This window comes from Natator depressus, chromosome 8 (genome assembly GCF_965152275.1).
Source record: "Natator depressus isolate rNatDep1 chromosome 8, rNatDep2.hap1, whole genome shotgun sequence".
NCBI lineage: Eukaryota > Metazoa > Chordata > Testudines > Cheloniidae > Natator > Natator depressus.
In genome coordinates this window covers 36,668,863-36,737,925 of record NC_134241.1, presented here as the reverse complement: position 1 = coordinate 36,737,925, position 69,063 = coordinate 36,668,863, and the positions used below count along the sequence as shown (strand labels likewise).

Sequence of the window (69,063 nt, the reverse complement as noted above, 5' to 3'; positions counted from 1 at the left end):
TTGTCAACTGGGAAGGGGCCAGGATGGGTCCAATTTGGGGCAGGGGGGAGCTGTCTTTATCTGGGGAGGGGGTGGGATGGGTCCAGTTTGGGGCAGGCGGGCGCCATTGTCTGCAGAGGGTGGCAGGAGGGGTCCAGCTTGGGGAAGGTAGTGGGGGCGCTGTCATCTGGGGAGGGGGGCAGGCCAAGTCCAGTTTGGGGAAGGGGGCAGGGGGTGCTGTTATCTGGAGGGGCGGCGGGACAGGTTCAGTTTGGAGGAGGGGGGGGCACCGTCGTCTGGGGATGGAGATGGGATGGTTCCAGTTTGGGAGGGGTTGGGGGTGCCCCATCATCTGGGGGTGGGAGAGCGCCGTTTTCTGGGGCAGGGGCGTGGGACGGGCAAAGTAGGGAGGGGGCCTTTGGCGCCATTGTCTGGGGAGGAGGGAGGTATGGGTCCAGTTTGGGGGAGGGGGCAGGGGGTGCTGTTGTCTGGGGAATGGGGCAGGATGGGTCCAGTTTGGGGCAGGGAGTGGGGGGCACCATCATCTGGGGAGGGGGCAGGATGGGCTCAATTTGGGGGAGGGGGCCTTCAGTGCCATTGTCTGAGGAGGGGGGTGGCACAGGTCCAGTTTGGGGTAGGGAGTGGAGGCGCAGTCCTCTGGGGAGGGGGCAGGATGGGTCTAGTTTGGGGGAGGGGCAGGACGGGTCCAGTTTGCAGGAGGGGTAGGCAGGGCACAGTCATTTGGTGCGGGGGGTGGGACGTGTCCAGATTGGGGTGGGGGGCATCATCATTGTCGTCTGGGGAGGGGGGCGGTAGGGATCCAGTTTGTGGGAGTGGTGGTCGGGGTGCAATCAGCTGGGGAGGGGCATCGGATGGGTCCATTTTGTGGGAGGTCCCGGAGGGCGCCATCATCTGTGGATTTCAGAGTAACAGCCGTGTTAGTCTGTATTCGCAAAAAGAAAAGGAGTACTTGTGGCACCTTAGAGACTAACCAATTTATTTGAGCATGAGCTTTCGTGAGCTACAGCTCACTTCATTGGATGCATACTGTGGAAATTGCAGAAGACGTTATATACACAGACACCATGAAACAATACCTCCTCCCATCCCACTCTCCTGCTGGTAATAGCTTATCTAAAGTGATCATCAAGTTGGGCCATTTCCAGCACAAATCCAGGTTTTCTCACCCTCCGCCCCCACACAGACAAACTCACTCTCTTGCTGGTAATAGCCCATCAAAAGTGACCACTGTCTTCACAATGTGCATGATAATCAAGGTGGGCCATTTCCTGCAGAAATCCAGGTGAGAGAACCTGGATTTCTGCAGGAAATGGCCCACCTTGATTATCATACACATTGTGAAGACAGTGGTCACTTTTGATGGGCTATTACCAGCAAGAGAGTGAGTTTGTGGGGGGGGGGGGGGCGGAGGGTGAGAAAACCTGGATTTGTGCTGGAAATGGCCCAACTTGATGATCACTTTAGATAAGCTATTACCAGCAGGAGAGTGGGGTGGGAGGAGGTATTGTTTCATGGTGTCTGTGTATATAACGTCTTCTGCAATTTCCACAGTATGCATCCGATGAAGTGAGCTGTAGCTCATGAAAGCTCATGCTCAAATAAATTGGTTAGTCTCTAAGGTGCCACAAGTCCTCCTTATCATCTGTGGAGTGGAGCGGGATGGATCCAGTTTGGTGGAGGGGGCAGGGGCACTGTCATCTGGGGAGTGGGGCAGGACGTTGTCTCGGAGTCATTAGGGTGATGCTCTGGAACTACTCCATATAAGGCCAATCAAGACTCTGGTGTAGCATGTCGGCAGGGCAAGAAGCTTACACCGCTTTCACCTTCCTGGATCTGACCTCGGAGCATTCAGCATCCCCTTCCACACCGTGTGCTTCCCGCAGCGAGTCCACCCAGGCGGGGCTCCTGGGGCAGCCAGAGGGCCCTGCACCCCAACTCTGAAGTCAGACGTGACTCTCAGCCAGTGTAAAATAGAAGGTTTATTAGTCGACAGGAACACAGCATAGAACAGAATTTGTTAGCACAGAAATCAGTGACTTTCAGCCAAGTCCATCTTGGGGAGTCCTGGGCCAGAAGCCGTGGACTCCCCCCTTCCAGTCCCCCCAGGCAAACTGCCAGCTTCTAGCAACCTGACCTCAGACACCCCTGAGTCATCGTGGATAGTTCTCTGAAGACGTCCATGCAGTGTGCAGGGGCAGTCAAAAAAGTTAACAGGATGTTAGGAATCATTAAAAAAGGGATAGAGAATACTTGTTCCCATAATATAAGAACTAGGGGCCATCAAATGAAATTAATGGGTAGCAGGTTTAAAACAAATAAAAGGAAGTTTTTCTTCACACAGCACACAGTCAATCTGTGGAACTCCTTGCCTGAGGAGGTTGTGAAGGCTAGGACTGTAACAGGGTTTAAAAGAGAACTAGATAAATTCATGGGGGTTAAGTCCATTAACTTTAGCCAAGATGGGTAAGGAATGGTGTCCCTAGCCTCTGTCAAAGGGTGGAGATGGATGGCAGGAGAGAGATCACTTGATCATCACCTGTTAGGTTCACTCCCTCTGGGGCACCTGGCATTGGCCACAGTCGATAGACAGGATACTGGGCTAGATGGACCTTTGGTCTGACCCAGTATGGCTATTCTTCTGTTCTTATGTTGCCCTCCTCCTTGTCTTTGTCTTGCTTCCCGGGCAAAGAGTCAGCTGGTCATCACCTGGTTGCATCCCCCTCCTGGGTCTCAGGTTACAAAGGGCATCAGTCATAGCATACATGCAGACAGCTGGAACAGCCTCACCTGCCCCAGAGGTCTCAGCCAAAGTGACACACCCCTATTCCTACCACCGAGGTATTGGTGCAGCACACAGGGAAACTGAGGTACACATTATTCATGCAAAACAGTAAAACTCACATAGTCTCAACAGTAAGACTCACATACAACATAACAAGGATAACCCCCCACTTCCTCACAGAAGGTTCCATTTTGGGGAGGGTGCGGGGGTGCCATTTTCTGGGGAGGGAGGCAGGATTTGTCCAATTTGGGGGCAGGGGGCGGGACAGATCCAGTTTGGGGGAAGATTCCGGGGGCGGTGTTGCCTGGGGAGAGGGGTGGGACAGGTTGAGTTTGGGGGAGGGGCGGGGGACGCCATCGTCTGGGGAGGAGGCTGGGATGGGTCTAGTTGGGTCAGGGGGCACCGTCGTCTGGGGAGGGGAGCAGGACATGTCCAGTTTGGGGCATGGGGGGTGCCATCGTCCGGGGATGGGAGCAGGACAGGTTGAGTTAGGGGGAGGGGAACACTGTCATCTGGAGAGGGAGGCAGGATGGGTCAAGTTTGGGGAGAGGGCTGGGGACGCCATAATCTGGGAAGAGGGGTGGGATTAGTCCATTTTGGGGCAGTGGGGTGCTGTCGTCTGAGGAGGGGGCAAAATGTGTCCAGTATGGTTAGGGGGGCAACGTTGTCTGGGGAGGTAGGAGGGGCAAGTCCGGTTTGGGGGAGTGGCGGGGGGGGTGCCATAGTCTGGGGAGGGGAGGGGGATACGTCCAGTCTGGGGTAGGGGGTGCCCTCCTCTGGGGAGGGGAAGGACGGATCCAATTTGGGGTGGTGGGGTGCTGTCATCTGGGGGGGCAGGGCGGGTCCAGTTTTGGGGGATGGTATTGTTGTCTGTGGAGGGGGGAGCGATTGGTCCAGTTTGAGGGAGGGGGCAGGGGCACCATAGTCTGGAGAGGGGGGTGGGATGGGTCTGTTGGGATATTTTAGGGTTAAGTATTGCCATAAGCTGCTAATGTGCTGACATGGCATTAGGGGACAAAGGCAAAAGTGGGCAGTTTATTTCTTTGTTTAATAAATAAATTGCCATATTTGTCCCTTCCCTGTTGCTTGTAAGGATAGATAAGGATGCAGCTGCAGGAGAAATGTAGTTGTCAAATAAATGCCCTTTGTGTGAAAGAAGGAAAAGAAATGTTATCTCCCCCTCCCTTCCTTTCCCACCTACATAAACAAGCCCTGGTTTATGGCCCCTTCCTCCCTCCCCTGAGAACTGCTTAAGGCCCTTCCTCCCTCCCTCCCTCCCCTAAGAACAGCTGAGTCAGGAAATTTGTAGCAACAGATTGTTGCAAAGAAATGTATCTTCAAGGTAAAAATGCCTGTATGAGGGGTAATGCTGTGAATAATAGAAACACCCACTGGTAGTAAACCCACCCCTATCTATTACTTAATAAAGGTTTTGGGGGTGTTGTAACGGATGTAGGTGTGTACATACTAACCTAAACAAAAAAGAGTGCACTGTAACTAATCCAGTGCTTACTTGACAATTGGGTCAAGGGGAACAAATACCGCAGTAAAGGATTCCATCTACTCAATCCGCCTCTGGGTCAACCTTCTCCTTCTTCTAATAGTGTCCAGTTTCGGGGGGCGGTGCTGTTGTCTGGGGAGGGGGAAGGGACAGGTCTAGTTTGGGGGAGTGGGTAAGGGGGCGCCGTTGTCTGGGGGGGGGGCGGGCCGGTACAGTTTGGGGGAGGGGGTGGGGCACTCCATTGTCTGGGGAGGGGGGAAGGATGGGTCCAGTTTGGGGGAAGGGCAGGGAGCAGGACGAGTCCAATTTTCAGGAGGGGCAGGTGGGGCGCAGTCATCTGGGGAGAGTGGCAGGACGGCACTGTCGTTGTCTGGTGAGGGGTGCAGGACGAGTCCAGATTGCGGTGGGGCGCGTTGTCATCCTCTGGGGAGGGGAGTGGGAAGGGTCCAGTTTGCAGGAGGTGATGGGGGAGCCATCATCTATGGAGGGGGGCAGGACAGGTCCATTTTATGGGAGGTAGCAGGGGCGCTGTCATCTGGGGAAGGGAGCGGGACAGGTCCAGTTTGAGGGAGGAGAGGGGATGGGGTCGGGATTGGTCCAGTTTGCGGCAGGGGTGGGCGGGGCACAGTCATATGGGGAGAGGGGCGGGACAGTCAGAGGTGAGGAGACAGGATGGGGAATAGGAGTGTTGCTCACTCCTACTGCATTTACTATTTCTGAGGTTACTGGAAGGGAAGGGAAATCACACGTGCGGAGAGTGGACCGCGAGGCACCGGTATCTAGCAGGCAAGAGGTAGGGGTGCCATTAATTATACAGATGGCAGTATACAGTTTACATATGGTCCTGATTGGTTTAAAGGGACAAGTGGAGCGATGATGTTACCCATCTCCTGGCTATCCTAACAGTTTTGAGGGCACAGAGGAACAGGGGAAGAATATTGCGGTGCAAGGGCAGGGTTGATTGGTTGGTTAAAGCAATTGGGACAATTACTTTTCCAATGGCCCACCTGTCCACAACAGTAACAGGCATCATTGCCTTGCCCCTGAGTGGGGGCATGGTGGGGACCTCTGTTGGGTCTCCCTCCTCTTCCTCTTAATGGACGGTTGCTGTGGGGTTTCAGTATATTCTGGATCTGGAGGGTCATTAATTTAGTTTCAATGTCATCCTTTTTCTTTTCTAATTGACGGTAGTAATGCTGGGCGACTGCCAGAGTTTTGTCTGGGTTTTTTCCTTCCCAATCTATGCTACCAATTTTTAATTGGTCTCTCAATCACAGATTGAGTCCTTGGACAAAAGCGGCCACTGTGGCTTGTTTAGCATCTTCCTCTGCATTATTTATGCCAGAATATTTCTTGAAAACCTGCTTAATGTGCTGCATATAATCAGCAGGGTTTTCTCCTTTATTTTGTTTACAAGCACTAATTTTAGTTTAATCTGCTTTTTTTGGGCAGATTTTGAGACCTGCATCCAGCAGGTTGTTCCTGTCTGTGTTTAAGTTCCTATTATGACCTTGGTCATCGCTGAGCCACTGGACCTCTTTTAGGAGGTGATTTAATGTTTCCCTGGGCAGGACTCCTCTTAGGCGTTGATTTAAATCTGCCCAGTTAGGGTTGTAACAGCTTATGACTGTTCTAAATTCTTCTTAAAATTTGACGGGTCTTCCCTTATTTTAGGAAATTTTTTAATCAAATTATACAGATTTGTGGGAGACCAAGGGGCGTTGCTTGAACCAAATTATCAACACCTGGGCCTGGGAGCTGGCACAAGGTGAATGCTGTTTCATGATGGGGAGACGGGGGCTGAGAGCTGAACGTGAGCGGCCCCTGGGATCGTAACTTCTGTTGTCTAGTATTCCTTGCTGGCGGTCCAGATGAACTTTCTGGCAGTTTGTCTATGTATTGGACTGAGTCTGCTAGGGTAGCGATTGGTCTCTCTGTGGGATATGAGGGCAACTCAGGGGAAGGGGGTGAAGTAGATGCTGACATTGGTGTTACTGCTTGGAGCGAGGGTCCCTGGATTGTGGAGTCAGCCTCCAGACTGTAGTCTGGTGGAGGCATGTGGGGTCCACTGCCCTCCCCATTTGTTCCGCCCTGCATGGATGGACCTACACCTGCCTGTCTAGGTGATGTAGGGGCAGTCAGCTGTCTACATGCTAAGTATAAATCTATAAGATCTGTGGATGGGGCCGACGGGTTTTTCTGAAGGGGCCTTGAAGGGTAAAGGGGTATTTGCTGGCCAGCCGGGGTTTGGGAAAGAGTTAATTTCTCCTTTGCCTCTTTTAATTGTGTTTTAAGTTTCTCCTGGGAGTCCTTGAGACTCCTCATTTGAGATTCACTGCGCCATTTTTATGTTTCCCCATACCAATTGAAATATGCATCAAACTGACCTTGTCTGACATTATTGGCAAGAAGTGCGCTTCTGAGGTGCATAATCTTGTCAAGGTCGAAACTTCCCTCTAAGGGAAACTGTAATTTCGGATCATCCCTGGTATACCAATTCCATTTCTCTAAAAACTTGCAAGTGAAAGGCTTATAATTTGTGTACATGTAGTAAGCCGGTGTGGCTTTTGGTGGGATGGTGATCCTTTTTGACTCACCAGCCCGCATTTGTACCTAGGGAGAGGGGAATCCTCTTGGATCCTCCAGCCCCCAGTACTTCACCTGGTGAGAGGGGAATCCTTTTTGGATTTCCTGGCCCCCCAGTACTTAACTTAATTCACTTGTTACACTCACACAGGGAAGGTTTTGTTTAGGGTCTCCATGACTGTCTTCGGCTGGTGCCGCATACTCTGTCGCTTCAGGCAAGGTGATCAGACCAGTCAGTGGCTTGTCAAGCCGCCTTCGGAGCAGGAGCTAGAGACAGGGGAGGAAAGAGGGTATGGAAACAAACCATCCGAGGATGGAAGGGATGGGATCACACACTCCTAGACCCAGAAAGGTCCCTCGCGGGTCATGCCATACAGAGGGAAACTGCTGAGGTCAGGGCATTTATCGCGATGCCCACTAGATGGAGTCACAGGGCTTGCTTTAGAGACACCTCTGACTTTGCAGGGCACTCTGGGCATCTTCTTGTGACTGACACTCACACCGGTCTACCAACCTTTACTTTCACTCTGGCACATAGACCCAGGTCTATCCACGACCTGCCCAGCCACAACCAGTGGCTCTTCCCAGGGAAACCAAACCTGGATAGGACTCTAACCCACCCCAAGGGCGTCAGGCGTGTCTGGCAGCAAAAAGTCCAGATAGAGCGTACAACTCACCCAAGCCCAGAGCCTACAAGCTGTTCTCCACCAGAAACCCAATATAGAGATTTCAAAAGGTCTCTTACCTTTCTGATGGGCCCGGGGTCTGGTGGGGAACAGCTCACGGTCCTCCAGCTCTCGGGGGTCGCCGTCTATCCTAGTCATGGCACCAAGATTGTAGTGGAAAAATTAACCACGCGTTGTGTTTGGATCAGAACCAAGCCTGAGGCCCTCTTTATTTAAGTATGCGCATACAGAGAGAGTTAGCCGGAGTTGCTCTGCCGTGAACAGAAAATACAGGAGCTTATATAGCTGAAAACCACAATTTGTTAAGCACATTTCCTTCAATAGCGTTTTTCTTATTTGGCATATAGTGCAAGCTTCAACGGTAGCTTTGCCTTATTTGGAATATAGCAAAACAAGTTTTTTTTACCTGTTATTGACAGGTGCTTCCTTTGTGGTTAAAGGTCTTTTCTAACTTCTAGTGGTTGTGGTTACATTTTTAAGCTGAGCTGTTGCTATCTGACTCTTAATGGAAATTTTTCTTACCCTCTTCTTATGCTTTATACAGACAGTTAGCCTGACCAAAGTTTTAGACCCATTAGTTTAGGCCCATTAGATTTTTCTTCCACAACAGTAATGTACAGCGTATAATAAAGAGTATATATGCAAAATATAATTTTACAGTACTGTCTTTTTAATTACAGGGGGTAATTACAGGGGGTCTTCAGGGCTTGATGTCGATCCAGGAGATGGAGGTGACGGAGAGCTTGGAGAGCGAGTCGTAGACGAAGTGGTTGGCTGTGGTTCAGCTCAAGAAGTTGATTGCGTAGGCTCATCTGCTGCTGGTTGTTTTTCCTTGAAAAACATGGTGACCAGCAACTGTTGCTGTTGTCTCTTGAGCTGCTCAAACATTTCTTGATATAGTCTCAAATCGTCCATAATTCTACGTGTGATTTTGAGGCTTCATTCCATAGAGGGATCATATTCAGAAATTAAATCATTCATGTGTTTCACTGCTTGGAACACTTCAGCAAATTTATGAAGATTCCAACTTGCTGGCTCTTCCTGTTTGTCGTCATCATCTTCGTCTTCTGTAGACAATTTTTTCAGTTCCTCTAACTCTTCATTAGTCAATGTTTCTCTATGGCTCTCAATTAATTCTTCAATTTCTTCCTCAAGGATGTCGACGAAGCCACTCACTTGCCTGGCCACCTGAACAATGCGTTTCACTTCTTTGTCAATGGTCGGGAAACCCTTAAAATCATTCACACATTCTTTCCATAGGTTTCGCCAACATGCATTGACTGTTTCAGGCTTGATTGCATCTATTGCCTCTTTAATATAAGTGGTGCAATCGGCAATGTTGAAGGACTTCCAGCAGTCCATCACATTAAGGTTGGGATCAGCATCCATAGCGCTACGTATCTGTGAGAATGTAAGCCTCGTGAACGTGGCCTTGAAACAGCGAATCACACCTTGGTCGAGAGGTTGGAGGATAGAGGTGATATTAGGGGAGAGAAAGATGACTTCAGTGTTGTTATGCGCTAATCGGAGTGCCGCACGGTGGCCAGGAGCATTGTCTACAATCAGCAACACTTTAAAGTCAAGTCCTTTCTCTTCGAGGTACTGCTTGACCTCCGGAATGAAACACTTGTGGAACCAATCCAGAAATAATGCTGCTGTCACCCAAGCCTTTTTATTTGATTGCCAGAACACAGGCAGGAGATTTTTGTTCTTGCCTTTTAGGGCACGGGGATTTGCAGCCCTGTAGAGCAAGCCCGGCTTTATTAAATGCCCAGCCGCATTGCTACAAACCAACACAGTCACATGGTCTTTAGCTGCTTTGAAGCCAGGGGCTTGTCTTTCTGATTTCGAAGTGTAAGTGCGGTTGGGCATTTTTTTTCCAGAAGAGCCCCGTCTCATCAGCATTAAAAACTTGTTCCGGAAGACAGCCCTTTTCTTCTATGATTTTCTTTAATTGTTCGGGGGAGGCTTTTGCTGCCTCTTCATTGGCAGATGCAGCTTCACCAGTAGTCTGCACGTTTTTGAGGTTGAAGCGGTTCCTAAAACTGTTAAGCCAACCTTGGCTGGCTTTGAATTCCTTCTCATCAGAAGGCTGTCCCTCTTCGGGGGGAGGTTTGAACAGCGCATAGAGGCTAAGAGCCTTTTCTCTCAATGTGTTGCCATCGATAGGCACACGTTTATGGTTCATGTCTTCCAGCCGTAAGTTTAATGCCTTTTCAGTCTTCACTAAAGTCTTATCACACACCTGGCTCGTCACCTTTTAGCAGTTATTGGAGCACTTGATGCCACAGCTTGACGAATTTCTCTCTCTCGAATCTTGATGGCACGGATGCGAGATTCGTTGTGGCCATATTTACACACCACGTTGGAGACCGACATACCGTTTCTCAATAAGTCCAGCACAGCCAGTTTTTCCTCCAGCATTGGAACAGATAGCTGTTTCTTTGGTTGAGCACCAGATGAAGTAGTTGGCTTGCGTTTAGGGGCCATGTTGTACAAAAAATACATACAGTATCTTTAAACACTAGAATCACACTCAGCGCAGCGAGATGCTCACACTATGAGACGCCCGCAGGAACTGAGACCAACTGAGGGAACAGCAGATTCACATCTCCCATCTCACGCTCACTCCGGGGCATATGCTCATTGAGTGGAATGGTGGGCAGAATCGCCCACACTATTTACAGGTATCTTGTTATTTTTCTTTTTTTTTGCTAAGTGCCTATTGTTGAATTCGTGTAAATTAAATGTGCGTATGATGAGACTCACCTGTATATTATACCTTGTGTGCTTGAGTTTTGATTCAGTGATAAGGATAATAACCTGTCTGACTGTTTCGTTTTGTGTTCTTAATTTGTATTCCTTCTGTGACATTCCCCTCTGGTGTTGTCTGGACTGGAAATCTGCTAGGTCACTCCAGTCCTTGACTCTGGGAGCCAGGCTTACCCTGCTGTGTTGTGAGCACCCCCACTCCTGGGCTGTTCATGCACAGCCTCTGGCATGTAAGCTACTCCTTGGATTGTGCAACTGTCCGAGTTTATCTCCACAATGCGCAGAACCACCCCCACTCAGCCCCACCCCCACTCCTGGATAGTGCTGTCGCTTCTGGCTCCTGCTTCATGCCCGGTGAGCTACAGGCTTTCATCCCAAGGGTGGCACGCCCAGGAGCACTGCTCTCCCAGCACCATGCTGGCTCTTGGGTAAGGGCAGCCCCTGCTGAGTCACCCCCACAAACAGAGAACCACCCCATCCCTGTGTAGAGCTGAGACTTCCCAGGGCTCAGCCCCCACAAAGCAATCTGGTAACACCAGCACCGCCTCTCGTGCAGGGGGTCGTTGGCCTCCAGCAGCCCCCACTTCCAGAGTGCATTCGCCAGCTCCTCCGAGGAATCCCACGCTGGGGAAGTTCAGCTCCAGGGCACGGCGCCCTCCATGCTCTGGGCTGTGCTGTCTGTACATGGAGATGCTGTCAAGGGCTTTTTGGCTCAGTCACTAGCCCCTTGGATGGATGCAAGATTCTCCAGAGAGCTTCTCTGGCCTGGATGATTGAGGAGGCCATACTGGATGGGCCTAATGGTCCCTTCTGGCCTCAGGACTCTACGTTTTTTATTATTGTTGTTGTTCTACAGCTCCAGAACTCTCTGTACTCAGAGGGCAAATCCCTCCAGGCGGAAAGGGGCTGCTCAGAGCCATGGCAGACACTGCACATCTCCAGCCGAGACCTGCCTCTGCAGAGCTCACAAGAGGAGGCAGAGCTGGGGGTGCTCACCCCGCTTTCCCAGGATCTCAACATTTAATTTCACTCCTCGATGGGTTCAGAGGTGCTTTATCCCATCCCTCACCTGTGTAGATGCCTTCCAGGATCTCTGATTCCTCAAGGCCCTGGGCAGCTGGGACAAAGGGCTCCTCTCCTCACTCCAGGCAGGAGATGATGTCAGGCTTGTGAATGGGAATCCCTGCTCATGGGAAAGTCAACAGGTAAGGCCCCAGGCTGTCAAATGTCTCAGCATTCATTCTTCCATTATTTTAACCCCAGCCACCCTTCCCGTGCTCACAAGGACGTGGGATCCACACAGCTGGGGAAATACCACGGAAGCCTTCTGGGGAGGCGAAGTGTCTGTGAGGGGAGTTGATGTGCCCCTGTTAAGACACCAGCGCTTCCGTTAAACACCAATGGACCCGCTATCCCGAACTCAGAGACATGGGTGGTTGGTGAAACTTCCCCTAGGGGAGGTGAGCTCCTTGTCCTGCCTCTTCCGCCCACAGCCCCGCCCACACTCCACCCCTGCTCTGCCCCAGGCCCCGCCCACTGACTCGCCACTCACCTCTTCACACCACCCCCAGAGGTCTCCCCCTCTGCTCACCTCCTCCCCCACTTGTCTCCTCACACACACACCCCCGCCAGACCCTTTCCCTTCCCTCCAGGAGACCCCAACCTCTGCTTTGCAGCTGGCTGGCTGCTCTGCTCGCCTCCTCACCCTGCTCCTGCCCCTCCCCCCCGTGACAGCCTCTCCCCTTTTCACCTTAAAGCACTAATAACATTCCCCAAGGGACGTGAACAGGCCATAGGTACAGCACAACTGCCAGCTAGAGTCTCCTCTGCGTGGCAGGGAGTTCAGTGTGTGCTGTATCGAGCGAGAGGAAAAGCCAGGCTACCTGTGCCAACCTGAAGCCTAATGTCTCCTTTTGAGAAAGTGCTTGTCATTGACAGCCTGCATTAAGGCAGTAGTTTAATCACCTTTTTGACACAGAATTCCCTGCCAGACTCGTTTACTTAAACTGGGTTTGAACAAAACGACTAGATCAAGAAATAAACTCACTGGCTATGTCAGCTCCTCCTTGAGCCAGGTCAGCAGTTACTTCTTCTGGATAAAGAGAATAACTGAAGGGTTGCCCTTTGGAAACTATTTTTAGCCCCAATAACGCATTTTCCTCCAATATAAAAGCCATCTGAACATGGCTAAAGCTTCCTGGGTGTTGGCAAATGCCTGTTAAATGGCTTCATTACCACTTGAATGGCTTTTTACCAGTGTCAGTGATCTCTGCTCCTAGATCTCTGGAAGGCTTTTTCACTGTGTAAAGTCAGGGATTCCCTCCCCCCCCCCCACGACACACACTCACACACACACACACACACACCCCGCAGGGAGGGGGCATGAGGAGAGACGCAGCCAGCAGTTGCGGGGACCTCCGAGGGGGAAAGGGGCTGGGGTGGAGGAGAGGAGGAAGATTCACCCCAGACAGCAGCAGCAAGCTGTGGGAGCCTCCGGGAAGGGTCAGAGCAGGGAGGGGAAGAGGCGGCGGGGGGCACCGTGGCCCAGGTGTCGGGCATCAGGGACAGCTGTGTTAGGGGAGGCAACGCCTCCCCTTGCCTATTATACCACAGCCCATGCTCAGAGGGCTAAATCCAATCCCTGCACTGCCATGATTGTCCCCCCTCTCTGGAGGCAATTTACGACTGGGGGGGGGGGGGCAGAAGCTAAAGGGGAGGACATGTGATTGCCCCATGTGTCTCCACTGCCAAGTGACACCGCCCACCCCCGCCCAACCTGGGGCCACTGTGTTCTCCCTGACCCACATTACCTGCAGGGAGAGGCCTGAGGGGTTCTGTCCTTCTCTCCCTGTGCCTCCCCCGTTCCTCAAACAAGTTCGGGCTACTCTCCCTGGCAACCGAGCAGGCAGTGGGAAAGAGCCACTTCTGCCTGAGAGAGCCTGGCATTGCCTCTGTAAGACTGTCGCCCATTCCCAGCTTCTGGCAAACAAAGACTAGGGACACCATCCCTGTCCATCCTGGCTAATAGCCACGGATGGACCTATCCTCCATGAACTTATCGAGTTCTTTTTTGAACCCTGTTATAGTTTTGGCCTTCACAACATCCTCTGGCAAGGAGTTCCACAGGTTGACTGTGCGTTGTGTGAAGAAATACTTCCTATTGGTTGTTTTAAACCTGCTGCCTATTAATTTCATTTGGTGATCCCTAGTTTTTGTGTTATGAGAAGGAGTAAATAACACTTCCTTATTTACTTTCTCCGCACCAGTCATGATTTTATAGCCCTCTATCATATCCCCCCTTAGTTGTCTCTTTTCCAAGCTGAGAAATCCCAGTTTTATGGAAGCTGTTCCATACCCCTAATCTGTTTTGTTCCCTTTTCTGAACCTTTTCCAATTCCAATATATCTTTTTTGAGATAAGGCGACCACATCTGCATGCAGTATTCAAGATGTGGGCGTACCATGGATTTATTTAGAGACAATATGATATTTTCTGTTTTATCTATTGCCATGAGATTTGTAATCCTTTTTGATGCAATAACATTGCAATAGCTCTTTGTGCGTGTCACTCCTGGGTTTGCCTGTTGGGTTGCAGCTGGAATGGGTGGGATCCGGAGGGCTGCCTATTGGAAACTTGAGAGGTTTCTGCTTCCCTTTCCCCTCCTGTGGAGGATCACAGTGCCTCACCCCCTTTCAAAGAGAAGGAGAAAGGGCATGTTCGGAGTTCGGGGTTTATCTTCTGCTGGGGGCAGGCTCACAAGACAAACGCTGCTTTCGCTATGGTGTCCAAAGAGTCAACGCAGCGGTGGCTGGGGACACTGATGGTCTAAAGCCACATTCTGAGTGGCCAGATGGACCTTTCTAATGGCATAATTCCTGCACCAGCTCCCCAGTGGTGCTCATCACGAGGACACAGACAGTGTCTGCACCCACCGTGTTCAGTGGGAGGAAGGGCAATACCACTCCTGGATATTGGGCCACAAAGAGCAGCTGAGCTTCTTCGTTGGGGGAGGGGTCCCAAAAGTTCAGGGACCCGGCGAGAAATGGGGCTTAGAACCTTTCCCTGGGGTTTGTCTGCCTTTGTCTTGGAACTATTTTTCCAAGTGGAAGGCTCAGTTTTCTAAGCAAGCCGTGTACTGAGTTTTAAAAGCATGAGTTTGCAATGAGAATGACTGTGACACCCGAGCCAGGACACAGCCCCGCTGGGTAGGAGGACAGTGCCTGAGAGCAAGGAGCGCCGGAGCAAGCGCTGAATTGCAGAGCAAGTAGCGCTGAGTCGCGGCCCTGTAGGGAGAAAAGGAGGACTTGGGGCACCTTAGAGACTAGCCAATTTATTTGAGCCTAAGCCTTGGTGAGCTCCAGCTCACTTCATCGGCTGCATAAAGGGGAATGTTCCGCGCGCGCAGCGGCAAAGTCGGCTCGGGGAGGGGCAAAAAGGCCGATTAGCGCCCGCGGGTCTCGAACCCCCGGAGGGGCTGGTGGTTCAAAAAGCATGAAGGAAAGAAGTAACCGCTGAGCTAGAGCCGGCCCGAAAGCAAATTTCCTCTACGGGCCCTAAGAGTTCTCCACGGGGCGTGGCCAAGCAAACGACTAAAGCCAGAAGTTAAATGTCATAGGCCCATTAAGTTGCCAACCCTGAGGCGGGTCCTCAAAGGGGACAGGCCAACCCGGCGCCGACCGCGAGGGCCTGGCTGGGGGCGGGCTTTGGACGCCAGGCCGATGCCGCTGAGCCCGGGCAGCTGAGCGGCGGACAGGTCTCCAGGCTCCTCGGAACCCGCAGGGCGCCGATGAAAGCCCAGCCTTCTTGGGAAGAAGTTTTTTTCCCGCGGTGCGGGGAGGCGCGTGGCGTATCCCGGTGTCTGCGGCTCGGGCTTCCCGCAGCCACAAACCGCTGGTGCGGTTGGTCGCCGCCCGCTCAGGGAAGGGGGCTGGGGAGAGGCGGAGAAACCCGGCTGGCCAGGAGGAGCCAAAGCGCCCCCCTAGAGTGGGATGCTGCAGCGGGGAAATAATGCGCGGAAGCCCCTCCTTGCAGGGTGGTTGGGGGCCAGGTTACTCCACCACCGTCCCTGGCTCTTGACTTCTCCAGCGTTTGTGCCTCCAGAGGAGACGGGGCTCAAATTATTAAAATAATACCCTTGTGTGTATGTACATCATTACTACACAAATTATGGAATGTTTATAAACACCCCCACTCCCCTCCCTCTGAAACGAGTTGGGCTTGTTTTAAAAGGCGGGGTGGGCGGGGTGAGAGTTGGCAGTGCTCCCCTTCCCCCCCAGTCACCACCCAAGCCCCGGCCGCAGCCCTATGCAGCACTGGGGAGGACACCCCCTTGGCCTCCCTAGCCCCTCCGCTCCCCTAGCTGCCTTGCTGTGCCCCCTCAATCCTTCGCCTTGCTCCTCTTCCTTCCCCCCCTCATTGGGCCCCTCTGCTCCCAGCACCATTTGGGGGCACTTGCTTCCCCCGTTTTCCTTCCACATGGTAATTTGACGAACCGTATGCCTATCTAAAATGTGAGGTTTGTGCCATCGTGTTTATTTTGCCGCTTTTCCCAGCCTGTTCCTACAAATCCTGCAATCCACGACCACCTCATTCGGCAGGAAGTTTCCTAGCTCACACTACCACTTCTTGAATTGAAACGGTCCCGTGTCTACACTGGAGGGTGGAAGAATTCCCCTTTTCTGACGTGGATTTCCCTTCTCTCTGGTAAGTATTTTTAAAAACCGTGTGTCATTATTTGGCCTCTTATTTTACTTTAATTACAAAAATCATCCATTTAAGTGGCTTACATCATAAATTTGTTCTTTATTCCATCACTTCAATATGTGCTAGAGCTCATGGACAGGCTTCAGGTAGAGTCTGCTTTATTTTATAACACAGTACCTTGTTTGTTTGAACTACCTCAAAGCGTAAAAGTAACTTCTCTGAACTGGTAATAATCTTATGTTCTAATGCAGCTGAAGTTCTTACAAAGTTAATGCTTGTTGCCCTGACAGCCTGAAAATGCATACACACATAATAATGGACCAAGGACTTTTAAAAATTATTACTATCGTTTTTAACTAGTTGGGGGGATTGTAGTGTTGTTTTTATTACTTGATAGTGCCTGTCAAAATGTGCAATGCGCACATATTCTCTAACTTTATTCTTTCCACGTTCATTAAGGATTACAGTGCTGTTTTAGTTTTTTGACTGCTCTGTGCATTTCATAATTTTTTCTCTCATGTTTACATTTAATGCTTTGAGTAGTAAGTTCTAAAATGCCCGACCTGTCCTGGCTGGAGTAATTATTGTAACTTATTACCATATTGTGCTTTGTCATTCATTGATTGTACCACTTTCAATAAATAATAGTATCCTTCTAGAATGTTAATTTAGCTTTTACCCACCTTAGCAGTCAGTGCCAGTTTCATGGGGGGGGCAGAAAAAAAGCAACTAATGGAATATGGATGTGTGTCATTAACTAAACATACAACTTTTGACACTGCAGATTAAGGTCACTTATTTTCAAATTGTATTTTTAATTATATATTTGTATGAAAATAAACACAGATTCAAATCTGATACTATATACTAAATGTGTTTTTCACTCCACTAAAAAAATCGCCTAAATAGAGAAATGGTAGTAACACAAAGTGTCAGTTAGACAGAGAGCGACAGCCTGATCCCTGAAGCATACCTCCATGCAGAGTTCCTTGTAGAATTCTGCTCATATAGGTGAATGTCTCTTCTCTTCTCTTTCTGGATTAACTAGTGTGGTAAGCAGACAGTTATCAGGCTTTATACAGCTTTTCATTTCACTGACCATTTTTTCCTTTGGTATTTTCAGTTTCATTTTGCAGAATGATTTGTTTTCACAAGTAACACACTCCCTAACATTTGGTTCACTTCCACTACTGTAAACCAAATCAGAGTGGAAGTACCAATAATTTTCAAACCTTCTATATAATTGGAGGGTGGGGGTGAAGATGGGGAGAAAAAAGTAAAACAAAAAAAAACCCCATTTTTATTTTTGCTTCATTAATTGCAAAAGTATCCACTGCTTCATTGAATGGCATTGCCTTTGAAAAATATTTAATGTAATACAAATAAACTAATAAAATAACATCAACACTATTGTTATATATTTTTATGCTTAAGTTATTTTTTTTTCTCCAGAGTACAATCACCAGCACCGCAGCAGAATATCATATAATTTGTTAAAAAGGCCCCTAACGACGAAAATTGTGACAATGAAGAACCATCCTTGAAAATGAACTGTGTAAATGCTTCCTCAAGTAACATTGTCCTGCAGTCAATACAGAAAAACCAGACTGGATAATGATCCTTGTGTCAGTGTATCAAAGGACATCCTTAGATGTGTAGTTGGTGGCCAATGTGCTTTGACATCACCAGCGGGGGCAGAGTGTTTTGTTAAACAGAGTTTACCTGTTCATGACAGGAAAACAACCTTTCTACGGCCATAGATATTTTGCTGAACAAAGAGGAACAACCAGTACAGCCTAAGATGGATACCCTTCTACAAATGGTTGACATTTCAACTGTGGTTGGTCTTCTTTGTACCCCTTCATTGAATACTCAGTTGTAGAGGATTCTGTTTTTTGCTTTCCAAGCTGTCACTTTGCTTCTCAAACCACAATTGGACCAGGAGAGCAATTCAACAACAGAAAGATTCATTGACCGTGGCTTTAAGAAATGGAAAGATTTTCATAGTTTGTTTAAAATAACATTCACTCAGTTCCAGGCATCATGCAGCTTTCATTTCATGGTAAAACTACTTCACAATTAGGATCAGCGGTTTGAAAAGTGTCGCAGATCAATTTGTTTCCAGTCGTCAGGCTATCATAGCTGAAAATCGCCAGCATGTTGAAACACTCTTAAAGGTCTCCATGCTCTGTGCAAAACAGGGTATTGCTTTTTGGGGGCATGATGAAACACACAACTCTAGCAATAAAGAAAATGTCATTGAAACTCTTGAGCTGGTTGCTTCTGCTCAGCCCAGCCTTTTAAATCAACTAAGAAGCAGGTATGAACACTATACCTCTCACCAGTACCAGAACGATTTGATACATTCTGCTGCAGAGAAAATGTTGTTGAAGAGGTCAGACAAGCCAAGTATTTTTCTGTCCTTGTTGATGAAACTAAAGATGCATCAAAAAAAGAACAGCCATGTCTCCTTTTATGCTACCTCCGAAAAGGAATCATTCAGGAAAGATCTGTGGATTGCTTCCACATGGAAAATTTAAATGCTGAATTTGTTTCAAAAAGGATTATTGAAGAGCTACAGCGTTTGAAGCTTGATATTAGTTACATCGTTGCCCAATGCTATGATGCAGCTCCTGTGCTGAGTGGGCATTTAATAGAAAAAGAAGCTTGCATCCAGGAAACAATTACACATGCCATTTATGTGCACCGCCATGCTCACAGGCTTAATCTTGTCATTGCAGGCACATGTTCCAGCATCACGCAATGTCAGGAAGTCTTTGCGTTTGCTCAGGACCTGTGCTGCTACTTTAGCAGTAGTTGCAAGCACCATGAACGGTTTAAGGCACAGCAGGAGCTAGGCCAGAAGGTGCTTGAGCTAGGTATATTATGTGAAACTCGCTTGTGCTGGTTTAACTCCCTCCAAAAACTGCATGCAGGATGGAAACACTGGGAGCTATTTCCATTCAGAGAGCTGATGGCCCCATCGGCTAGCACTGCCGAGGGTTTGATGGCAAGGCAAAAGAGCTATTCCTTTCTGTTGAGGCTCTTGGTTTTGGGAAGAATATTCAAGATTTTGAATAGCATTTCAGAATTACAAAATGAAAACCTGAATTAATCTAATGTCATGGAATTAGTAGAAATCAATGTTGCTGCTCTTCAGGAAATGAGAACATCTGAAAGCAAATGGAAAGACCTATATGATGAAACTGAAAGCATTGCCAAGGAATTTGAAATTGCTATTCCAGGTCAGGCAGTCGCAGCTGCTGAGCACAGCCATACAAAAACGGCAATAAGACCTAAAAAAAAACACCAAACAAAAAACCTCCAAGCTGGCATTCTTGTTTGTTTCTAGTACACTGAGTCAGTCATCTTCACATGATGTTCCCAAGAGCACTCCTGAATCTATAAAATCTGATTTTTACTATTCTGTTTTGGACAGAATTCTTGCAGAGCTCGATAGACGATTCACCTCCAACTCCAGTCTGCTTTCTGCACTAACTGCACATGACCCAAACAGTGAAAATTTTCTTGCATAGGAGAAACTGAAAATGATTGCAGATCACTATGGCTCAACAGGCACCAATTTTGACAGTCTGGACTTCAATTTCTGAATTCTGGAATGTTCTCACGGGCTTACCGGTCTTTGCTTTCTATTGTAGATATTGTGTTGAGCCTTCCAGTGTCTACAGCATCAAATGGAGAAGTACTTCTCTGTGCTCAGAGTGTAAAGAACTACTTAGGATCCACAATGGGAGACAAGCGCTAAGGTGACTTGGTAATTTTAGCCTGTGAAGGTGAAGCTTCAGAACACCTGAATATCAACGAGGCCATTGACCATTTTGCCAAGATGAGACGATGGCGTTATCCATTGCGTTAGCTCCTATCTGGAGTGTTTTGTTTTCAGTAATTTATTTACCTATAAAGAAATTAACTGTCTCATTCACCTCTTCACAAATTGGAATATAAGACATTTAAAAACCAACAACAATTGCAGGAGTAAGCAGATTTTATTTTTATTAATTTATCTCTACAAAGAGTGTACAAAGTATCAAACTTGTTTCTGATATCTCTGTTAAGGCTCCAGAACTGATACCTCAAGGTGTGGGATTGGGAATATCTTGCTGTATTATGTTCCGATTGCTCTAAATTGACATATACATTTAAAATGTCTATAATTGGTTGTGATTTTTTTTTTCCTTTATATAGGAATTAGATACAGTGCTCCTGTCCTCTAATTTCTGAGTTATCTGCAGGGGGGAAAAAACAATCCTAGAGTTTTCAGGTGCCTTAATAGCCCCTGGAATCATGATTAAAGTTGTCCCCCTTCTTCCCCTCCCCCCTGTGCCCCTCTGCCCCCAGCCAGCCTCCCCCCTGGCATTCCTGGCACAATAGAGCGACCCATCACTGGCACATGGCCGCATCAGTGATGCTTTCAGGGAAGCTGGAGGTTTGGGCACTGTGATGGGGTGCCCAGAGTGCAGCCTGGATTGTGGGACTGCTGAGCCCTCCAAAATCTACCAGCCTGGGGTATCCCTCACACTTTGATTCTGATGTCAATCTACAAACCTCTGATAGGCACTGCACTTAACCAGACATCCACAGGCAAGGACACACCAAACTGAATTACATGAATGATTTCCCAGCCACTCATGAACCATCAATAGAGAGGCTCCAGCCAATTCCCTGCAGCTCCCGCTCTACACCCCAGAACTGTTCTGTCTTGCACTGGTCAAAAGCCTGAGCAGTGTAAATTTATTCCTGTGAAGAAGTGGCAAACTAAGTAAAGTGGAGATGCACCAGCCTTTGTAACCTTAGCAAATTTCCCAAGTACTTTAGACAAACTCACCGGTAAGGATAAAACATTAAAATAAGTTTATTAATGACAGATCGATTTTTAGAAGTGATTATAGTGGTAGGCATAAAGGTCAGAGACAGTTACCTTAAGAAAGTGAGAACAGAAGGGATGAGGTCATTGTCTCGCTTTTATACTTTCTTCCAGCTTGCTGGGAAGATCTTTGCTGTGATGTGGGTTAGTCTGCTCCCATGGTGTACGTGCCTTCTCAGAGAAGTCTCTGGGATAGCGGATTGGAGTTAGTGAGCTATTAATGCTGTCTGGCTATTGATGGCCACTCCTTTGTTGTAACTGAAAGGCTGGTTGTGGGTGTTCCCAACCTCACAACATATTTCAGTAACACATCTAACAATACTTCCCATACACTGACAGCACATACACTCCAGCAGCATATTAATGTTCAACAGATGAAGACTGTTAAAATAATACCTCACATGGCATACTTTGTACAAAACATAATTACAGGGGTGAATATGGGGGTTCCAGCGTGGTACTTGGATGTACAGAGTGTCACAGGTGCCCACCAGGTGAAGTGAAGGCTGGGGCAGAGGAGCTAATGTTAAATGTCTCTCCTTGGTCATTTGCATGGCCCTACTTCCTTAGGGGTCTCCTATGGCTCTCTGGTAGCTGGGGTCTTGAGCTGGCTCCAGCCCAGCAGTTCTATTGACAGCTCTATTCTGGAATCTATGCTCCTCCAGGGGTTTGAGCCCTGTGGATGCCACCCAGGCTCTTATCCCTTGCACACACAGCAGATTCCCCCTGCCAGCCCAGGGGTGTGCCTCAGCTGCACCCAGGGGATTGCCCTCTAAGGTGGAGTTAGCACAAGGAAGGCTGGGCCTGTGGCAAAGGCAGGGGCATGAGCCCTACACACCAGTATTTTAGCCCTAGGTCTGCTCCACTGTTGCCATCCACAAGTGATCACACATCAGGAGTCAAGCCCTAGAAATCACAACATTACCTTAAAAATAATGAGTTACTAAAAATCATATTGGATTCTTTTTTCTCTTCTCTTTATTGACTCTTTGGGGGTCTAATTTTCATGCTCTTTCATCATCTTGAAGGCTAAAAGAAAGCTGAGAGTCATATAATCCCTTGACTCCAGGAGCTGGGGCTCAAAAACAACAACAAATACAACCAGACTCAATGAAATCTTAAGAAGTTGCATCAGTGGGTTCCCCTAGGACATTGGGCAAATCACTGAATGTTGAAATTTGGGAGACAAATTTTTGTGCCTTGATATCTCAGCGCTTCAGTTCTATTGCTTCCACGTTCCAATGCTTCCCAGACTGACTCTCATCTACCAGCTCCTTCACCTTGTCAGATTCCAGAAACTCTGGGGGATGAATTCCTGGGGCACTCTCTGGCCTTGTACCCCTGTAAAAAGCCTTGGATGACCATTGGGACACAGGAACTCTAGATTCCCTTCTTAGCATTAACATTTCTTGACACATCAGTACTCTAGTTATGGCAGATGGGACTCTAGCGCTATCCCAGAAGATGGACAAGCTTCACTCTCCCCCCTTTAGCTTAATGAGCTTTTGAAAGGCTGAGATATTCTTTTGTAGTAGATTTAGAAACAGAACCCAGGTTTGTAGTAAGAAAGAAGCAAGTCTTAGCCATATTGCTACACAGGCCCTCTGAAGGCATGTGCCCAATCTGTGTGCGTGGTTGGGCAGTTTGTCTCTAAAACAGGCCTGATTCCACATACCCATTTTTACAGGGCACTGGGAGCCACAAATGAATTTCCTCTCATTAAATGAGGCAAGTGGGGCTGGAATGGTTGGCTCTGCCTTTCAGACAGTGTTCTGCTACCCTACAGGCCTGAGTTCTGGCCCAGATTCCCAGGTGATGCTAGGCAAGTCACTGAAAGCTGAAGCTTTGGAGACAGATGCTAGTTTTTGCCACATGTGCGCTGTGCTTCAGTTCCCCTCCTAGTGCTCCTAGACCAGCACTTTTTCACTCACTCAGTTTCTGACATCCCAGCCTGTCTGGGGCTTCAGGTCCCATGGACGCATCTGGCCATTTGTATGGGAGGGTGGGGACCTGGCAGTGGGTGCAATTTTCCCCGCCAGAGTGAAGACTGATGCTTAATGAGGGGCACCAAGGAAGGGCCTTTGCCAAAGACCAAACTCTCAGTGACTGGAGCCCAAAACCTTTTCAACCCTAGGAAAGGGGGGGAGAGAAGAAAGTCAGTAGACCAAGCACCCACAATCCCGGTACAGCCCAGGACCCAAACTCCCCTCAGCCCCTCCTCTGCCTCCTGGTAGGAAGATTTAGGGTGGCTTGCACTGACTCAGGACTGGCCTGAGATTAAGGAAAACACTGGAGAGGGATGGGAAACAGATGAATCAACTGAGGACCTGAGGACTTGGGTGCAGCCTGATCTCCTCTGGGCACAAACCATGGGGTAATGTGGCCCTACGCCCACAGAGCCTCTCCCTCAATGGAAGATTCAACCATTTTCAAGGGTGCAAAAGTCTGCTAAGGGCACAGCTGGAGGAAATGGGGAGCAGGAGAGCACATGAATCTAACGGCACTCACACACCCAACTGGGATCTAGGGCACGGCACTAAGAGCTCCATAATTTAGTCTTTATTTGGATCTACACCTTGCTAGTGACAACTAACAGCTCAGCAGCCCAGTGTGCAGTGACTTCAGTGAAAATAGTACCCGAAGGCTGAGAAACACCCCAGGGAAAGGTTCTAGACCCCATTTTTGGTGGGGGTAGCTCGTGTTTTCTCTCTCTCTTCTAGGGGGTCCCTGAACTTTTGGGACCCCTCTCTTCCCTGCCAAGAAGCTCAGCTGCTTTTTGTGACCCAGTAAGGGCAGCATTTCCCCTCCTCCTGCTGAACACAGAGGGCACTGGCATTTTCTCTGTCCTAGTGGTGGGCACCATGAAAAAGGTTCAACTGTCTGCTCAGAATGTAGCTGTCGGCCATCAGTGGCCCAGCCAGGCTGAGATTAAATACAGCCACCTCTGCATTGACTCTTTGGACACCATAGCGAAAGCAGCATTTGCCTTGAGAGCCAGCCCCCAGCAGATGATAAGCCCCTCCAAACCTACGCTGTCTCTTTCTGTTTGAAAGGGGTGATGCACAGTGATTGTCCACAGGAGAGAGAAAAGGGAAGCAGAAACCTTTCAAACATCCCACAGGCAGCGCCCCACATCCTATCCATTCCAGCTACAACCCAACAGGCCAAGCCCAGGGTGAAACACACAAGTTAGCGCAATTTTATTGCGTCGACAAGGATTACAACTCATACGATGCAGCAATGCAGACTCTGGAAGAAGGGGCACAGTCTGGATGCACAGCCACCAGTAGTCCAGGGGCCCCAGGCTCCTCCAGACAGAGGAGAGCTTTCCCCCGAACTGCACACGTACCCCCCCTAGACCCCAAGCCCTGTTTTTTCCTGAGAGCAGAGAGCAAAGCACCTTTGTGTCAGAGCCTGCAACAGGAATCAGAGCTCAGAATTTTAATAGAAACAAAGTGTCCAGAAATCAAAGCCCCAAGGGCTCGAAGGATGAGAGTCAGGAACTTGGCTGGGACGTCAGTACTTCGGTCTCTTCACCTCCACCCTGAAACCAGAGAAACATTAGGCCAGCTGTCAGTGCGGGCCTGGGGCTCTAATCTGAGGCTTCCCCTCAACCTGTTTCTTTATGGAGAATGAACAGTACCCATGTGCTCCCATAAGGTGCACCAGTCTGGGTGAGCACCCCTCCCCCGCTGCCCAAGTTGAAGCACCTACTTCCATGGCATGCATCCTGCTTTCCAAAGCAGGCCAGCACTATTGAAGAGACACTGTGTCTTGCTTGGTTATCAAAAGCAAATACAAGCTGGAGGACCAGAGCTTGCAATTCAGGGAATAGCAGAATGTAGATAGCTGGCTCCCTGTTTGGTAGTCTCTCAGAGATGAAGACTGTGGGGATTGTAGAGCCTCAGCCCCTCCTCCATCCAGTGATCGCACATCAGGAGAGAAAGGGGACAAAGGCTGGCTAGGTCCCAGTGTGGGCGCTGCAGCACTCTCTAGCAGCAAAGTCAAATTAATGAAGAGGAGATTCCACTCACCCGTCAGCCTCCAACTTCTTCCTTTTCTCAATGATCTGCAGAGAAAGCACAAAGACCATGTTGTGAGGAGAGCAACAAAAGCTGCCCAGAGATCCTGGGGCAGGGGGCTCTCCCTACCCACAGTGAAAGGTGAAGGCTCCATAGTGGAGGGAGCTGGTTTTGCGGGTTTTTTGGCCTGGTAAGGGTGGAGCAGCAGTTAAGGCTTCCGAGCTGCAAGATCTGCTCAGGGACAATTCTGTTCAACCAAACCAATTTGTACTGGTGGGAAGAGGGAATGGGTAAGGCCACAGAAATGAGGTCAGGTCCCCACTCCTGGACATCTGACAACACCGGAGACAGGTCAACCAACCCCAGAACCCAAAGGATCCTTCCTTTGGGTGCTAACTGTTCAAGTCCTAGACAAACAGCACCCCCAGCTGGGAAACAGTTTTGTCCTGCCCCCAGACACTCACCGCACTGATCTTCTTCCACTGCCGGTCCAGCTCGGCCTTGTCATTGGTCTCCTTGAAACGGCGTGTTTTACGGCCCTCTGACATCTTGATTCCGTACTGGAAAGCCGCTCTGGGGTGAAGAGCGGAACAGAGGGGAGGTTAGGTGTGGAGGACAACTGGGCAGGTGGCTGCAGACCAGCCAGGCTGCCTGTATTATTGAGCCAGATTAGGGTTTCATCTCCACTGGGCCAGGTAGGAATCTCCTGAGGGTTACTGCCAAGGGACCCGTGACGGTGCCCCCCATAAGGCTTTAGGGAAATATGCTTTTATATACGACATAACTGGAATATGTTTTATGCTACATATGCCATGTAACATATCTATATAAAGGTTATGATCTACTGAATCTATTAATCCTATTTGTTTGCATGTATCATTTTTGTATTCAAAGTTATGAATTTTGGCTGTGTACTGGCTTGATTTTTAAGTAACCTTTGTAAAGCGTTTGGTCAGTTTCCTGAGAGAGGAATGTGCGAATTAGGTGCCCAGTCAAGAAACACTTAGCGAACAATGGATCTTGGAATGTTCCATTCCACATAAGAAGTCTACCTGAGGACGTTCAAGGAAGCATGTGAACGATGGCTGCCACCTATAATTTCTGAGTCATGCATGGACAGGTGACTCCAAAACTCCATCTTGAAGCTGGACTTTGGATAGGAGAGAAGAGGCGGTCTCCACCCACATGGAAAAGTCTATTTAAACCCCTGGGAGACCCCTCCATTTTGTCTTCAGCTTGCTCAAGAGATAGCCTCTCCACCCCCAAGGATAGCTGAAAGAAACTGGAACAAAGGGTAGTAACTACAGGCAGTGTGAGTGCTTGCTGGACCCAGACTAGAAGGAGCCTAGTCTGTAAAAGAAGGTTACTGGAACATCTCTGAGGGTGAGATTTTATCTGTATTCAGCTTCTTACTGTATTAGCATAGATTGGTGGGTTTTATTTTGTTTTGGTTGATCATTCATTTTGTTCTGTCTGTTACTACTTGGAACATTTAAATCCTACTTTCTGTATTTAATAAAATTACTTTTTACTTATTAATTAACACAGAGTATGTATTAATACGGGGGAGGGGGGGACAGCTGTGCATCTCTCTATCAGTGTTATAGAGGGCGAACAATTTATGAGTTTACCCTGTATAAGCTTTATACAGGGTAAAACGGAATTATTTGGGATTTGGACCCCACTGGGAGTTGGGCATCTGAGTGTTAAAGACAGGCACACTTCTTAAATTGCTTTCAGTTAAGTCTGCAGCTTTGGGGCACGTGGTTCAGACCCTGGGTCTGTGTTGGAGCAGATTGGCGTGTCTGGGTCAGCAAGACAGGGTGCTGGAGTCCTAAGCTGGCAGGGAAAGCAGTGGTAGAAGTAGTCTTGGCACATCAGTTGGCAGCCCCAGGGGGTTTCTGTGATCCAACTCGTCACAGGACCATCCTCCCCAAGGGACCTAGGCAGCAGCTGTGCCCCATCACCCACTCTGCACTCTCCACCCTAGTGGGGTCCCTTCCCCCCTACCCAACTTCTGGGGGAGCACCAGACTTACTTGGGCAGAGCCTCTTTGTTGTTCATGTACTCGCTGTACTCCTCCTGTGTGTCAAAGTCCCAGCGGCCCAGGGGCCCCTTCTTGTTACCCTGCAGCAGGAGAGAGGGGCTTAGGTGCTCATCAGAGGAAGCTGGCTGATGCTCCCCATGCAGACCACAGGCCCGGAGGAGATGAACAGGCTTGGGAATCTTTTTCCAAACCAAGTCAGGCTCAAGCAGGGAGCAGTCTGATCTCCCCTGCTGGCTGGGACGCAGAGTTCTGGGAGCTCCTGGATACCATCTCTGAGAAGGTCATAACTCCACATGGGAGACACTTCCATGAGCCTGCCCAGAACTAGATAGAGCTGGTACGAGATGTCAGTCACTGCACCCATGGGGTTTTCCTTCACCCAGCTCCAGCACTCAGAGGCAGCAGAAAGGCAAGTCTTTAGATGGATTCTCTAATTTATCTTTGCTTGCTGGCTAGCTCCTGCTCACCCACCTCCTTTGGAACAGGAGGTCCTGAAGGCAGACCGGATGCAAGGGCCTGGCTCCAGTCTTTGCCAGTGAGCAAAGCTAAGAGGAGTGATGGGCCAAGGAGCCAAGCAGCCACAATCCAACTAGAATCCCTCCCCAGGTCATTCATTGAGCACCAGATGGCAGGTAATTTTCACCCCCATCTCTCCCATAGCAAATAGGTCAGAAAGATCCAGCTGCAGGGCAGAGAGAACAAGCACTTTCATCTGAGAAACTCAAAGTTATATTGTGAAGCCAGGAGTCCGTGTCCAGACCCACCCTGCACAGATTCTGTCCCGTGGCTCCTTTGAGCCTCTGTTTTACACCAGCCTCATAAGCTGGCTTTAAAAGCGTGCTGGGAATACCTGATCCATTTTGCTGTAGTCCACCTCTTCATCACTGTCCACAGCCATGTCGTCCATGCTGAAAGGGGAGGGGGAGAGTCAGCTGGGGCACCGGCTGAGACATTGCAGCACACACAGTTCAACCAAAGGTACTCAAGTACTCTCTGTTCTGGCAATGCAGGACTCTATGGACATCTGACTTTAACTCTAGCTGGGCAGCTCCCTGGTCCAGATGACAGCATCTGCTCCCATCTGGGCGCTCTCCAAGCAGGACCAGGCAAGTACCTGTCTGGGCTCCTGAGCTCTGACCAAAACCCCCAGCTGCCTGGGAAGCAGCTGCACAGTGACCCCCTGCCCCCAGTGAGCAGGGAGCCCTTACGTGGCAGGGTAGCACTCAGCGTAGCTGTTCGACATCCCAAAGAAATCGCCCAACTGCTTCTTATCTTCAGGCTTCTTTAATGTGTCACGTGTTAAAGAAAATGCAGCAAGGAGACAGTGTCTGACAGAAGCAGGAAGGGGCCTTAGGAACTGGCTGCACTGATGGGGCCAGAGTGGGGAATATGCAGGACAAGGCACAGACTGGGTGGGCAATGAAGGGGGCTGAGATGCTCAGCGGAGCCCCTTCTCTGGTGGGATGCACCAGGCGATGGCTTGTGGTTCGGACCCAAGGTTCCACAAGGGACTGTTCAGGTGGCTTTTCCCACCCAGCCCTCCTCTCCCAACAGCCAAGTGTGTGTGTGAGAGAGAGCCCCTGCGGAAGGAGGGACATGCCAAGGGGAGAGGAGCCCTCCCGCAGCACAGATGCCCAGACACACCAGCAGGCTGCCAGTGAGAGAAGCCCGGAGTCCTGGCACCAGGCTGGTTGATGTGCGAGCATAAAGGATATGATTCTGCTCCTTCCCAGCCAGCTGCTCCAGCGAACTTCTCATTGATGGATTTAATCAGCTCCTTGGCTGAGCCTGGCCCTGGAGGCAAGAGAAAAGCTGTTAAGACTCCACTCTAACCAGGACACCGAGCTGGGGTACAGCTCCCCGTCTGCAGCATACACAGGGCTGGCTAGAGACCTCTCACATGAGAGCAAGCCATAACCCCCACACAGTCACCATGATCAAAGCAGCTTCTTAACAGCATCTGGGAGAGGCACTGCCCCCTTCTGGTAGCTAATGGAATAAAGTGCATGACCCAGGGATCCTCTACCAGGGACAGGGCCTGGGGACTAATGGAGACGAGGAGATTCACAAAAGGAGGAAATAAACCCGACCCAGAGTAAACAGCCTGTAGGGTAAAGGTCACTCCAGGCAGGGCCCATTGAGTCCCTGGCCTTCCTGCTGAGACCTGCTGACTAGTACCAGCGGGATGGGGCCTCTGTTCAACCAGGGGCTAAACTGAGACCCACCTGGCCAGCCTTGCCCCAGTGGGAATTAATTTCAGGCACTGGCAGCCCTGAATGAATGCACACCAGTGCCCCAGGATGAATGGCTCTTTATCCCATTTCCAATCCCCCGGAGCCAGATGGGCCCCTACTATTTTATAGCAACATTAGAGGCTTCGGGAGCTAAAGCAGAACCCTATCGACCTGCACTGGCAGTGCCAAGAACTCTGCTCGCCATGCAGCCAGTAGGGTAAGGAGGTCTCTGCTGCAGGCTGGAATTCAGTCCCATCTGCCTCATGCCACATAAACACAGCAACTCACCTTTGTCAATATCCAGGGGCTGAAAAGGGAAAGAAAGAAGAGAATGTTACTATGATGGGCCAGAAAACAACTGAAAATGACAGTGCTCCTGAACCCCGGCTCTGAGAGCCCAATCCTTCCCTCAAGTGGCACAAGGAATGAAGGATTGAGCCTTCAGTGTGTGAGAGTAAAAAGCTCCTTTCAGTCCTGCTTTCCAAGGCAATTGCGGGAGGACAGAGGTTGCCCAGCCTTCCCACCAACCAGCTGATCAGCAAGACTCTGCCCACGTCAGAGATCACTCTGGAGACATCTGAGGATGGTCACACACCAAAAGGCAAAAAGCTGCAGGTGCAGCAGCAGTAACATCCCTCTCCAACTAGCACTCCAATTCCACTATGAGCTTGTAGGGCAGTAGATGACCCAGCCACATTCCTGCCCCAAAGAGCAGGCAACCTCCTCCCAGGTGCTGGGGCAATTCAAAGCTGCAGGGTCTGATTCTGAACTCAGATCCACTGGAGCTGACCAGAGTGCAGTCAGTATGGATTTCCCACAGCACATCACAGGTCAGAATCCAGCCCACACACTTCCTATAACTCTGAAAGCGCCTTACTACTGACCTGGAGCTAACATCCCCCACCCCTCCCTCAGGAAGTCTCCATCACAGAACAGATTCTGGACAAGACACTGGGTCTGTTCCTGCTCAGCATGGGGAGATGGAGAGCAGGATACCCAGGGCTCCCTCTTCTCCTGGGAGGGTGTATTCTTATTGCAGCATGGGGAGCCAGCAGAAGATGTAGGTGTTGCTACGACTCTCCTATGCCGTATCCCCACTTTGGAACAGAGAGGCACAGTATGAAATGCTCTCTGCTCCGTGATAACCCCAGCCCATTTAAGGGGACCTTCTTTAACTCACCTCGTCATCAGCTTTGGGTTTCTCAAAGTAGCTATGTCTCTTCTTCTCCTCCTCCCGTTCCCGCTCTCTCTCTCGATCCCGTTCCCGCTCTCTCTCTCGCTCCCTCTCCCGGTCTCGCTCCCTCTCCCGGTCTCGCTCCCTCTCCCGGTACCGGTCTCGCTCCTTCTCCCGTGGCACCTTCACAGCGGATGGCACGTAGTCACCAATATCTTCAAAGATACTGCAGGTGAAATGGATGATACAGTTACCACTGGTGTCGCGGCAAAGACCAACAGATCAGCCCCTCGAAGCTGGAGACTAACCAGTAACAAAAGCAGCATGAATCCAGAGAAGACTACAGCATCTGTGAAGTCCCAGCCAGCTGCATCCCTGTGCTCATCTAGCACACATTTCTCTCCACTGAAAACAAGAGCCTTCTGCTCTGCAGCTCCTGCTATCTGCACTGGCCTCCCTCTGTGCCCCAGGGAGGTGCAGATGCTCCAGCCATTTCAAGCTTCAACCAAAAACATCTCCTCTCCCTTGTCAGGGCCTCTTCATCTCTCTCCCCCTGCTTAAAGGGAATTGGGGGGGAATCGCCATTCTAAAGCTCAGTGTAAAGAAGTAACGGGCCAAACAGAGCCCTTAAGCGCCCCGAATTCCCCAAATGAACCCAACAGCTACCCTCAGAAGCACCAGCCAACTTCCTGATTCCCAAATCTCTTAGTGTGAGCAATCAAGAGAAAGACCAGAGGACAGTCCCTCATCCCCGAGGAGGTTACTTACTTCATATCAGCCTCAGGGGGTTTCTTCTCATCCAGCTTTCCTGCAGGCAGAAGGCAGCAGTCAGTGAAGTCAGCACACTTCTGTCCTGCTTTCTCTACATCCCCCGCCCTGCCCAACCAACTGAAGTGCACACAAGAGGGGCTTGTGCAATCACCACAGAGCTTCTGAGCAGGGCTCCAAGATGCTCCCAGAGCCTACCATACTAGCCTCCAGCAGGCCCCCGGCTACATATACAGCCCTTTGCAGGCACAGCTGCCTCCAGACAGCTTTCCCTCCCACTCCTGCATGGCTGGGGATTGGATAACCAGCTCCCCTTCAGCCCGAAAGGAGATGAAACTGAGAAAGACACAGTGCAACCCCCAGGTAGAGCCTGCACTTTTAGAGTAGCCAGCAATTCCCCATATCTCCACAAGGGAGCCTGCTTTAGGGATTCCCCCCTCTTCCCCCCGCCCCAGCCTCGGGAGCCACAGGAACGCTGCCCCCCCTGATTTTGTCCCCTACGACCTGCCAGGTTCCATCACTTCATTCCTTAGAACACTGTCCCCCCCAAATCCATCCCCCCCATGGGCCACAGGAGACCCACCCCGATTCCATCCCACAAGGCGATGGAAATCCAGCCCTGCTAGGATACACACAGCTCCCTTCACTCCTTTGTAGTTTCACTGAGATCAAGCCCCAGTTTGTGGCTGACCACAGCCCAGCCAGTAACTTTTCTAGCTACGACGTTGCATCCCACCAGAGAAGGGGCTCCGCTGACCATCTCAGCCCCCTCCATTGCCCATTCTAGTCTGTGCCTTGCCCTGCATATTCCCCACACTGGCTCCATCTGTACAGCCAGTTCCTATGGCCCCTTCCTGCTTCTGTCAGACACTGTCTCCTTGAAGTTTCCTCCCCTCAGGGCTACCTTTGTCCTTCTTTTTGAGCTTCTTGTTGCGGGTCCCTTGCCTCAGGTAGGAGAGGATCTGAGTCAGCTTGCTGATGACAATGTCATTTGTGGTCAGTGTGGTCTGTGCCTGGAAGAGAAAGCGCAGAGAGAAGGAATGATTCTCCAGAAAGAGAAGCCCTGAGAATTGCAGCCCCTCCGTGAGGCAGGACTCTGAGCAGCCATGCTCCTGCTGAGCTAGAGCCAGTGCTGTCAGACAGTGCAGTAAGGGAACTAGGAGTGGCCTAGGCAGTTACCTCCATGGTGGGGCAGTCAGCTTTGCTCCGGATCAGGGTGGTTGGGATATCTGTGTCTGCGTACTCATCATCCAGATCCACTACGTAGGCCATCCGCCCCGGCAGATACAACTCATTCCGCTCATATGCTTTAGTCTTGAACAGTATGCGGTAGATGTTCCGACCTGGGGAAGAGAGAGAAGCGTAAAACCAACTGGCTCAGGAGAAGAGGAAACCCAAATATCCAAACTCCTATTGCAAGAGCTAAACTATCCCTGCTGCTCAGAGGCTCCAGAATCTCACTCACAGCCTCTCTCCTGAGAGCCCCAACCGATCTGCCAGCCCCTCACCAATCCACTGAGTCCTCCACAACTCCCCAACCAATTTGCTAAGCTTCCTCTCCACCCAACCCAGGGCATGATCCTCAGCCATGCACCAAGCCCCTTCCTATTCTCTGCACAACCAGCGTAACACACCCAGGTGGCCACATTCATACCCAAGCGAGTCTTGAATTCTATTTTATTTTCAGGATCTTCATCTTTTCTGAAAAGAAAATGAAGTATTAAAAGAATGGCCATTTCCATTCCTGCTCCAGCCCCTGCGGAGCTGGCTGCACTGAGCTCAGAGGAGGGCTCAGCCTTTTCACACTCACTTGGTTTCCTTCTGGGGTTTCTCCATCAGTTCCTCCTCTTCCTTCTCTTTGCTGGCAATTTCAGCACGCACCTGATCAGAACGACAAGGCAGACGAAAAGGGAAAACGCTGTCAAAATGCTACCCTGCTACAGCTGCTCATTGTAATCAGAAGAGAGGCATCCAGCCCTTTCCCCTGGGCTCCAACACCTTCAGTGGACCAGCCAGTGCTCCCCCAGCCTCACACAGGGCAACTCCAACCAAGAAACAGGCTGAACGGGTGCACAGTAGCACCTGACCATTCTATATCCCTGTGTGCTCCACTCGCTAGACTGGAGCAAGGGATCGCAAGAGACCTGGGTTCTAGTCCCAGTTCAGCCACTGCATCATTATGTAGACTTGAGTAACTTGAGAGGAGGAGGGCTCTTCCTCGCTCCCTCTCCCCGCACCTGCCTGCCCCTCACCTCCCCATTCGCCTCCCCTCCCCCTCAAAGCGTGGACCATGGGGCATTCGCCCCAATTTGCCATACCCAAGGGACAGCTCTGGGTGGAAGTCAATGGCTTAGCTCGCTGACAAGTACACTGCAACTCAGAAGGAAAACCCTACTGATGTATCATCATCTGCACTCACCTTCTGCAGCAGTGCAAAATCCAGACCCTTCACCAAGTGAGTGTGCTCCATGTCACCACCCAAGAACTTGGATTCCTGGATCAGCTGTCGCCTCTTCTCAGCTGCTGACTTATCCCTGTATAATGAGAAGGGAGCATGTTACACAAGCTCTGCTCTGGGCTGGAGCTCCCTCACAATGCCTGGACTCAGGCTAACTTACGCTTCTGCAGTGGGTCCCACTGCCCTGTAGTTGGCAGTCGTGCTAATCAGCTCTGTTTCCTCGTAGTCTTTGTTGACACCGTCTCTTCTCTCCTTGGCTCGATCCCTGTATTTCTCAGCCAGCTCCCTCTCTCGTTCAATCTCCTGCTGCCGCAGCTTTGCATAATAGCTGGGGGCAGAGAAAGGGAGAAGCGTTTGAGCTAATCCATTGTGTTTAAAAAATACTGACCAGGCGACATCACCAACCTGTTCCCATTCCCAGAACACTGTACTGTGTGGGCCACTGCCTCCACTCCACCTCCGCTTCAATTCTCAGCCATGCTTTTAGCTGCTTTGCCACAGCTAGCACAACTCCCTTCTCCATGGTCCCATAAAGTCCCAACTCTCCAGACTCCAGCATGTAGAAAATAGTGCTCCCTTTCTTCAGCCACGTAGCCCCATCCTCAGACACTTCCAGTGGCTCCCCATTCATTTGGGGATGCTTGATTTAAAAACCCTTAATGGACTTGCTGCAGACTCTCCTAGACCTTGTTCTCACTCTACTGCCCTTCTCATTCCTTCTACTCATCTGGCACTGGCCTCATCTGTCCCCTTCCAGAATCTCTTCACTGTAGGTGCAATAGTTTTCTCCTCAGCAGCAACACTTGTCCAGGACAGTCTTCCTGTAATTCTCAGCTCCAACCAGTCCTCACATCTCAGTGGAAGACAAAACAACTTTTCTTCCTCACTTACAACTCTTCATATTTTTACCTCTACAGCATTTGGGGACACAGTTTGTATGGAAAATGGTAAACAAAATAACATTGTAATAGCAAGATATTGCTGAGGAACAGAGTAGCTTTAAAAGTGAAGAACCCACTCTGCACACAAACGGTGTAAATGCACCATAATGAGTTCAATACTTGAAGGAAAATCCTGAATGGGGCAAATACCCCTATATTGTCCTAACTCACCCCCACAGAGAGCAGCCATGTCAGGTGCTCTCCCCTAACACCCTCCTAGGGACAAGCTAAGCAATTTGTGGCACCATCCTACTGCTCCCCTGGTGCAATCACTTTGGTGTTTGTGAAAAGTGACAACCTCCCTATCAGAGTGCTTCTAACATCATTTGGTTCCTTTGTCATCAGTCCAGAGCCCACTGATATTCCAGGCCACTTAGGGTCCCTTTCTGCATTCTAAAGAAAGGGCAGCAGCTGGTTGACAGGTGAAGGTGGCTTTTGCTACAGCACATTCCCCATTTACCTTTTCTTCTTCCTCCTGCGAGCAGCTGGATCTTCATCTTCATTGTACTCCCGGGGCATCCTGGAGAGAACAGAAAAACCACAGTCATCACAAACGGCAGACACCCACAGAACAGGAACAGGAGGTACTAGAGGCGGCAGTTACACAGGGACTTGGGCTTGAAAGGTCTAACACTTAGATGTCCAAAGCTAGATATATTTGGAGCAGGGTAGTTAGATTTCTGCCCGATACAACACCTAACTCAGTTGTACCAACAGGGAGGGAGAAAGCGAAAGGGTTCAACATGAGAACCAAAGACAAACCTTGGGGTTCCCATGCATGTTTTAATAAGTCTATTGCATCCACGCTATCATTCGTGCTGTTTCTGATATTACGGGTTTCCCCATCCCCAATGCATATACAACATATAGAGCAAGTTAGTCAGTACTGGAGTGCAGGGAAGAAAGAGTAAGATGTACATTAGCTGCTTGAGACTGATGAGTTCATGTTCAGTCAAAGAGCAGTGAAAGATTAATGAAATCTACTTACTCATGATGGCGAGATTTGGAGGGGGGCGCGGATGTCGGCGCAGCCCGCGGGGTCATAAGAAGCTTTCGGAAGTCTTCATTGGTCAGCTTGGACCTAGGAGAAGGAAGAATCATGTTTCGTTGTAACAACGATAACGAGACCATCACACACTCCTGCTGAGAGCAGTTTTGTCTTTATTTTTCCCTGCATGTGCTTGGCCACATTGTGACATTGCAGCCTGCACTGGATTGCCCATATTCACCTGAGTTTCACAATGTTCAAACTGGAAATAAGATGCACATTTTTAAACAGTGAGGATAATTTACCAAGGGGGCAAATTGGAGGAGGGGACTTGCCAGGGGTTGAGCTGGAGTTTTAAATCAAGATTAGATGTCTTTCTAAAAGATATGCCCTAGTTCAGCTACATGTGATTGGGCTTGGAGAAATCTATTATCTGCATTATGCAGCGCATCACACTAGATGAGCATAATGGTCCTTTCTGGCCTTGAAATCTATTAACTGGTGCTAAGAGTTTGACTGCAGCATAGAAACAGTACCCAAATCCTTCTTCCCCACAGTACACCATATTGTGCCCACTACCTTTCTATTTGAAGGAAACAGAGAGCAAAAGCTTTTATACTCACTGATTGAAGGAGTGGGAATCATCCACCTCATGGCCATCTGGGGCCAGAGGGTTGGAGAACGGTTCACCTTGGAGAAGGAAAAAGAGAGCTGGTTAGAGCCTATCAATCAGTACGCTGTGCTGCCAAGCCCAAACCTATACCAGCCCCTGCATCTCAGATGGTTACATTAGAGAATTCAGAACTACAAAAGGAGCATCCCTCATTGATAAATAGCATCATTTCTCAGAAGGTAATGGAGAAAAATTATGTTAAACAACAAAGCCCCAAAGAACCAGTGAAGGAGTAAAATTCTTGGGTTATGGGGAAAATACCCAGGATATTGACTTTTACCCAGCACCTAAAAGAACACCAGAGCAAAGCCAGCCCTATTTTGGAGTGAAGATTCTGTGATCCTCCAGCTAGCCCCAACAGGAAATAAATGCAGGAGAAGCATTTGCCATTGTCTATTGTCTCCTTAACTGTAAGAGTATGTCTATAATAAAGCCGCTACAGCAGCACTATACGGCACTGCAGCTGTGCTACTGTAGGGCAGACACTTCCTACATGGACGGAAGGGGTATCTCCGTTGACATAGTTATTCCATCTCTCCAAGAGGTGGTAACTAGGTCAAAGGATGACCCCTTCCATCGCTCTAGCTATGTCTACACCAGGGATTAGATCGACCTAATGGTTGTGCTCAGGATGCAAAATTTTTCACAGCCCTAAGCACCATAGATAGGTCGATCCCATTTCTAAACCTAATGTTTAATCCTAGGGAGTACCTCATCGCTGGGCCCTGCGAGCACTACGGGAAGGGGGGAAGAGCTGTTTCAGTGCCTACCCAATGCAACCCCCTGTAGCATCCGGACGTCGACCCCCCAACACACACACGCGCGCGCGCGCTCCCCGCAGCTGGGCGCTCATAGGCGGCTCCAGCACGGCCAGCAGCTAGTTTTGAACAGCCCCTGGGTGACTGCCCTGCTGGGGCGAGAGCGCTGGGGCAGGGAGGGGACCCAGCACACCCCGCAGACGGGCGGGGGCCGCCCCAAGTTGGGAACCTGACAATTGCCCCTCCCCCGGCTCTCGGGCCCAACACTCACTGTCTCGCTCCGGCATCTTCCCCGCACGACCGACGCCACCAGACAACCAACCAACACCCTCTACTTCCCACAATGCCCCGCGCGCGATCTGCCCACAATGCCTCGCGCAGGGAGCGGAGCGGAGCGGAGCGGAACTGAAGCCCCACCCCCAGCCTGCCCGCACAAGCGCCTGCGGATTGGCTGATGTGGTTCGAAGCGTGTTTCGATTGGCTGAGTCCCATATCACGTTTCGGGGGTTCCCCTTCCTGTCGGTTATGGGATTGGGAAGGGGGCGGTACACTGGGAAGATGGCGGCGGCCGCGGTTGTGCGGAGCATCGGCAGTAGCCTGGGCCGGAGTCTCAAGGAGCTTCGGATCCACCTGTGTCAGCGCTCGCCAGGCAGCCAGGGCACCAGGTGCGGGGCACCTCGGGAGGGCTGGGCGGGGGGACCGGGGCGGGGCGGGGCGAGATCCCTGGACAAGCAGCAGCCCTTGCCTCCCGATGGGGCACTGGGGATCTGCTAGTTACTGTCACCATCGTCCTCGCGTCGGTATAGTGTGAAAAACGGCTCCCGGTCTTAATCTGCTACTGAGAGTGTACTGAGCATGCTCAGTAACTTCTGCTGAAGCCATTGCCCCACATCCTGCCCTTACTTGGCATCAGATTTTCCAGTGTGCTTTTTACAGGAGCAAAGGGGGCAAATCGGAAGAGGGGAGTTGCCAGGGGTTGAGCGGGGGGTGGAAATCGACTGGTCAGGGTGGTTCAAGCAGTTGGAGGCAGGGTTAGGATAGGGGCTGAAAGGTAAAATGGGGGAGGTGCTGGGGTTAAGCCCAAGGATGAGGTGCTGCCAGAGGGCAAAACCCTGGCAGGGGCAGAGGGGGTAACAGTTACTGGACTGAGACAACAGTGTTCCCAAAAATAGGGGGCGGGGGCAGAGGGCCTTTTTCATTTCTCCTCCCACAGGACAGTACATCTCATTATGGGCTTCCCAGTGCTGAGTTCTTAAAGGCATAGGCATCCCAATGCCTAGTCACCGCAGCTCCTCTCTGTCTGATGTAATCTACTGAGGCGCTGCAGGAGACTTGATTCAGTGAAATATTTTACATACACCCCCTCAGAAACAAGAATCCCTTATCAGTGTATCTGACTGCATAAAGTCTCATAGCAGTTCACAAATTTGTTCTATCTGCTGCTGGGATTCCCTGAATTACTCTTAGCACTTCATTTACCTTTGTTAATTTGCAGATGGAGGTCATTGTGCTATTTTAATTTATATTTTAATAATACTCATTGAAAATATGTCTAGTAAGTACTTGCTAGTAGTTTTTAGCAATGACATCTGTGTTTCAATCTTCCTGGACACTCAGTAACAGACTAAAAGTCGCCATTCTTCAACAAAAAAATTCAAAAACAGACTGCAATGAGAAACTGCAGAGCTGGGATTAATTTGCAAACTTGACCATCAAATCAGGCCTGAATAAAGACTGGGAGTGGCTGGGTCATTACAAAAAGTAATTTTCCCTCTTTTGATATTCACCCCTTCTTGTCAACTGTTGGGAATGGGCCACGTCCACACTGATTGAATCGGCCTTGTTAGCACTCCTCGTGACCCCCCACTTGGTAAGGCAACTCCCATCTTTTCATGTGCTGTATAATTATAACTGCCTATTGTATTTTTCAGTCTATGCATCTGATGAAGTGGGTTTTAGCCCACGAAAGTTTATGCCCAAATAAATTTGTTAGTCTCTAAGGTACCACAAGGAACTCCTCATTGTTTTTGCCGATACAGACTAACACAGCTACCACTCTGAAACCTCTTTCTCTAGTATTGCACTTGCTATGTTTTGCTGGCACAGTAAATGAAGCTGCAAAATAAATGACGTTTAAATGACCTCACTCAATTAAGAGGTAATTAATACATATGTACACCAGGCAGGGTCTTTTGGAAGCCAAAGACTTTATGCTTCCATCCCACACCATTGTCAAGTTTTAGCAAATTAGGACAAGTCAGCAAGTAAGAACAACCTTACTTATCAGTACCTGCTACTGGTTAGAATTTGCTATCCCTCTTTCAGTAGCAGATTGTCAGAGAGCAGTTTAATATCAGTAACTGCTACTGGTAGCAAATTAAGACAGATTGCAGTTTTTCACATTACACTGGCAGGGAGCAGGACCCCAGCGTGCCCGGTGCTGCACAGCTCCCTCAAAGAGATGGTCCCTGCCCCACGGATCTTACAGTCATAAACCAAGAGACACCGGGCAGATCCAGACAGGCAGGGAGACAATGAGCAACCACACGTCCGGTGAGATGTCTGGAGCCACCCTGCCTACCAGGACTGGGGGGTGGGTCCTGATCATCCCTGCTCAGCAGCAACTGGGTTCTGCCTAGGGTGACCATATTTCCCAAAGGGAAAATGGGACACTGCATGTGGCTAGCCTGAGGGCTTCCCCCTCCCCGAAATTGGTGTACAGACAAGATGTTCATTATTGTACCCTTCCATAGAGTGTGGTCCTCTCTACTGCCTGCTTCCAGAGGCTATGGATGCTTTGGAAGGGCCAGGTGCATATAACACTTCTGAGATCCCAGTAGATAAAACTACTTATTCTCTTTAGTTTGACATAATTGTACTTGGAAGTGCCACGGAGCTTTAATTAGCTCTGTTTTTGACAGAGACTTCATTGAACAGCACTACGTGACTCTGAAGAAGGCAAACCCGGACTTCCCCATCCTGATCCGGGAGTGCTCTGATGTGCAGCCTAGGCTCTGGGCTCGATATGGTGAGTTGGGAAGGAGCCCTAGTCAATGTCATTAGCTCCAAATTTGACAAAAACACTGGGGTCTGTATCAAAATAGAAATTCATCAGTAAACTGCTTGCAATCCAGAAAAGAGCAATGCAAATTACACATCAAGGAGGAGTTGCCATATGTGGAGAGATGAGGTTAGGACCTGCTTGGTTTGGGAAAGAGGAAAGCAAAGAGGCACTGTACAAAATAAAGGGGAAAAACTGCCTAATGGAAGTCTGATGCATTAAGTTGTTAGGAAGTTCAGAAATCAGGGTACTTGCAGTGGTGCCCTGCCCTATCAGTTCAACTGCTTAAACAGTGATTCTGAATGGTGTGTGTATGTGTCTATGCATATGCACAGTGGGGATAAGTGAACTTTGTGGTGTGAATCTTTAAAGGGATAGTCAATTTGAAAATTACAAGTACACCTAAAAACTATGTACCTACTGTTGTTACCCCATCTAAAATTCCTGTAACAAAGCTGGATATTTTTTGCTAGGTTTCTGTGGGTTTTTTTTTCAGTTTTACTTGTGTTTGTGTAAACGGTTTCATTGTTTCCCTAGTCTATAGTAATTATCCCTAGCTAGACAGACCCTTATAAATACCAAGCGAACAGGAAAAACTTTCCACTTCTTAAAGGAATGTTTTAAAAAGCATTCAGGACATACTGTCTGAACAGGGCTCTATCAGAAAGTAAGTTTAAAAAAAAATTAGTAAATAAAAAATAAAATTGGGTGACCCTGTTAACACTAGAATGCCCTGTCTCATGCAGAAGTGTCTCTGTGAAGCTTTCAATGTAATGGTAGCCTTTGAAATGAACAGATTTTTCCTTTTAAAAAAAGTGTTTAAATGAGTAAAATGTGCTGCACACTCACAATAGACAGACTTCTCCCCATGTAGCTAAACTGGAAGAGTGGTCTGTTGCTTTAAATGTACAGAGTTGTTACACAGACACACGTGCTTGACTGCAGGCTGAATGCTTGCAACAGAAAATTCTTGCCTTGGGCTCATGCTATGGGCAGAAACCTGAACTCTGAAACCCAGCGAAGGGGCGGGGGGGGGAGAAGAGTCTCCAAGCCCAGTCTCCAGCCTGAGTGAGAACTTCCTTGCTGCTATTTTTAGCCCTGTGGTACAGACTTGAATCAGATGAGCTAGGCTTTGAGACTAGCTGCCACAGGGTTTTGGGTTTTGCTCTGTAGATGTCCCCTTTGTAGCTACACTATAGTTACAAAAAACTAGTGAGGCTCACAACTACAGCTCTTGAACCAAAGTGGAAATCTCATAGGGTGCAAACCATCTATAGCACTTTCAAGCTTAAACTGACCCATTGAGGATTAGCCATGAACTCTGGTTGGAGTTTTAAAAAAAAATTTTGTGGTGGAATCAGAAGCATAAAGAAGGCCAGTTAATTACACAGACTTAATCTCTTACTAAACCATGAGAATGGCGGGATTCTGAAGACTACCACAGGAAATGCTGCTTTTCTGATTTGCGATATTTAGTTAGCATGCAGAACTCCGTTATAATGGAAGCTCCGTGAGAACCGAGAAGGAGAGCTGTAGTGCCAAGTGGCAGTCAGTGCAGTAACCAATCTTTTCAAACAGCTTTTCCCCAAGCCTTAGTCAGGACTCTGAGATGAAAAGGCTGCAGCTAAAAATGAAAACACAAGTCTGCTCTGCCTTCAATACAAGTGTCCCTCACAGCTTGGGGTAGTAGGCTGTCTCTTCCTTGCTCCTGCTGGGGGCTAGCCAGTGAAACAGTCTGTCTGCATAGCCATTCATGGAGGTGGGGCTGACTTACAAGGAAAGTGGGCTACACATGCAAAATTCAGATGAGCAAAAACTAGAAGGGAGGGGAAAAAATCTGCAAATGTTTTGAAGTGTGTGAACACCACGGAGGAAGAGGAAGGTTATAATTAAGAAACAGAAAGGGGAACACTTAAGCTGAGTCCAGGAAAGGCTCTTTACACAGAGGTTATGGGATAGGTGGAAAGCCCTGTGCTATAGAACACTCGAGTTGGGTATCTGACCAATCTAAAAATAACTGGTCAAATATTTTAGAGCACTAATTTGTTAGAACAGTAACAAAAAAAGAGTAAGACTATGGTCTGCAATAGGCTTTGCCTTAGCCACTTATGCCTTACTACAAAAACCAATGTACTTAACTGAGTTATTTTAACTCAGATAAATGCAAAACACAATGAAATGAAGTTTAAAAAAATGAAGGAATGGCTCCATCATGCAGTCACAAAAGTCAGTCATCACCTACATCAGGTACTCCTGTTGGAATATTTGACCATGGTCAAATATTAGGGGGTCAATTGACCAGCTTGTCAAAACCTACACTTAGGAGACTGGCCAAGGCACTAGCGAATAAATCCAGCACGGCCTCTCCTGGGGGAAGGGGACAAGGTGCCTCTTCATCTTATATTCTCTCTCTCTCTCTCTCTCTCTCCCCCTAGAGTTCGGCAGAGAGAGTTGCGTGCCACTGAATAATCTCAATGTGGATCAAGTGGCCAAGGCCCTGGAAAATGTTGTTCACAGCAAAACATGAAGACAAAGAGAACTGAACCTGCATGTGCTGGAGCCCTTGCCTGAATGGGTTTAATGGAGAAGCTGTATATCTGTAATTGTAACTTATTAATCACATATAAAAAGCATCTCTGACAAAGTGCTCTGAGAGTCTGTTCTGAAAGAGATGTTAAGCTGGGAGGTAGCTCCTTATCCTCCCACTCAGGGTGGGGGGCACTGAAGAGGGAGCAAATCCACTGAGGTACACCCACCTCTTGTCCAGGACATAGCCACTTCCCTTCTACTCAGTCTACCTGAGCAGTCATGTGAGCAGCTTGCTGTGCTGGAGGGAAAGTACCTTTACGGAGAAGGGCGAGCTAACCTCTTGCAGTCCGTGGGCTTGAGTTATGGCTGCCATTCTCTAGGGAACCACCCCATAGACTTTCCAGACAGCTGGGGGGCAGTAAAATCAGCTGGCACTGCCCTATTAGCGTTTGGCTTCACGCTGTGACAGCAGAGGGCAGAGTGTAAAATAGTTTATTAAATTCCAAAATAACTTCTCAATGTACAAAGTCCATGGGATAGAATTAGTGCAAATGGGAAGGGAAGCAGGAGTGGATGCAGCGTGGTCTAGGAGGAGGGCAGTACAGCAGCTGAGGCACTGGCGCGGGAGATCGGAGAGGCTGCAGCTGGCTGGAGGTATGTCTCCCTGAGTGCCCTCACTCGCTCCTGGAGTTGGGGGTTGTCCTGGTGCTGTTCTAAGGCCTGCAGTCCTGCTTGGCTGAGAAAGTCGTCAGCAGCCTGTTCCACGACAGACAGCAGATTAGAGCTAGGCCCAGCCTAATGGAGGCAGCTGAGCAGCCCACGGGGCATGAGTGGATCTAGTTCTCCATGGTCTCTATCATAGAACCCATCATGCCTGATTCTTGGGAAAGGGGCTGAAGGATTAATTTCTAATGTACCTCCCACCCCAGGAGCTAGGTTCCCATGGATTGTGCTCTCCTTGCTCTTTGGATACAGAGAGGACTTAAGGGAGTAGGGTTCCCCCTGGCACCTTTCCACAGCATAGCCTCTTAATTCCCCCACTCAGGTTAGGTGGTAGCTGTTAGTTTACCACTGTGGTTCCCCGGCCACTGCACAATGCAGAGAAACTGGAGGCCTGAGCTGAGCCCTACCTCTGGCAGGTGCAGGAAGAGGAGATGTAGCAGCTCCAGACTCTGGCCCACCACCTGGCCATCAGAAAGAGCAAGGGTGCTGAGCAGCGAGGGCAGCACAGCCTTCTGGTGCAGCTGGTGGCAGTAGGCAGGGCCCTTCTCGGCGATGTTACACAGCACAGTCAGAGCCTAGAGAGGGAGCTGGCATGAATATCCCAAGCTGCATGGCTCAGTAGCTGACACCCGGGGAACTGACATTACTGAAGTTGGTCACAAGTTTTATATTGACTAGACCCAACCATCTATCACAGTCCTGTATGTCTCCCTGCCGCAAGATGGTGCAGTCTGGGTAACTCCACCTCCTGGGAGGACATGGGGAGAAGCAGGAAATGCTGTCACCCCTCGAAGGAGACAGCCCTGCAGTACAGCAAACCTTCGAAGGCAGAGATTGGCATGCTAGAACCCCACTCACCTGTCATTGTCTGCATGGCCCCAGGGCAGGGCGAGATGAGCTTTCTGGAGCGGGTGACAACCCTGCTGAGGCCATGCAGAGTCTGCTACTTGTGCTTAGCATGGGGCTTGGTACACTGGCAAGCATCCGGGTGCCCAGAGTCACTCCGCGCTGGAGCTGCCTGCCAGGCTGGGCTGCACAAAGGCCTGAGGATAGCTCCCTGCAGGCTTGGTGGGGAGCCATGGCTAAAGCAGTCTCCTGCCTGCAGAAGACACTAGAGCGGTGCAATAGCTAGCTACTAGTTCAGGTTTTCCCTGTTTAAGCACAAGCTGGTCCAGGCCTTTCCCTCACTGAGCCTGCTGGAAAGGTAGAGTATGCAGCAGCTCCTGTTGGCGTTCAAGAAGCTTTGAAAGTGCTTTCTTAGAAACCCCTTCATGCGTACTTCTCTTGAACGGGCTGCCTCCAAGCCCAAGTGCTGGCAGCGCTAGATCCCAGCTGCTCCTTTTATCTGCACTGCATTAGGGTGTGTTCCTCTTTCGCTGGTTGGATTTTGAAGCATCTTTCAGTTGGTCTATGGCTTATCATCCACTGGCATATTAGGAGACTAGAACCTGGGCAGGCAGCTCCCCTCATATTCTGCCAACTCCTCCCAGGATGACATACAAGTTGGGATGGGGAAGAGCATTTCAATGGGCTCCAAACCCTCCCAGGGCAGGATGCAGTCAGAGCTTCCATAAGCAGGCATGAATACAGAATCTAATAAGGAATGCAAGAGGGGACTGTCTTTAAAAAGAACCAAATAGGACAGAGGTAAATTAACCAGGTGTTACGAATTACACCTGGTAGGACACGCACACAAGTGCTACGAATTACGGTGAGGCATTGGGTACTTATCTTACCTTCATCATGGGCTGATAAAACCTCTGATATACACATGGACCTCCTATGTACAGGGCCCAACCACAGGAGCACAATCTCTTCCAGTGGCTCCTACCTGTCACCAGAGGCCCAGAAAACTGACTGCTCTAAAGAACACAATATCCCATGTAGTCAGAGATTCCCTACCAGCAGGGTCACCATCCGGGAACAGGGCAAGAGCTGCAAGAGGGCTGGGATCAGGTCCAGTGTGAGCACGGCAGAGCAGAAGATGGGCTCATCAGCTGGGAAGATCAGGAGACAGGTATTAAGGAAACCCAAACAGATTACTGAGAAAGGGCCTTCCAGATGAGGCTCGCAGAAGCATGCACTGACTGAGGTAGAGAAGCAGAGGATTTGCTGCTATAAAAGGGGAGAGACTCGACAGAAGAATGGCCATCAGACCAATGGTCCAGCTAGCCCAGTATCCTGTCTTCCAGCAGTGGCCAATGCCAGGTGTTCCAGAACAAATGAACAGAACAGGCATTTATTGAGTGGTCCATCCCGTCATCCGGTCCCAGCTTCTGCCACTCAGAGGTTTAGGGACACCCAGAGCACGGGGTTGCATGCCTGATAATCCTGGCTAATAGCCATTGATGAACCTGTCCTTCATGAATCTAATTCCTTTTTGAACCCCATTATACTTTTGGCCTTCACAACATCCCCTGGCAATGAGTTCTACAGACTGACTATGTGTTGTGTGAAGAAGTGCTTCCTTATGTTTGTTTTAAACCTGCTGCCTATTCAATTCATTGGGTGATCCCCAATTCTTGCGTGTTATGAAGGCATAAATAACACTGCCTTATTAACTTTCTCCACACCAGTCATGACTTTATAGACTTCTATCGTACTCCCCTTACTCATCTCTTTTCTAAGCTGAACAGTCGCTCCTCATGTGGAAGCTGTTCTATACCCCTAATCATTTCTGTTGCCCTTCTCTGTATAGTTTCCAATTCTGGGGCAACCAGAACTGAACACAATATTCAAAGGGTGTGTGTACCATGGATTTATATAATGGCATGATATTTTCTGTCTTATTATCCATCCCTTTCCTAATGGTTCCCTGTTGTTAGAATTTTTGACTGCCACTGCACATTGAGCTGATGTTTTCTGAGAACTATCCATGACGACTCCAAGATCTTTTTCTTGAGTGGTGACAGCTAATTTAGACCCCTCATTTTGTATGTGTAGTTGGGATTATTTTTTCCAGTGTGCATTACTTTGCATGTATCAATACTGAATTTCATCTGCCATTTTTTTCCCCAGTCACCTCATTTTGTGAGATCCCTTTGTAACTCCTTGTGGTCAGCTTTGGACTTAGCTATCTTGAGTAATTTTGTATAGTTTTGAAACTTTGCCACCTCACTGTTTACCCCCATTTCTAGATCATTTATGAATATGTTGAACAGCACTGGTCCCAGTACAAATCCTTGGTGGAGCCCGCAGTTTATCTCTCTCCACTGTGAAAACTGACCATTTATTCCTACCCTTTGTCTCCTATCTTTTAACCAGTTACTGACTTATCCAGATCTTCCCTCTTATCCCATAACTGCTTACTTTGCCTAAGAGCCTATAGTGTGGGACCTTGTCAAAGGCGTTCTGAAAGTCCAAGTAGACTATGTCACCGGGATAACCCTTATTCACATGCTTGTTGACTTCCTCAAAGAATTCTAATAGAGTGGCGATGCATGATTTTCCTTTACAACACCCATGTTATATCATGTTCATCTATGTGTCTGATATGTCTGTGTGCTCATTGCACTAGGATGGGGGATGTTGTGAAAGTACCAGTGTCAGCACAGCTGGGCATGGAAGATCAGAGACAGTAAGAAATTTTAGCAGCTACAGTGGATTCCCCACTCCACTGGGAAGGGAGTGTCATGCTGCGTCTCATCAAGCACACCACCCAGAACATGTCAGAGATGGATGAACTTGTGAGCGGCCAAGGAGAGGAACTCGAGAACTGGGGAACACTGGGATGATGAAGTGGGTAGTAAGATAACGCCTGTGTTTTCTGTTCTGCCTATGGGTGTGTTATCTTATGTCTCCCAAATTGAGACTCTGGTGTGCCCTTCCTTCATGAGTCTAGTCCTAGCCCAATGAGCCGTAGCAGCACCATAGGTTCTGTTTCAAGGTCTCTTTGGAGCTCTGTCCCTTCTCAGAGGTGATCTACAAAAAATGTGAGTCTCCCTGACTTTGATTTGAGGCAAGTCCCAGAAACCCCAGCCATCAGCTATGTTAGTCACTCTATTCCTGTAGCAAATTCTAGGAGAATTCCCATTAGGTGCTATGCCCAGCCAGGGTACATAGGAAAATCACCTGTGAGGTTGTTGAGAAGCCAGAGACACTCCTGCACTAGGAACGGGTGCTGCTGGAGGAAGTACTGCATGAAGAGAAACAAAGCCACCAAGAGGCGCTCATCCTGGATCTGCACTTTGCAGCCCTCTGTCTCATCCTCCGCAAGCAGGTTGCTCAGACACCGCAGCACAGGACAGATAAGCTGCAACGGTAAGAACAGCAGCATGGGGCATTCCCCCTCATTCACAGTAGTGCTTCAGACAGCAGGGGTCTGGCGCGTGGCACTGCTGACCAGCTAAGACCCTCTACAGCCTCTACTTACCAACTCCAGGCCCTCAGTAGCTGCTTTTGACATCACAGAAGCCAGTTCCAGCAACAATAGCACCAGGGTTGACACTATCCCCTGGGAGATTAACAGCACGTTGTTCACATGGCTATGAAGGGAAAGGAACATTACAGGAACAATGAATTCAAGGAGCGAACCCAAAACCAGCCAGCACCACTCAGCCTGCTCACGTCCATGCACCAGCTGGTTTGGCTGGAGCCTCAGCTAAAAGATTGGGGGTAGCGTTGTTTCACACTCTCTCAAGTTGAAATTGACAGAAGGGGTTTTGCTCCGATTCTATACAGCAGGTCCCCCTGAGGGCAGCAGCTAACTCTGGAACATTTCAGCCTAAAAGGGGAACATTTCAGAAAAGGAAAAGCATGTGGAAACAGAGGGTTATAGCTGTCTTGGGGTATCCACGCCTCACACCACACTTCCCTTTGCAAGACGGAATTCTCCAAGTGTGGCAAGCTGTCATGTGACAGTGCAACCCAAGATCGCGGATTGCAGCAAGGAAGACCAGGAGGAGGACAGGGCAAGAGCCTCATCTCAAACCAATCCCAGGCAACAGATTACAAAAACAACAGCTCCAAGATTACATGCACCTGGGCCATGAGGGCAGACAGGGGGAGGACAGGAAGCTCAAAGAAGAGGACAGCTTCATAGAGCAACCACACACCACACAACAAAAACACTAACCCAGGAACCTATCCTTGCAACAAGGCCTGATGCCAACTCTGTCCACATATTTATTCAAGTGACACCATCATAGGACCTCATCACATTAGCCACGCCATCAGGGGCTCATTCACCTGCACATCTACCAATGTGATATATGCCATCATGTGCCAGCAATGCCCCTCTGCCATGTACATTGGTGAAACCGGACAGTCTCTACGTAAAAGAATAAATGGACACAAATCTGACATCAGGAATCATAACATTCAAAAATCAGTAGGAGAACACTTCAACCTCTCTGGCCACTCAGTAAAAGATTTAAGGGTGGCAATTTTGCAACAGAAAAGCTTCAAAAACAGACTCCAATGAGAAACTGCTGAGCTTGAATTAATATGCCAACTAGATACCATTAACTTGGGTTTCAACAGAGACACATATTGAATCTATTTCCCTATGTTAAGTATCCTCACACCTTCTTGTCAACTGTCTAAATGGGCCATCTTGATTATCACTACAAAAGTTTTTTTCTCCTGCTGATAATAGCTCATCTCAATTAATTAGCCTCAGTGGTTTGAGCATTGGCCTTGCTTAACCCAGGGTTGTGAGTTCAATCCTTGAGGGGGCCATTTAAGGATCTGGGGCAAAAATTGGGGATTGGTCCTGCTTTGAGCAGGGGGTTGGACTAGATGACCTCCTGAGGTCCCTTCCAACCCTGAGCTTCTATGATTTCTATGCATCCGATGAAGTGGGCTGTAGCCCACAAAAGCTTATGCTCTAATAAATTTGTTAGTCTCCACAAGTACTCCTGTTCTTTTTGCGGATACAGACTAACACGGCTGCTACTCTAAACCTGTCACAGAGCTGCAGAATCACCGGGATAGGAACAATCTCTAGTTCAGTGTCAATAACACGAGACTGGGTGTGCCACAGAGTACAAGGCCAGCAGGGACCACCAGACCATCTAGTCTGACCCCTGAATACCACAGGCCACTCCCAGCACCCACACACTGAACCCAGCAGCCAAAATTAGCCGCCAGGAGACTCGACTATTATGTACCACAGGCAGAGAACAGGAAGGACCAAAGTGCACCAGTGCCCAAGGCCCCCAGGGCAATGAATGATTAAGTGAGATATACCCAGAGAATGCTGGCAGGTGACCCACAACCCACACTGGGTGAAACCCCCCCAGGATCACTGCCAACCTGTCCTCAGCAATCCCACAAACTGAGGCTAGTAACAGGTTTGAGAACTGATAGGTCCCAACCACAGTGGATAGAGCCATGCACACACAAGGGACAACCCTCCATGACACTCAGCTCTCCCTCTGAGGTCTCCCCAAGGGACTGAGAGAGGGTTACACAGAGTGAGATAGTCTCTGAGCTAAAGCAACTGACTAAGGAGCCTCTCTTTCTGTTCCCAAACACTGGGGGTCGGGCTCTTCTTCCATCTGTCTGGAAAGCCCCAGGCAGCTTTGGGGAGCTATACAATAAGTACTAAATGCATTTACCTACACACAATGTAATGAAGACACCAAGAAAACTCCACGGCGACTCCCATTCCCAGCTCCAGGTTGGAGCTAACCAATTGAAGCATGTGCTGTGGGAGAACCGAGTCCAGAACCAAGCTGGGGCCAGAAAGGAGAGTTAAGAGAAACATGGATTTTAAAGAGGGATTAAGCAGGAGTACAAGCAACACTGTCACACGCGGGGCAAAAACCTGGGCTGTCTGATGAGGGTAACTGTACCGCTCTCCCCAGAGCTGCTCGGGTTTAACACCCTCAGTGCGCTTCCAAAGCCCCGAACAGGAGACACTCCACCAAGGGAGGACAGACCCCAAATACATGTCCACCAAAGCAATGCTCAGAGAACTGGGCAGGTTCCATCCCGTGAGGCGAGATGCGAGATCTGTTGGTAAATATGTACCAGGATGTTCCTGTTTGTCAACGAGGCCAGAACTGTAATAACGTGAAAGGAGTCGGGGATGTCAGTCCAGTTCCAGTGGGGGGTCAAGCATCTAGCATGGACAATCTCACAGCTGGCACTAATCAACCACCTCATTAGCAGGCTCTGCAGAGAGGCTTCGGAGCCTCAACTCGCCTCAACCCTAGACACAGTCCTTCCCAGGCAAGGCAGAGGAACCTCAACAGGTTGTTGTGGGGGCGGCTTGCACTGATGCTGCCCATGCTAGAATACACGGGGGTAGATGGCCTCAGTCTCCAGGGCTGTCAAGCCAGCTCCTTTCAGTAGCACTAGGATCAATAGGAAGAAGTGTCCAGAGTATTTCTCTGTTGGCCCCCTCGGTTTCACGCAGCCTCTTATGGTTACTGAAAGCTGATTACCTGAGGGGTCAGGGAAAAGTGTCCTGATCTGTACAAAACCTCAGTGTCCTTGCCAGGGTTCTGCTCCGGCATATTAACATCACAGAGATAACACGTGCCAGGAGGATGCTAACTGCCCCTAGGATGCAAATGCCGTGCTCAGCCATGTGCCCTGTCCAGATGGAAGGGGAGGGAGTGATGCTTACGGTATGATCTTGGTGGGAGCTTCCCTGGCCTGCAGGAGCTGCGACAGGACGTAGCCCAGGCCTTCCAGCACTGCCACATGAGGGGACTGAAATCAAAGAGCACAAGGCTGAGCCAACAGAACAAACCCAACTATCAGATGGGTAGCCGTGTTAGTCTGTATCCACAAAAACAACGAGGAGTCCTAACTGGTTTTTTTAGAACCCAGCAGGAGTCAGCAGTGAAAGGAGAAAGGCCAGTATCTACAAAATGACTCAATGTAAAGCAGAGAGGCTGAACTTAGTCTCACCGCAGCTCCATGCTAGTTTGAAATATGTACATGTGATGGCCAAGCCATTCCTCTGAGTCTCCAGGACCCCCAGAAAGCTCACAAGGCAGACATGCCTGTGATCACTTGTGATTAAGAGACAGAGAGATCTAGCCAGGGAGGAGCATAAAAACCCTGTCAGCCACCATCAAAATGTTACCCCAGGAAATTAAAATTGTACATGGCAGTGCACATGGCGTATGCCCAGCTGCACCCGCAACTGGGCTCAGCTCTCTGCAGAGTGCCCTCTGCACACGGCCTGCCCCGTGACAGGAAGCGATGCTGTGCCATTCATACAAGCTCTTAGTGACTACACTAAGCCACTAGTTCAAGAACGCAGGGAAATACCCCCTCCTGCTTGGCAAGGCTCATAGGAAGAGCCAGAGATAGGCTAGCTGGATCACTCACCTGGATACAGGATGCCAGGGCTGGAATAATGCCTTGAGGTAAAAGTTGCTTCCTCACGGCATCACTCTCCACTGCCAAGTTCCCCAGCGTGTACAAACACAGCTCCTAAAACACAGACGTGGGGGACCACAGTTATGCTCCCTATGTGCCACAAGTGTCCCGCCAATCCAACCAGATGAGAGTGCCCCCTACTGGTATTATGGCGATATTTGCACTAGAGAGCAACAAACAGCACCTTGAGATGCATGAATGCTGCACTAATGGCAAGAGAGATGTGGTTTCCAGGACCAGCAGAGCCAGAGAATCTACTGCTAACTGAGTCACTTTACCTAGCACAGCGTTCTCTGCTTGTGCAGGAGACTCCTGGCTAGCTAGACACAGGCACACAAATTTAGTGCATCTGAGGGTCATACTATCAACAACAAGAATCCAAAGGACATACTTGCTGGAGTGCGGTGTAGCTAACCTCCTCTGCAATATAGGAACACAGAGACTGCCAGATGGGTCAGACTCAAGGTCCATTTAATCCAGCCTCCTATCACAGACAGTACCCAGTGCCAGATGCTTCAGACTACTTGATGATTCAGAGGAAGGGGCAGATAGGGAGATAGATGTGGGATGGTCTGTCCCCTATGAAGGTCTCACTTCAACCCACAATAGTTAGAGACTGACTTAAACCCTGAAGAGTTAGTGGGTTTTTTTTAATCCCTTCCAAGACTTTGTTTGCATTAACTTTGGCTATTCATGTTAGCCATATGACTGTCCAAACCCTCTTTGAATCGCATTGGCCACAATGACATCCTGTGACAGTGAGTTGCACAGTCTGATTACACACTGAGTGTAGAAGTATTTCCTTTCTCAGTTTGGAATTTGCCACCTTTAATTCAGTTTCATTAAGTGTCCCCTTGTTCTTGTGTTATGAGACATGGAGAACAGAAGTCCCCGATCTCCCTTCTTTAGGCCATTCATCCTTTTATAGATTTTTATCTTGTTCCCTCTTATTTGTCTCCTCTCTAAAGTAACAATACCAGTTATTCCAATCTCTCTTCACAGGAGAGTTTTTCCAGCACATAATCATTCTCATCGCCCATCTCTGAGCCCCCCCTATTTCTGCACCACACTTTTTGAAATGGGGAGCCAGTTCTACATACAGTCTCCAGCTAAGGCTGTACCATCCATTTCTATAAAGACATTCGATTATTTTCTGGATTATTCTCTATCTCACTCCTTCTACACTGTAACATCCTGCTTGGGTTTTGCACTGCAGCTACACATTCACTAGCTGTCTTCATTGCACTGTCTGTCCCTTTCCTGAGCTGATAGTTAATTTAAACCCCTGTGAGATGTGTGAATAGTATACATTTTCCCTTCCACCGTGCATTACTTTGCCTTTATCTGCACTGCTCTTCAGCTGCCTTGTGTTGCAAATTACCTAGCTTGGTTAAGTCCCACACAGTCTTATCGGGACTTGACTAACCTCAATAGCTTTCTGCAAATTTTGCAACGTCACTGTTCACCCCTCTTTTCAGTGCATTAATAAATATATTAAACCATATCAGACCTAACATGGAACCATGAGGCACTCGGCTGTCAACCTTTGCCATCATGAAAACCAATAATTTATTCCTACTCTTCATTTCCTGTCTTTAGCCCATTTTTGATCCACAACAATACTTTGCCTTTTACCCCTGATTATTTAGCTTCTTTAGTAGCCTCTTATGAAGGGCTTTGTCAAAAGCCTTTTGAAAGTCTAAATACATTGTGTCAAGCAGTTCTCTTTTATTCATTGTAGAGATGCATCACAGAGACTACAGGGCCACTGTTCTACCTTCAGCCAGGAAGCCATTGATGGAGCACTGCACGGGGCACCTGTAGTCTCTACAAGATGTAGCTCTGTCCTGAAGAGGAGGGCAGCTGAAGGACTCTACTGGAGACCTTTGTGGGCTGCATCTGGCCAATGGGCTACATTTTGGCCACTCAATCTCAGAAGTCCAACCACTAATGAAAGCCCAGCAGATGCAAGAACAATGGAGAAATACAGGCCCGCATCTTACTGTGAATTCTACACTGTGTCCTGAGAGATAGGTCAGGAGATAGGAGGTTGCTGGCAAACACGCCTCAGCCACAGCAGGGTCACTGGAGTGTGAGAGTTCGTGCAGACAGCGAGCTGCCTCCATCTGTATGTTGGCCAAGCTGCTGGTGAAGAGCCCGATCAGGACCCGCATGCTGCCCTCCAACCTGCAAAAGCAAAACATGACATTGTTTCATTCTGCTGCCCCCCCTTTCCCAAAACACACACAACTCCTCCCACCCTGATGTCCCAGGGTCAGGAAGGCAAGTTGTCTCTCAGGGACCAGGCACCAAAAACCTGCCCAGTTCATGCGCTGGCCTGGCCATTCCTCAGACCACTTGACTTGAAAGGGCCAGGTTAATTCCTGCTCTCACAGCTCTGACTTCACTGCAGTTACACAGGGCTGGATTTGGCACAGTGTTTGGATATTGACTTTGTCCCACTTCTTTTACAATATTTTCTCTTATTCCTTCCCCCCCCCCCTTTCCTGTCTTTGAGCAGCCAAATTTGCTGCCTTCTGAAGTCACTTTGCCACCACTATGTGGCATGGCAGAGAGCCTAACAAAGCTGTCCCTGTCCAGCCAGAAGGGAACTGCAATGCCGGACAGCTCTCCCTATAAGAACATGAGCAGGATGAAGTCTCAGGCAAACCACGCAGACAGGAGAGTACAGCACACAGCTCTCTCGAGCACAGTGAAGAGCCTTGTAGGAATCCTTTGCAATATATTTCCCTGATCAAAATCAGATAGAGTCATGTCCTGCAAGCTCTCAGCCTCCTTTTGGCAGTCTAGAGCGGCTGCGTCCAGCTTTCCCCCATAACCTCCTCTGTTCCAGTGGGACTCTCCCAGCTCAGCCTCATCCGCAACCCAGCAGAGCACAAAGGCATTCGGGCCAGGCTATCTAGGGCGCTGGCCCACATAACGTAAGCTCTTCTCTCAGTGGGAAAAGGAAGTGGTCACAGAAAAGAAAGGGATGGAGACATTTTCTAATGCAGATACTTGAGCCACACTCCCAACCACAGCAAAATTTCCCATATCACAGAAATAGCTACACTGATCCCTGCTACAGAGGATACGTGGGCCCATCCCCGTCTAAGTGGATCCACAGCCATGTCCTTGCAATGGCCACTACCAGAGAGGCCCACTGCTAGCTGGATCCTTTATGAGCACAGACTAGCCGTGCCTGGGACTGGTCATAGCATGGAAGCACAGACTGGCTAACCTGACAAATTTCTGCTGCGTCTCTTTGTGCTGCAGTCCCTGTCGAAGGCGACTCAACAATTTCTTCCTCTCCTCTGTTCCCCTCTGGACATCCCTCAGCAGCTGCAAAATCTGGCGGAAAACAAACAGCTGAGTGGATGTCAAGCACAGCTGCAGGGTAAAAATCACATGCCTAAAGGCATGATCACTTATGGTCATTCAAGATGCCATGGCACTCTTCTAAAGGGTATTGATACTAACCCTGGCACCTAGGTGCTACAGCTAGAGCTTATATAGCAGTCTGTAAAACACTATGGAATCCAACCAGCTATATGAACTTAGTATCGTTATTATTAATTATTATTATTATTATTATTATTAACAGAGGCTAGGGCCAGTGAAAGACATTGCAGTGAATACCTAGAACCAGAGACAAATGGTATAAACCCTTCACCTCCTGCTCAGACAGAGGTTCTGCTGCTATCTCCACTCCAGCCTGCCCGTCTCCATTCACCAGGCTGTCTTCTCGCAGAAGTCTCTTACTGACCAACTGCTGCTGCCTCCGGGCCTTCCTCAGAGCTGCAAACAAACCAACCTGATTACTGACAACAACACAGCTTTCCAGCTCAAGACAAGTTTTCACCCCACACAAAACACTGCTCTTTTTTGGGTTGAGGAGAAGCTGCTGTTTGTCTCTTTCTGCGACTATAAAATCACCTATGCCAGTGTCTAGATGTTTTTCCCATAAATTATCCGATTTAGCATCTGATGAAGTGAGCTGTAGCTCACGAAAGCTTATGCTCAAATAAATTTGTTAGTTTCTAAGGTGCCACAAGTACTCCTTTTCTTTTTGCGGATACAGACTAACATGGCTGCTACTCTGAAACCATAAATTATAGGTGATTTTAGACAGATTTATTACAAATAAATAAATAATCTTTGCACAATGGAGTTTGGAAAGGTAGGTCCTACGTTGGCCATAGACTTGGGAGCTGCAAGTCAAAGCAAGAGGTGACACTGGCCTGGATGACGAGTTGAAGCAGAGTTGGAGCTGAGGCAGTGAAATACATGGAGAGTGTTATGGGGCTAGTAAAAGGCCACTAGGCATAGGTGGAAAAAGAAACGTTTGGGGAAGATCTGAACCAAAAAGGAAAACAGAGGAGCTGGAGGTGTGTTTGAAGATGCAGCAGAGGCACTTTCTGATTTTGAGACATCCAGGTGACGGATGCTGACATGAAGCCCACCAGTTTACCTGGTCAAGACATGAGAGAACTCAATAAAGGTCTATGAGGAAATATAGCTGAGTATCATCAGTGCCAAAGTTGAGCTAGAGAAGATAGACAAAGAAGGAGGAGAGGGCCAAGAACTGAATCTTTTGGGACTGCGAAGAGAAGGAGCTACTGCCCCCACCAGAGACAGGGAGAGAGGGAGTAGTATGATAATGTAGGTAGTGGAACCATGACAGCTTCCATTCTATGGACAAATCAAAACCTAGCATGAAAGCAGGCTTTGTTGCACTATTCCCCAGACAAGCCAACGAGAATCAGTGTTATGAATCCACCAGCTGCAATATCAAGAGGGTCTAGAATACAGTAACAAACCACCTGTGATTCCTAAGGGGGGGGGGGAGTGAGGGAGAGGAATAAGAGGACAAGACCCCTCCCCAGACCCAATTATTGAAACAAATAGATCAGATCTTACCCTACATGGACACCTCTTCTCCAAAGGCCCAGCCCAACCCCACTTCCTAGGAGCATGGCTCAGATCACACCCAGATTTGGCCCCTTTGCAGGGACCAAGACTCTTGTTCCAGACCCAAGCTTGCAGATCAGAGCACTAGACCCAAGAGAGTCTCTGGTTTCAGAGTGGTAGCCATGTTAGTCTGTATCAGCAACAAGAACAAGGAGTACTTGTGGCACCTTAGAGACTAACAAATGTATTTGAGCATAAGCTTTTGTGGGCTAAAGCCCACTTAATCAGATGCAAGATATATATATTTTCCTACTGTATTTTCCACTGCATGCATTTGAAGCTTATGCTCAAATAGAAAAGAGTGTCTGTTTCTCAGTCCCTGGCAGTAAGCCCGGTCCCCAGGGGTCTGAACCCCCTTCCCAGAACGGCAGCAACTCCTCTCAGCCCAGATCCCCCTCCCAAGACCCCCACCCCCCAGACACAAGGATCCAGAGCCAACTGCCCCCAACCGAACCAGCTGCCCGGACCTCCAGAACCACCCCCCCAGACTGGCTCCTGCAGGGCCCAGCCGGGGTCCCCAGGCCTGGGCCCGGCGGCTCTGTCGGGCCCGGACCTGACTCCTGCTCCCGCCGGCGGGCCCGCAGCTCCTCCAGGCCGCTGGCATCGGGCCGGTACCGGGAGCTCCTCTGGCTCCACATCCCGATCGCGGCCGAGGCGGCGGGTGGAAGCCGCCGCCGGCTCCAGCGGGGAAGATGGCGGCCGGGGACCGCGCGCTTCCGGGAGCCGGGCCCGAGCCGCGGCGGCACGGCATTCTACGGGAGGTCCCGGTCTGACCGGCTGCAGCAGGCCTCGGATCCCGGGTTCTGTGGAGATTGGGGCGCGGGTGCTGGGGGGGCCGGAGTCGGCGGGAGGGAAGGAGTCAGTGAGGGGGGAATTGGGGGTCCCGGGATGTCAGTAACGGGGGTCCCGGGGGCTGGAGGTTCCTGGCGTGTCAGTGAGGGGGGTCCCGAGGGTGTCAAGCTGCGGGGTTCCCAGGGGACTGGGAGGATTCCCAGGGGGCTGGGGTCCCAGGGGTGTCAGTGAGGAGGGTCCCAGGAGCATTGGGGGATCAGTGAGGGGGGTCCCAAGGGGGCTGTGAGGGGATCCCAGGGGGCTGGGGGGCTTGCATGTTTCAGTGCGGGGGGTTCCCTGGGGGTCCTAGATGTCAGTGAGGGTAGTCCCCAGAGATTGGGGGACCCCAAATGTCAGTGAGGGGGGTTCCCAGGACGTTTTGGGGTCCTGGGTGCCAGTGATTGGAGGGTCCAATCACTCCAGGGAGTTGGGGGTTCCAGGTGTGTTAGTGTGGGGGTTGGGTAACAGTGAGGATGTGACCTTGGACTGGGGCCAGCTCTTATTGTCGAACTGAGCTTGCTAACTGTAGTGTTGAGTTAACCCGTTCTCTGCTCTCTTTCTCCTTCCTCCATGGCCTTTCACAGCCTGCAAAAGAATCTTCCATTCCACACGCACTTACACCTTTGACCCTTCCCAAAATATTCTGCAATGCTTGCAACAGCATTAACAATATACAATGCTGATCTGCCTTCCCCAGGAGACCCCTTGAGAGAGGGAGCCATGTGTGACAAGGAGGGCTGCTGGGGGGTTGGGGGCCTTGGGTGTGTCCTGGGGTGTATCAACTGGGAACAAGGGTATTTCAAGAGACGTCCTGTTCCTGGTGCCAAAAATCCCCACGTCTCCTGTTCAGTAAAGAGCCACTAAGAAGTGACTGGTCAGACACATTCTCTCAAGCAATAATCATGCTGAAGATCTGACCTGTGAGATAGATGGAGGATTTTTACTGTGGATATACTATCTGGATGGGCAGGAGAGGCCGGCCCTTTAAACTACCCTTTGTTCTGTATTTCCCATATAATTGTCCTTGTTTCCTTTGAAACACAGGTGGTCTCCCCTAGTCAGAAGGGGCTGCCAGGGGACAGGCGCCCTGGACATGGTTGGCCCTGACTGTGTCGGTCAGGGAAGCCCTGGGGATGTAGATCAGGAGGCTTCACCAGAGAACGCATTGGGGAATTGTGCTGTATTCCACTTTCTGCAGCCTTCATAGAATATCAGGGTTGGAAGGGACCTCAGGAGGTCATCTAGTCCAGCCCCCTGCTCAAAGCAGGACCAATCCCCAATTTTTGCCCCAATCCCTAAATGGCCCCCTCAACGATTGAACTCACAACCCTGGGTTTAGCAGGCCAATGCTCAAACCACTGAGCTATCCCTTCCCCCCTTCCCTGGCTCCTTTGGTGAACTTTCAGTATGTGGCACTGCCTGTTAGCCAGGTGTTAGTTGTGCCACTCCTCCCAAGAGTTTCTAGTCCAGATAGTGACTATGGGACTCTATTACTGAGGGATTTGACTCATCCTTGAAACTCTTTTCTCAAGTAAATTCCCCCACACATGCACATTTTGCAGGCACAGCTTCAGAGGTTAGAAATGGGCCCATTAACATCTGGATTCTGCCCCACTGAAATCAATGGAGGATTTGCCTTTGACTTCAGTGAGAGTAGGATCAACCCCATATAACTTCCATGCTGACTCCCTTGAATGATAGGAAAGTAATGTTTATAATCTGATTTGAGTGTAATCTGCTCTAGCAGTAACTGCCAAATTGTAATGTTCTGTATCTCGAGGGAACACCCAGCACCCCCGTGTTCATCCTTATAAAATGATTGTGTAGTATCCAATGCAAAGTTTGTCACATTGGGTGTCTTTGGAAGGCTCATGATGCACTGAGCATTGTTGTTATAGTAATGTTACAGTAATTGTTGTTACAGTAACGTTATAGGTTGTAATTTCATTTATATAGTTATGAGGCTGAAAATGTGTCCTCGTGGCTTAAAACAAGCCCAGGCAAAAATTCTCCAAGAGCAGAGGGGCAGTTCATACTCATCAGGGCATATATGGGACAAACCCAGCCCAGCCTCACAGGAACAAAGGACACTGGCCTAAACAGCAACAAAGGATCTATGGACTCTCCAGTGAGTCACCCCCCTTCCTTTGGTCAGTTTGGGACTACGATGAAGTAATGCTCACCTGACTCTGAAGGGGGGTGGGGCAAAGCCAAGACGGAAGAAAGAACACATCTGGAGTATTGCATCCAGTTTTGGTCCCCCCACTACAGAAGGGATGTGGACAAATGGGAGAGAGTCCAGCGGAGGGCAATGAAAATTATTAGGGGGCTGGGGCACATGCCTTACGAGGAGAGGCTGAGGGAACTGGGGTTATTTAGTCTGCAGAAGAGAAGAGTGAGGGGGGATTTGATAGCAGCCTTCAACTACCTGAAGGGGGAGGATTCCAAAGAGGATGGAGCTAGGCTGTTCTCAGTGGTGGCAGATGACAAAACAAGAAGCAATGGTCTCAAGTTGCAGGGGGGAGGTCTAGGTTGGATATTAGGAAACACTATTTCAATAGGAGGGTGGTGAAGCACTGGAATGGGTTACCTAGGGAGGCGGTGGAATCTCCATCCTTAGAGGTTTTTAAGACCTGGCTTGATAAAGCCTTGGCTGGAATGATTTATTTGGTGTTGGTCCTGCTTTGAGCAGGGGATTGGACTAGATGACCTCCTGAGGTCTCTTCCAACCCTAATATTCTATGATTCTATGATAAAAGGGAGAGACATTTGCCATGCTCTTCCTCTCTTTTCCACCTACATCTACAGACATCACCACCAAGTGACTGAGGCGCTGATCAAAGGGGAGAGCCTGGCTGAAGGGCAACCAGCCAGCCTGTGGTGAGAAGCATCTAAGTTTGTAAGGGCACTGAAAGTGTTAAGATCAGCTTAGAATGCATTTTGCTTTTATTTCATTTGACCAAATCTGACTTCTTGTGCTTTGACTTATAATCACTTAAAATCTATCTTTGTAGTTAATACATTTGTTTGTTTATTCTACCTAAAGCAGTGTGTTTGGTTTGAAGCATGTCAGAGACTCCCCTGGGGATAACAAGCCTGGTATGTATCAATTCCTTTGTTAAATTGACAAACTCATATAAACTTGCAGCGTCCAGTGGGCATAACTGGACACTGCAAGACAGAGGTTCCTAGGGTTGTGTCTGGGACCAGAGATATTGGCTAGTTGCACAATCCAAGCATCTTACATGCCAGAGGCTGTGTGTGAACAGTCCAGGTGTGGGGGTTCTCACAGCACAGCAGGGTAAGGATGGCTCCCAGAGTCGAGGATTGGAGTGACCTAGCGGATCACCGGCCGAGATAACACCAGGGGAACGTCACACACAGATTATGCAGTTTGCATGCTAGTAGTTTCTACACCTGTATACAATACTTCTATAGGGCTCTGTTTTCTTATAATTAATTGTGGACCCAAATCTTCCACCCTTTGGGACAGCTCAATTAGTAAGGTACTACTTACTGTGTGTGTGTGTGTGTATATATATATATACACATACACACACACACACATATGCCAGGGGATGCTTCCATGCTGATGCTACTCGTTAAAAATAATGTGTTAATTAAATTTCTGACTGAACTCCTTGTGGGAGGATTGTATGTCCCCTCTTCTGTTTTACCCACATTCTGCCATATATTTTATGTTATAGCAGTCTCGGATGATGACCCAGCACATGTTGTTCATTTTAAGAACACTTTCACTGCAGATTTGACAAAACACAAAGAAGGTACCAATGTGAGATTTCTAAAGATAGCGACAGCACTCGACCCAAGGTTTAAGAATCTGAAGTGCCTTCCAAAATCTCAGAGGGACGAGGTGTGGAGCATGCTTTCAGAAGTCTTAAAAGAGCAACAATCTGATGCAGAAACTAAAGAAACCGAACCACCAAGAAAGAAAATCAATCTTCTGCTGGTGGCATCTGACTCAGATAATGAAAATGCATCATTCCACACTGGTTTGGATTATTATCGAGCAGAACCTGTCATCAGCATGGACGCATGTCCTCTGGAATGGTGGTTGAAGCATGAAGGGACATATGACTCTTTAGCGTATCTGGCACATAAATATCTTGCGACGCTGGCTACAACAGTGCCATGAGAACACCTGTTCTCACTTTCAGGTGACAATGTAAACAAGAAGCGGGCAGCATTATCTCCTGCAAATGTAAACAAACTTGTTTGAGCAATTGGCTGAACAAGAAGTAGGATTGAGTGGACTTGCAAGCTCTAAAATTTTACATTGTTTTATTTTTGAATGCAGGTTTTTTTTACATACTTCTACATTTGTAAGTTTAACTTTCATGATAAAGAGATTGCATTACAGTACTTTTATCAGGTGAATTGAAAAATACTATTTCCTTTGGGGTTTTTTACAGTGCAAATACTTGTAATCAAAAATAAATATCAAGTGAGCACTGTACACTTTGTATTCTGTGTTGTAATTGAAATCAATATATTTGAAAATGTAGAAAACATCCACAAATATTTAAATAAATGGTATTCTATTATTGTTTAACAGTGCAATTTAATGGCAATTATTTTTTTCAATCGTGCGATTAATCGCGATTAATTTTTTTGATCGTTTGACAGCCCTAGTTTAAACTCTGCTAACTCCACCTGGGACCTGAGAATCAAGAATCAAGCGCGCTCTTGGGCATAGGCGCCAACTTCCACTCTTCCCACTGGGTGCTCGACCCCCCCGCCCAGCCCTGGCCCCACTCCTGCACTGCCCTCGCCCCGCCCTCATTCCATCCCTTCCTCAAAGTCAGACAAACCTGGAACCCTGCAATGTCGTTTGGACAGAGGTACTTTTCAGAGGAGAAGCATACTATAAGGAAATCAAAGCAAGATCTCCTTAGCTTTCTGGGCAGCTGGGGCACAGGAAACCCAGTTCTTCCCCTTTCGGTGTCTTGGTCAGGCCCACTGCTGGCCCAGACAGCATTCTGGGCGTGGAGGATTTGGGAAGGATTATGAAATGCCTTATACCCATTAGTATTTCCCAACTGCAGTTCTGTTTCAGGAAACAAACAGAATAGATTTGTGCAAAAGGAAGTAGCAACTGGGAAACTGTGTGACAGTGAGTAGCAGTAAGTGAAGGGTTTTGAGTGAAGGAGGGTCCCATGCAGGAGAGTAAAGCAGCTCACAAGAGAAAACCACTGACATCTTAATCAAGGTCTCCCAAAAGCTAAAGGAATTGAGCCGCTTCCTTGGCAGGAAAATATTGCAAATCCAAGTTGGCAGGTGAGTCCTTTAACAATAACCCCTCTGTAATGCTGATGAAATGTGATTGCTCCTCCAGTCATGCAGGGGCACCTGGGAAATACACCTCTGCAAAACAAGCAAAGCATTCTTTACCAGCTTTTAACCCTTTAACTGCTGGCACTTTTTGGACTGCCCATCAACAGTCCTGATCCGGGTCACTCAGTCATATAGAATAACCAGACCCCACAGTTTACACATTCTTAGTGTTGTATGTATATTACTGAATGATCCCTCACCACTCCCTGTGAGGTTGGTAGTTGTTAGAACTCCAGTTTGAGATAGGGAAACTGAGGCATTGAGAGGTGAACTAACCTTCCCAAGGGTGCACAGTGAGCCACTGTCAGAGCTTTGAATAAAAGAAGGGAGTCACTGACCCCCAGTTCTGTGCTCTGACCACTAGACCATACTTTCTCTTGTGTGATTTGCCATTTCTAGCATCTCCTCCTGCTGTGCCCTTGGGTTTGCCAGGGCACTTAATAGGAAGAGATTCCCCAGCCTGGGGTTTGGCAGCCTTCCCCCCCGCCCCAGTGCACAGGATTCAAACTGGCACTCGAGCATTGAGAAGTCCTTCATGGCTGGGTGGGACGAAGCAGCTCTCTTTGCTGGAGGGGATTGTTGAGGGGTGGGAAATGGGCAGATTCCCATCCAAATGGGGCTGCTGGCAGGGTGAGGCACAGCTCTGCCTGTGAAGAGAAACAGGCTTTGTGTGGGGTGAAATACCAACTCTCCTCCACTGGCTGCTGCATGTTCACTGGGATGGGAGGGACGAGGAATCACTGCTGGCCCGTAAACCAGATCTAGGTGAGAATCCTCATGAAGGGACAATGTAACTAGAGACACCATGGAGCTGAGTATCTCCTCCAGCCTTTGGGCAAATCTGAAGCTGGATCCAGGCCTGAACTTTGTGGCTCAGATCCATCTCTGGACTTGGCTGTGACATCTCCTAAAGCTCTGGGGGCCAGATCCTCAGCTTAGCTCCATTGGCTTCCAGCTGGGACTGATGCTGTAAGTTCCATGGTAGCCAGTGGATGTTTTGCCCTGGATTTGAATGGGACCAGGGTTTTACCTGGTGTCACATCACTGAGGCGTTGTGTGACTAGTAATAGAGGCCACCCACCTTCATCCCAATGCCTTGGAGACCATGCCTGAGCTAACAGCACTCACTGAACAAGCACTCCATTACTGGTAGGAGGAACTGGCTAAAACCTACCCAGAACTGAGGCTTCCAGCAGTGCCAGCAAGCATCAAATCAATCCCTGAGTCCAAGGTGGTAGCTCTCACCAAAGTCTGGACTCGCTCTCACCTAACTCTCTTCCACCCTCATTCTCCCCTGGAGGTTGCTGTGCAGGGGGAATGCTCACATGCCCTTCTATTGGTGCCCAGTACTGGACTCAGGAACAATGTCCTGTGAATAATCCTAGCCTTGTTCTGGTGCTTGTATTGCACTGAGCAAAGGCTCCAGGGATCACCCCTCGCCTCCCATTGGCTTCATTGAATGTTACTGCCTGCAGCCCCAGCTCTGTAACAGCAAAGGCCTGGGCTTTACTCTTGCTCTTCTGTTTTCTAGGCTATTCATCATGCACATCTCTCCGCTGTTTGTGGTTATCCTGCTCACAGGATTGAAACTCTCTGAGGTAGTAGGTGACTGCTCCTTCAATAAGTCCCAAAGTCATTGCACCTGCTCTCTTTTGGATCTGAAAAACATGGGAAACCTCTTTCAGTGTTTCCATGCCTTTGTCTTCGAGCTTCGAGGAGGAAACTTGGAGAAATATGCAGGTTTTGCATCAATCACAGTAGAGCAATCGGTGCTCAACATACTGCAGTCGCTGCAGGTGACCAAGATTGTCTTTGGAGATCTTCTCGTGCCGGAGGTTCTCTTGGCAGCTGTTATGAAGTTCGTTTACTACATGCATATTACAGAGCTCGAGTTTGAAAGCTGCACTTTCCTTGGAAATGCCAGCTGGTTCCACATGGACAGGTTAATTCTGCCTGTCTCCTCATTACGCTTCCATAACGTGACCTCCACCTCCCTGACTGACAGAGACAAAGACTTCGCCCACCTGAGTGGCTGGCTGGAGACCCTGCAGAATCTGACTGTGACACAGTCTCAGGTCACCTACATTCCATGCAGCACTGGCAAGGTTTTCAGAACCTTACGCTATCTGGATGTGTCGGAAAACCACCTCCAAGACCAGAGCATGAGGCCTTCATTTTGCCAGGGGGCTTTCCCACAACTCCAAGTATTAAAACTCCATCGCAACAATCTGAGCTCCTTCCACACTGTGTGTGAAATGCTGCACCATCTGGAGAAGCTCGTCCACTTAGACCTGAGTCAGAATGACCTCCTGGCTATCCCCTCCTCTTCATGTCAGTGGCAACCATCCCTCCGCATCCTCAACTTGTCCACCACGGGCTTAGATCACATCACCCTGCCTCTGCCCCCCAGTGTTGAAGTATTAGATGTGAGTTCCAATAACCTTCATGCTCTAGACCTTGCACTCCCCTTCCTGAAGAAACTCCACCTGTCCAACAACAGGCTGCATGCTGTCCCCTCAGCCAAGAACTATCCTGCTCTAGAAGTCCTCAGTCTAGATGGAAACCTGATCTCTCGTCTCCCAAGGGATCAGCTGCGGTCTCTGAGACACCTGCAGAGCCTAAGGGCAGGTCAGAATCTCTACAACTGTTCATGTGCGGGTGCCAGTGAGATCCAGGCCTTGGCGAGCACAGAGTCCTTGATGCCAGACTGGCCTCAGGACTACACGTGTGAATCCCCGTCTCATTACCAGGGCACCCTGGTGAAGAATGTGCCTGCTTCAGTCTTGCAGTGCAACAAGGCCATTGTGATAATTCCTGTCACTGTACTTCTTGTACTGAGCTGCTTGGCTGGGATCATTTTCTTTGCCAGACGTAAAGCACGGTCTGGCTGAGCCAGTAGCTAGGATTTGACTGCAAAGGCTCTGCCCTTCACACGGCAGGACGGGGGCTCTAGAACATCACTGTCTGCAAATGCATATGTTCTTGATGACCAAGTTGCACTGCAGCACTGCTACCTGAGGGGCCAGCCTATCCTGGGGCTGGCACCCAGCCTAGTGGCTGTTCCTTCAGGAGGGAACCCCTGAGCACTGCCCCCACCCCCCCTGCTCTGTGAGGATCATATGCTGGATGGGTGCAGACATCTGAGGTACCAAACAGGTTTTTTGGCATCACTTTAAAGCGCAGGTGTGATCAGAAAAGTGACTGTGCCCCACTGATGTTATGGGGCTCCCCATTCATGCTGTCTTGCAGATCCTGGAGCAGAGTGAGCAAGCCAGAAAGAGGAGACTGAATTCTTTATTCAAGCAGACTCTCTAGCTTGTAACCTCTATAAGCTAGTTGCATTCCTCTGTCTTCCAGCTGCCTACAGTGTTCTCAGGAGGGATTGAATGTACTCCCTTCTGCCCTATTCACTTGGGTCAGCTCTACACACAGATTGTGTCCAGATAGAAGTTACTAGATCACTTAGGGGCAGGGGGGATTTTTTTTTTTTTTTTACCAATATAGTCATACTGGTACAGCTTCTAGTGTGGACACAGTAGTAGTGGGTATAAATGTGCTTATACTGATTTAGCTTATTCCCCGACCCATACTGGAATAAACTGGACCAGCATAAGCACCTTATACCAGTAGCACTGCATCCACAGTGGTGGTTATACGCATTCACTATGCTAGTATAGTTAAAGTGGTACAACTTGTGTGGGGACAAGGCCTTAGTGTTGGCTATAATAAAGGACGTAGATTCTGCTCTCAGGTACACTGACTTACTCCACATTTTACACCTAAGTAATGAGAGCAGAATTTGGTCCAATGTACTCGCTTTACAAGTCAAGCAATTATTTTTCCAACTCTCAGTGCATGGGTTATTTCATTGACTATTATGCCTTTCTTTTCATGTACTGCCCCTTTAAATCTCCAAGGCCTCTGCTGTCTACGGAGACAGGCAGCCATTAGTGTTTAGGTGCCTAACTCCCACAGAAATTGATGAAGCTAAACATCTGGTACCTTGGAGGATCTGGGCTGGCACATACAGCTCAGGGCAGTGTGTCCTAGAGGGGGGCAGGGGCAGTGGTGAGTTGGAGCCGGTTCCCACCGGTTCGCTAGAAACGGTTGTTAAATTTAGAAGCCCTTTTAGAACCGGTTGTTCCGCGAGGGACAAATTTAACCGGCCAAAAGTGGTGCCTTAGGCGCCGACTCCATGGGTGCTCCAGCCCTGGAGCACCCAAGGGTAAAATTTGCAACTCCCCGCCCCACCCCTGGCCCCAGCTCACTTCTGCTCCGCCTCCGCCCCTGAATGCGCCGCCCTGCTCTGCTTCTCCGCCCCCCACCCCAGGCTTCCCGCGAATCAGCTGTTCGCACGGGACGCTGGGGCAGGCTGAGAAGCAGGCCGCGGCTTCCCGCTCAGGCCCAGGGAGGTGGAGGTGAGCTGGGGCGGGGGGGGGCATGAGGAGGGCTGCCCGTGCCACAGCAGGTAACCTGGGGGGCAGGGGGGGCGCGCAGGGAAACCGCTCCCTGCCCCAGCTCACTTGCGCCACCCTGGGCCTGAGCGGGAAGCCGCCGCCTGCTTCTCAGCCCTCCCCAGCTTCCCGCCGAACAGCTGATTTGCGGGAAGCCAGGGGGCGGAGAAGCAGAGCGGGGCGTTCAGGGGAGGAGGAGGAGTAGAGGTGAGGTGAGCTGTGGCCAGGCGTGGGGTGGGAAGGTGCCAGTGGGTGCTCTGCACCCACCAAATTTTCCCCGTGGGTGCTCCAGCCCCGGAGGAACCAGGGAGTCGCGCCTAAGACGCCACTTTTAATGTGATCAGTGGGGGAGCGGCCACTCCCCCTGCTCCCCCCCAGCTACGCTCCCCTGCCCCTAGGAGCCAGAGGGACCTGCCGGATGCTTCCTGGGAGCTGCCCCAGGTAAACACCTCCAGGACTCCACACCTCGCCCCCCAGCAGGTGTCACTGGCTCTTAGGGGTCAGGTGGGCACCCACTACGGTGGCCCATGAGACCCTCCTGCCCGGTTCTGGGGGCAGTCAGGGGACAGGGGAGGGGGGTGGATGGGGTGTGGGGGGCATCAAGGAACGCAGGGGGGTTGGATGGGGCAGAAGTGGGCAACAACCCCTTTGTGGGGTGAGGAGGGAACCCGTTGTTAAGATTTTGGCAGCTCATCACTGGGCAGGGGCCCACCTGGGGGTTAGGGGGGCTCTCTCGTGGGACTTTACTTTGTATTTCCTTATTATTGATTAACCTAAAATAAAAACACTCCAGACTGAAAGTGGATGGCTGATCTCTGCATATGGAAGAATGGAATCCAGCTGCACTGACTGTCCGAAAGCCCCCCTGTTCCTCTGCTGCTTACAGTGCCCCTGGGAGGGAAGAGTTTGCAGCTGGAATGGAGCTGGCAGTGTCGCTGATAATGCACAAGGATACACTTCTGCTCTCTCTCCCGAAGCTGCTGTGGCTCTTAGAGGGTAAATAGCAGTGAGACTTGAGTGGCTGGGCCTCAGAGATGCCCAGGGAGCAGATCTGTGGAGCAGGAAGGTGCCAGTTTTACATAGTCACTTTTTACCATAGTCCCATTGTACATGAAGGTCACATGCCAAACCCAGTATTAATAATAAATGAGTGCTGGATTGAGGTTGTTTGCCTCTTACTGCTGCCATAGAAAACGGGCTGTAATAACACCACTAGTGACTGCTCTAACTGGGTTGACAGGCTCCAGTGTCTGAGTTGCTGCAGCATTCTCTGCTAAAAGCCTCACAATCATTGGGATACATTTCAGCAACATAAGAATGGCCGTACTCGGTCAGACCAATGAGCCAGCTAGTCCAATAGCCTGTCTTCCGACAGTGGCCGGTGCCACATGCTTCAGGGGGAATCAACAGAACAGGGCAATTTATTGAGTGATCCATCCTATGTCACTGAGTCCCATCTTCTGGCAGTCGGAGGTTTAAGGACACCCAGAGCATTGGGTTGCATCCCTGACCATCCAGGCTAACAGCCACTGATTGACCTATCCTCCAGGAACTTATCTACTTATTTTTTTAACCCAGTTATACTTTTGTCTGTTACAATTTCCCCTGTCAACGAGTTCCACAGGTTAACTGTACACTGTGTGAAGACGTATTTCCTTATATTTGTTTTAAACTTACTGCCTATTAATTTCATTCGGTGACTCCTGGTTCTTGTGTTATGAGAAGGCATAAATAACACTTCCTCATTCACTTTCTCCATCCCATTCATGATTTTATAGACCTCTGCTATATCCCCCTACCCCCCCTCCCCAGTTATCTCTT

At 49.3% G+C, this 69,063-nt stretch overlaps 4 protein-coding genes and 2 long non-coding RNA genes across 8 annotated transcripts; 4 read left to right on the top strand and 2 right to left on the bottom strand.

Annotated features, from left to right (window-relative positions):
* Positions 1-15,095: 15,095 nt before the first annotated feature.
* LOC141992113 (uncharacterized) lies at positions 15,096-18,779 on the top strand. Its single transcript, XR_012640526.1, has 3 exons — positions 15,096-15,220; positions 15,880-16,030; positions 17,483-18,779. It is a non-coding gene; the product is annotated as an uncharacterized LOC141992113 (long non-coding RNA).
* Positions 18,780-24,268: 5,489 nt separating this feature from the next.
* On the bottom strand, positions 24,269-37,370 carry IK (IK cytokine). Its single transcript, XM_074960757.1, has 20 exons — positions 37,250-37,370; positions 36,171-36,237; positions 35,548-35,640; positions 35,020-35,079; positions 33,779-33,946; positions 33,580-33,694; positions 32,971-33,041; positions 32,815-32,861; positions 32,340-32,503; positions 32,065-32,173; positions 31,161-31,200; positions 30,399-30,618; positions 29,507-29,525; positions 28,701-28,778; positions 28,193-28,274; positions 27,835-27,892; positions 26,976-27,064; positions 25,402-25,510; positions 24,950-24,984; positions 24,269-24,459 (listed from the first exon to the last, which is right to left on the bottom strand). Exons 1-20 carry the CDS (start codon positions 37,263-37,265, stop codon positions 24,432-24,434), a joined length of 1,668 nt encoding a protein of 555 aa, XP_074816858.1. The 5' UTR covers positions 37,266-37,370; the 3' UTR covers positions 24,269-24,431.
* Positions 37,371-37,485: 115 nt separating this feature from the next.
* On the top strand, positions 37,486-42,661 carry NDUFA2 (NADH:ubiquinone oxidoreductase subunit A2). The gene is made up of 3 exons (XM_074960769.1): positions 37,486-37,643; positions 39,900-40,006; positions 42,475-42,661. The coding sequence occupies exons 1-3, from the start codon at positions 37,504-37,506 to the stop codon at positions 42,564-42,566; spliced, it is 339 nt and encodes a 112-aa protein (XP_074816870.1). The 5' UTR covers positions 37,486-37,503; the 3' UTR covers positions 42,567-42,661.
* Positions 42,662-43,048: 387 nt separating this feature from the next.
* Positions 43,049-57,293, bottom strand: TMCO6 (transmembrane and coiled-coil domains 6). Of its 3 annotated transcripts, none has more exons than XM_074962141.1 (12): positions 57,156-57,293; positions 55,305-55,429; positions 54,873-54,982; positions 53,635-53,818; positions 51,581-51,685; positions 50,868-50,953; positions 49,852-49,968; positions 47,664-47,775; positions 47,363-47,543; positions 45,194-45,288; positions 43,699-43,866; positions 43,049-43,324 (listed from the first exon to the last, which is right to left on the bottom strand). In XM_074962141.1, exons 1-12 carry the CDS (start codon positions 57,238-57,240, stop codon positions 43,154-43,156), a joined length of 1,539 nt encoding a protein of 512 aa, XP_074818242.1. In that variant the 5' UTR covers positions 57,241-57,293; the 3' UTR covers positions 43,049-43,153. The 3 variants fall into 3 exon arrangements, with proteins under 3 accessions (XP_074818242.1, XP_074818241.1, XP_074818240.1); XM_074962140.1 differs by having other exon boundaries at positions 55,305-55,452; positions 57,082-57,289; XM_074962139.1 differs by lacking the exon at positions 49,852-49,968.
* Positions 57,294-59,541: 2,248 nt separating this feature from the next.
* LOC141992112 (uncharacterized) lies at positions 59,542-61,858 on the top strand. Its single transcript, XR_012640525.1, has 3 exons — positions 59,542-60,313; positions 60,480-60,532; positions 61,141-61,858. It is a non-coding gene; the product is annotated as an uncharacterized LOC141992112 (long non-coding RNA).
* A 2,471-nt stretch (positions 61,859-64,329) lies between these two features.
* Positions 64,330-66,060, top strand: CD14 (CD14 molecule). The gene has a single exon (XM_074962138.1). The coding sequence runs from the start codon at positions 64,330-64,332 to the stop codon at positions 65,677-65,679; it is 1,350 nt and encodes a 449-aa protein (XP_074818239.1). The 3' UTR covers positions 65,680-66,060.
* The last annotated feature ends 3,003 nt before the right edge of the window (positions 66,061-69,063 follow it).

Bases quoted from the DNA above. Each gene is read 5' to 3' on its own strand.
- NDUFA2 (XM_074960769.1), top strand. From the start codon at position 37,504: ATGGGATTGGGAAGGGGGCGGTACACTGGGAAGATGGCGGCGGCCGCG. The intron at 37,644-39,899 runs GTGCGGGGCACC...TGTTTTTGACAG, and splicing joins CCAGGCAGCCAGGGCACCAG to AGACTTCATTGAACAGCACT. The intron at 40,007-42,474 runs GTGAGTTGGGAA...CTCTCCCCCTAG, and splicing joins TAGGCTCTGGGCTCGATATG to AGTTCGGCAGAGAGAGTTGC.
- CD14 (XM_074962138.1), top strand. From the start codon at position 64,330: ATGCACATCTCTCCGCTGTTTGTGGTTATCCTGCTCACAGGATTGAAA.
- IK (XM_074960757.1), bottom strand. The intron at 35,641-36,170 runs GTGAGTATAAAA...TCCTTCTCCTAG, and splicing joins GATTCCCACTCCTTCAATCA to GTCCAAGCTGACCAATGAAG. The intron at 24,460-24,949 runs GTGAGTGGAATC...CTCTGGTTTCAG, and splicing joins AAGAAGTTGGAGGCTGACGG to GGTGGAGGTGAAGAGACCGA.
- TMCO6 (XM_074962140.1), bottom strand. From the start codon at position 57,206: ATGCCAGCGGCCTGGAGGAGCTGCGGGCCCGCCGGCGGGAGCAGGAGT. The intron at 45,289-47,362 runs GTGATTTTCCTA...TGATCTTCCCAG, and splicing joins GCTTCTCAACAACCTCACAG to CTGATGAGCCCATCTTCTGC. The intron at 43,867-45,193 runs GTAGGGAATCTC...CTCCCTCTCTAG, and splicing joins CCCGGATGGTGACCCTGCTG to GCTCTGACTGTGCTGTGTAA.